Source organism: Vipera ursinii (genome assembly GCF_947247035.1).
Source record: "Vipera ursinii genome assembly, chromosome: 9".
Lineage (NCBI taxonomy): Eukaryota > Metazoa > Chordata > Lepidosauria > Squamata > Viperidae > Vipera > Vipera ursinii.
In genome coordinates, this window is record NC_139523.1 from 21,953,632 (window position 1) to 22,014,579 (window position 60,948).

At 46.6% G+C, this 60,948-nt stretch overlaps 3 protein-coding genes and 1 long non-coding RNA gene across 6 annotated transcripts in view; 2 read left to right on the forward strand and 2 right to left on the reverse strand.

The window, feature by feature from the left end:
• LOC310644224 (uncharacterized protein) overlaps window positions 1-3,155 on the forward strand; it is a 9,646-nt gene extending 6,491 nt beyond the window's left edge. The window contains exons 4-6 of the mRNA XM_083369034.1: window positions 257-346; window positions 1,005-1,065; window positions 2,764-3,155. Of these exons, the coding sequence (XP_083225160.1) occupies window positions 257-346; window positions 1,005-1,036 (122 nt within the window). The 3' untranslated portion in view covers window positions 1,037-1,065; window positions 2,764-3,155. The remainder of the gene's footprint in view (window positions 1-256; window positions 347-1,004; window positions 1,066-2,763) is intronic.
• Window positions 3,156-6,472: 3,317 nt separating this feature from the next.
• On the reverse strand, window positions 6,473-18,972 carry LOC310644514 (cell adhesion molecule CEACAM19-like). Of its 3 annotated transcripts, XM_083369598.1 has the most exons (8): window positions 16,102-16,132; window positions 15,522-15,825; window positions 13,847-14,218; window positions 12,833-13,043; window positions 12,492-12,544; window positions 10,402-10,484; window positions 9,121-9,162; window positions 6,473-7,753 (listed from the first exon to the last, which is right to left on the reverse strand). In XM_083369598.1, exons 2-8 carry the CDS (start codon window positions 15,556-15,558, stop codon window positions 7,706-7,708), a joined length of 846 nt encoding a protein of 281 aa, XP_083225724.1. In that variant the 5' UTR covers window positions 15,559-15,825; window positions 16,102-16,132; the 3' UTR covers window positions 6,473-7,705. The 3 variants fall into 3 exon arrangements, with proteins under 3 accessions (XP_083225724.1, XP_083225726.1, XP_083225725.1); XM_083369600.1 differs by lacking the exons at window positions 15,522-15,825; window positions 16,102-16,132 and adding an exon at window positions 18,466-18,972; XM_083369599.1 differs by lacking the exon at window positions 10,402-10,484 and having other exon boundaries at window positions 15,522-16,162.
• Window positions 18,973-23,347: 4,375 nt separating this feature from the next.
• Window positions 23,348-36,826, reverse strand: LOC310644442. Its single transcript, XR_014493299.1, has 3 exons — window positions 36,624-36,826; window positions 24,365-24,715; window positions 23,348-23,991 (listed from the first exon to the last, which is right to left on the reverse strand). It is a non-coding gene; the product is annotated as an uncharacterized lncRNA (long non-coding RNA).
• Window positions 36,827-37,349: 523 nt separating this feature from the next.
• Window positions 37,350-59,785, forward strand: BCL3 (BCL3 transcription coactivator). Its single transcript, XM_083369386.1, has 9 exons — window positions 37,350-38,133; window positions 40,969-41,134; window positions 44,476-44,584; window positions 51,134-51,335; window positions 52,043-52,131; window positions 53,516-53,593; window positions 54,832-54,999; window positions 56,955-57,072; window positions 58,021-59,785. The coding sequence occupies exons 1-9, from the start codon at window positions 37,677-37,679 to the stop codon at window positions 58,530-58,532; spliced, it is 1,899 nt and encodes a 632-aa protein (XP_083225512.1). The 5' UTR covers window positions 37,350-37,676; the 3' UTR covers window positions 58,533-59,785.
• The last annotated feature ends 1,163 nt before the right edge of the window (window positions 59,786-60,948 follow it).

Below are 60,948 nucleotides of genomic sequence, written 5' to 3' on the forward strand. Positions count from 1 at the left end.
AACCCGGAGCTTAAAATATTCTCTTCCATCGGTGGTATGTTCCTCGCTTGAAGTTGGGCTGCCAAGTCGGTTCTCTCCTGCGTCTCCTTAAAAACCTCCCATGATGGAGCACCCATCAGCAGGCAGAACTGGTTTGCAGAAATCCATCTGTGTTTCTTAGATAAAATTAGGTTGGTCAATATCCAAGTTCAATGACAGATGCAGACAAAATGCAGTTTTGCCGACAAACTAACCTAAAACGGATTCGTCTTTTCAGGATCAACTTCCGTGAAATATAGTGCTGGAATCACTTTGCTTGGATCCCTCACTTGGACCAGTAGTCTCTCCCTCTTGTCCCTGCTCTTTGGTAAGTAGGTCCACTCCTTGAGGTGGGGTGGGGGTGAGATGGGGTGAGGTGAAAGGCAGGAAACACGAATTCAATCAATCAGAATGGAGCTGGAAGGTGTTCTAGTCCTTCCTCCCTCCCTCCCTCCCTCCCTCCCTCCCTTCTCTTTCTGCTTTCCCTCATTCATTCTTTTTTCCTTTCTCTCCTTCCATCCTTCCTTCCTTCCTCCCTCCCCTTCCCCTCCTCCGCCCCTTCTTCCTTCCTTCCTTCCTTCCTTCCTTCCTTCCTTCCTTCCTTCCTTCCTTCCTTTTTCCCTCTCTCCTTCCTTCCTCCCTTCCCCTTTTCTCCTCCCTCCTTTCCTTCCTTCCTTTTTTGCTTTCCCTCATCCCTTCTTTTTTCCTTTCTCTCCTTCCTTCCTTCTTTCCCTTTTTCTTCTCCCTTCTTCCCTTTGTTTCCTCCCTCCCTCCCTCCCTCCCTTCTTTCTAGGAAGTATCAGAGGAGGAATTTGAGTTTGTTCAAATTCTTTTGCTTTCTTTTAGAACAACAGTAAGAAATAGTCATTTTCAGCTTTTTCCGAGGCTAAAATGACCTGAAAAAAAACTCGAAACGGAAGATGGGGGGGGGGGGGGGACATGGACCGGTGAAATCGGAATTGCACTTTCTTATTCTTTTTCCATAGGCATGCTCTCACCATTTTCCCCCGAATACTGAATTTGGAAGAGTTCCTTCCTTTGTGAAAAGTAAGTGTGTGGGGTCTTGAAAGGGTTAGAATTGAGTTGATTTTACCCAGAAAGCAAAATTTGAGGAGTGTCTCTCAAACCGAGACAGAGATGAAAAACAACTTCATGTCCTTCAGAAGAAGTTCACATTCTAAGAATTTCTTCTCCGAGGGTGGAGTAGAGGTTAAGATATTGGATTAAGACCAGAGAGATCCAGCTTTCTCCCACAACTACGGACGTTCCGTAGATGATTCTGGGTTGCTCTCTCTTGGGGATAATAGGGTACAGTTCTGGGGGTCTCCAACTGAGCTAAGCCATTGACTTCCTTTTCTTGAAAGAGATCATCCTCTTAAAGTTATAATCATATTTCGCAGGTAGCATTCAGATTGGTGAGGCGTCCAGCCAAATTGTACCATTGCAAAGTTCAACTGGGCCGGATAAAAGTTCATTCTTGGAATGTTCACATCCTCAAACTAGACTGGAAAATAAATACAAAACATCTGGAGGCAGAGTTATTAATAAGGGTGACCAAAAAAAAGTCCAAATAGCAGCAGTAACCACACAACTGAAGCCTTCTCTTTTTTTGTAAACTTGCTCACAATAAATGTAAAAAAGAGAAAGACTTTTGAGGGCACAAACAATGCTGGTTGAATTTATTTTATTTTTTTACCCTTATCCCATAAATGTTCTTGTCTAGAAGTAGACAACAGCCCCATCCGCTTCTTATCATTGGTCAGGAGAATACAGATAGTCCTCATTTAGTGACCGCAGCTGAGTCTGGCAACTCAGCTATTAAGCGGAACAATTGCTAAAGGAAGACGCAACTCTCTTTACAATTTTACCTGTGTTTTTATTTGTTTTGGAGCTGTGGATTCTCAACCTCAACAACTTTACGATGGAGGGACTTCAAACTTCCAAAAGCCTAACAGCGAATTATGGGAGTTTACAGTAGAACCCATCATCTCAAAAGTTGCCACGATTGAATGACGCTCCTTTACAAACATGCAGTTGTAAACAGGAGGATTGGTTGCAAAGTTACTTTTTCATTGCTCCTGTGATTGTGAACATTTGCTAAACAAGGCGGTCACTAAGTGAGGACTAACTACCTATGTTTCTAAGGTTACTAGGAGTTTGTGAGCTCAAGTCTTAATAAGCAGCTGATCAGATCCTGGAATAGCCGTCAAGTGGCAAATGTTTTTTTTCCCTTTCCAACGTGCAAAAATGAAAAACTTTTGGAGCAAATAGCAACCTCTCAAAATCGTAAAGAAACAAGCCAGTGACACTTTAACAGAAGCTTCCTTTGCAGGCAACCACAGAAAATTATCTTTACATTCTGATGACTGCAAATCCATTTCCTTTTTTTCAGGCCAAAGAATTGTTGAAAAGTTACAACTGGGCTATTCTGATCTGCTGTTCATTAACGATCAATTATTGGCACTGGTGTTTAAAAAATAATAATAACACAGAGCTTTTGTTTTGGGGATAAGTATGGGGGACTTAATTTTGCACGAGTTAATTTGCCTTCCTATTTTTCGTGATGAAAAATAACCCCCGTTCTTATTAATTACAATACTCATTTTAATTGCAAACGCTTTTCAAATTTTTATCTTAATTTACCCATAATAAAATAGTCTGATTTCTTTTGTTCGGCTCAGGCTGAGATCGCTGTGCAATATTGTCTAATTAATATTTTGCTTTCTCCTCTAAATCTTTCTGCAGATATTTGCAGAGAAGAGACACACGAGTTATCCTGTGTCTGCGTGCGTAACACGGAACAGCTCTGTGCTTGGATATTAACCTTCATCTGATGCTGATTTATTTCAAAGCTCAACTTTTATCAGAATTGTATATTAACTTACTTTGTTTCTTTTTACATTCATAACTTTAAAGCTTGAGAATGTTGCAAGCCAACAAACCACTGAATGAATCTGGTGGTCGCTAGGAGACAGAAATGACTTGATGGCACATAATCAGAATATCGTAGAATTTTGCATTGGGGCTTTTTAGGAAGTCGATGCATCTTATCCAATTTGGAACACAACAGAAACATCTTTGGATGCCCTTTATGCATTCTAACATGGCTCAAAATAAAATGTGGTTTTTCACTTCAATTAAGCAATTGCCTATGAAGACTTTTTGGCGTCTTTTAATGAACATTTCTTTATTGGACTGCATATGTTTTATAGGGGAGGGTACTTGAGAGGTTATTAAACTACAATCCCAGCAGCCTTTGCAACACAACTTACAACTGCTGGAAATTCAGCTCCCCAACACCTCCTTGTTTTAACCCTTTTGCAAGCAGTCCTCGACTTACAACCGTTCATTTAGCGACCGTTCGAAGTTACAACAGCCCTGAAAAAAGGGACTTAGGACCATTTTTCACACTTAACGGCCATTGCAGCATCCCCACGGTCACTTGATCAAAATTCAGATGCTTGGCAAGCGACTCGTATTTATGACGGTTGCAGCGTCCCTGGGATCACCTGATCCCTTTTTGCGACCTTCTGACGAGCAAAGTCAACGGGGAAGCCAGATTCACTTAACAACCATGTTATTAGCTTAACAACTGCAGTGGTTCACTGAAAAGCTGTGGCCAGCAAGGTTGTAAAATGGAGCAAAGCTCACTGAACAAATGTCTCACTTAGCGACAGAAGTTTTGAGCTCGACTGAGGTCGTAAGTCAAGGACTACCAATGTTAGTCTTTTTCACAACATTTCTGACCCTGTCCGGAGAACGAGAAAGGGAATAGCGTAAACACCCAACACGTGTTTTTTTCCCCCCTTTCCAGTCAGCAGTCAGTTGATAATTTAAGATAATTTCTTAATAAGAGCCTTAGCACACATTGCAAGCGTTGTTGGCTCACAAAACTGCCAGTCGCTTCACCAACTCTGGTGGTTAATAACCACGCCGCGCTTTGTGGTCACAAGACCATTTTGCAAGGTTTTCGCAAATGCCACAGCAGCAGTGCAAGAAAGGAATAGTTGGGTTTCAAGGCTGCAAGCCAACTATCCCGGTGCCTGAAAAAAGAGGTAGATGTTTAGTGAAAAAGAAGTGATGACTTTGGGCCAATCACCAGTAGACGGTGAGTTCTAGTCCCACCTTAGGTTGGCTGGGTGATTTTGGGCCAATCACCAGGAGATGGTGAGTTCTAGTCAATGTATGAATGTAATGGACAAGATAAAATTGAGACATATAATAATTTGGTGTAAACTGGATTAGAGCAATATTTTTTTCCCTTATCTCATGACTTTAAATCATTGCCATTGCCTTCTTCCTAAAGGCCGAGAGAAAGTGACTGGGCCAAGGCCACTTATTGGCTTTGTGTCTAAGCTGGGACTAGAACTCACCGTCTCCCAGCTTCTGGTCTGATACTTTGACCCCTACACCAAACTGCCTCTCCTTTTATCAAGAGGAGGAAATGGAGTAGAATTTGTTGCATTCCCTGCTCATGATAGCACTGATCGGTTTTTCACATCCTCAGTCAAGTCAATGCAAGTTAACTAGGATCACTAATCTGTAAGCTACATTGCAAGCCAACATCGTCTTCCCACATACCACCAACTAGGAGGTACATACAGTGAACCTTCGAGATATCTACTACTACCTTGTCATGTACTATAAGAGAGGGGGAGAAATTCATTTATTTGATTTTTTATCTTGCCTTTATTGTTTCATAAGTAACTCAAGGGGGTCAACATACCTAATTACTTCTTCCTCCTCCTGTTTCTCCCACCATAAACCTGAGAGGTGGATTGGGCTGAGAGAAAGGAATTGGCTGAAGGACACCCAGTTGGCTTTCAGGCCTAAGGTGGGACTAGAATTCACCGTCTCCTGGTGACTGGCCCAAAGACACCCAGCTGGTTTTCATGCCTAAGGCAGGACTAGAACTCATCATCTCCTGGTGATTGGCCCAAAGTCACCCAGCCAACCTAAGGTGGGACTAGAACTCACGGTCTCCTGGTGATTGGCCCAAAGTCACCCAGCCAACCTAAGGTGGGACTAGAACTCACGGTCTCCTGGTGATTGGCCCAAAGTCACCCAGCCAACCTAAGGTGGGACTAGAACTCACGGTCTCCTGGTGATTGGCCCAAAGTCACCCAGCCAACCTAAGGTGGGACTAGAACTCACGGCCTCCTGGCGATTGACCCAAAGTCACTCAGCCGGCCTAAGGTGGTACTAGAACTCACGGTCTCCTGGTGATTGACAACCATTTGTCTGAAATGGTATAGAGTTTCCTGCTCGAGCAGGAGGCTGGAGTAGAAGACCTCCAAGGTCCCTTCCACATATGTTATTTTATTCTTCTGCTGCCAAGGTTTCTTTTTTGTGCTGGTCCTCGGCTGTGCCTTTAAGAACAGGTGACCTAGTTTCTTGATGGAGACAAAATAGTTTCCTCCCTTTTTCCAGGTTGAGAAAAAAAACCAAACCTGCACCTACATAATTTCTGCCTGTTGACAACCTGTTCTTTAAAGGCACACATACATTCCAAGCGTCTGAGAACGGGCAAGGCGCAGCATGCCTTTTAATTAGGCGGCCCACACTGGACGAGTTCCAGTTTTGTGGACAAGCCCAGGAGAGCAAAGGGAGAGGAAGGGTTGCTTTTGGGAAGTTTTCTGACTGCAAGCGCTGATCATTAGCCAACCCACTAAAAAAAAAAATGCAGAAGCAAACGCTCTGGAGTGTGCAAACCGAATGCAGGGAAAGGTTCAATTTCAAATCAAGATTAAGAAGTCAGAATATGGCAGTTCGACCTGAAGGGAGGAAGAGTTAACAGAATAACAGAGTTGGAAGGGACCTCGGAGGTCTTCTAGTCCAACCCCCTGCTCGGGCAGAAAACCCTATGCCAGGGGGTAGGCAACCTTGGCTCTTTTATGACTCGTGGACTTCAACTCCCAGAATTCCTGAGCCAGCCAAAGGGTTGTCCAATCTATTCTTAGAAACCTCCAATGTTGGAGCACCCACAACTTCTGGAGGGAAGTTGTTCCACTGATTAATTGTTCTCACTGTTGGGAAATGTCTCCTTGTCTCCTTGATTGATTTCCATCTGTTGCTTCTTGTCCTGCCTTCTGGTGCTTTGGCAAATAGATGGACCCCCTCTTCTTTGGGGCAGCCCCTCAAATACTGGAACACAGCTATCATGTCACCCCTAGTCCTCTTTTCCCATGCTTGAGTCATTCAATCAGCCCACCAGCCATGTCCTCTTCTAAAGAACACCTTTTAATTCTCCCTCCCTCCCTCCCTCACTTCTTCCCTTTTTATTTTCACATCAATCATTCCACCTTCAAAGAAGCCAGGCAGATGTGACTGCAGTGTATGGTCAAGAGGCAAGATGGAGACAACCAGGGTGCACCGTGAGGTATTCTCTCAAGTGAAATGCGAGGATCTCATCTTTTACCTAAATCGCAAACATCTTCGTTCTGCCCTGTGACCTTTTTACAGTGTGTTTTATTTTTTGACCCGGCTTGGAAATTTCCTAGCTTGGTCAGAATCTCTCTTATCCTTTCATCTTCTTTAAAAGGACACTACAGGCGGTCAAGACAGGTGGCCCATTCTTACAAAAGAGTGGGCCTTTATTTCAAACCACACTCCCCCAAAAGTATAGAATGAAAATAAACCAGTTTCAACGTGATAGGATTGTTAACAAGATGGTGTGTAGAGAAACAAGGAGAACATCAGACGGGAGATGTCTGCAGACGTACGATGGGATTAAATAGGAGATGGAAACCCAAAATTGCTGAAATCTTCAAGGGGATGTCCTCAACCACTTTCTGGCTGTCTTGCAGAAGCCAATCTTCTAGCCCCGTGGTGGCGAACCTAGGGCACGGGTGCCACAGGTGGCATGCAGAGCCCTCTCTGTGGGCACGCGTGCCGTCGCCCCAGTCCTAGGCCTTCAGCTGGGTTTTATAAAACCTTTTCGCTTTAGCCCTCTGCCGCCATGTACCCCCCCAAAAAGGTTCAATTAATCAACTTCTCGCGGGGAAAAAAAAAAGTTCTCGCAAAGTTGGAATTGATTGATTGAACTTTTTAGCCCCACCCAGTCTGCAGTTACCACTGCAGCCACGCCCACCCAATGGGCCACGCCCACCCAATGGGCCACGCCCATCTGGCACCCGATGATACATAAGTGGGTTTTGGGTTGCAGTTTGGGCACTCGGTCTCTAAAAGGTTCGCCATCACTGTTCTAGGCTGACCATCTGGTCTCAAAGCTGAGGTCAGCTGGACATCTGGGCAAGATCCACATGCAGAGAGAGACACATCTAGAGAGAACATGGCTTTTTTTCTCTCTCTCTCTCTGCATGTGAATTATTTGGGGTCCTCAGAATTTTTAGAAGAATCGCATGGTCAAGTCCGTATTGAGTGTCAGCCCTGGCTGTCCATTTCTTCTTCCATCCCTCTAGATCTTCTAAATCGTGGCCCGCCTTTTGGGTGAACAATGATGGCCAACTGGCTGCCCAATTCTGTTTGACTCCATCCCATCAAGAGGCAGCCTTGGGTTCAATAAAATCCGGATGTAACAATAGGTTAAAGTTAGTTGCTGTCCAGCAGAGAAAGACTCTTGGATCCCATAAAGATAGAAATATTTGGATTACAGTACTTTGTTTTTATGCTCGGATGGGTCATTATCCGAGGTGATCCCAGAATCAGGAACCTCTCAACTATAGCATCACCTCTTGATTTCAGAATAAACCGACTCGTGTCGGTAGAGCAAATCCTAAAAAAGAGAGAGAACTACATCAATAAATAAAGTTGCACGCCGTCGGCATTGACAGAAATCACCACCAGTCAATTGCAAAGGGAAGCTTGGTTTGGAATAGCTGACATCCCGGGATGCTAACTTTTAACACCACCAAACATCCACATCGGCCTATCGCAGGTCCTTGGGAAGGCCCTGAGGGGTGGGTGAAAATGCCCAATCCAGTCTGAACATCTGACTGACTGCGCGACTAACCACACACACACACCCACACACACACACCACTGTCCATTTTGAATACGTAGCAGAAAGAGGAAGCTTAAGAGTTCACAAGTTTGATACTGTATGGAACAAAACACTGTTTGAATGTCCTGCTTCAGATACCACGAAGCCTCTTCCGAGAAGGTAATAAGGGAACACAATCAAACAACCACATCTGCCTATCCCAGATTTATTTTATTTATTTATTTTAATCCCATTTATATCCCGCCCTTCTCCGAAGACCCAGGGCGGCTTACAATTTAAGCACAAACCAATGTGCTTAGCAATAGCCTTCATTCTATGTATATGCCTGCTTATTAGGGCTTTCGGGGGCCCCCAAGCGGCATTATTATAAAGTCAGCTTAATTGCCCCCAACAATCTGGGTCCTCATTTTACCTACCTTGGAAGGCTCAACCTTGAGCCTGGTGGGACTCGAACCTGCACTAATTGCAGGCAGCTGGTGTTACTTAAGGAGGCATTAGCCCACTGCTCCACCAAGGCTCCTTGGGAAGGACTTGGCAGGTAGATAAAAATCCAGTCTAAACATCTGGCTGACTATGCAACCATCAATACAGGTAAGTCCTCAACTTATGATCAAAACTGAGCCCAAAATTTCTGTTGTTAAGCAAGACATTTCTTAAGAGAGTTTTGCCTCATTTTATGACCTTTCTTACCTCAGCCGTTAAGTGAATCACTACAACTGATAAGTTAGTAACAGGGTTGTAAAGCGAATCTGGCCTCCCCATTAACTACGCTTGTCAGAAGATCACAAAAGGGGATCACATGACCCCCGGGACACTGCAACCGTCGTAAGTGTGAGTCAGTTGCCAAGCATCCGAATTTTGATCCCGTGGGCCTGAGGATGCTGTAACGGTGGTAAGTGTGAAAAACGGTCCTAACCTAAGCTGCTTTCTGCGGTGCCGTTGTAACTTTGAACGGTCATTAAATGAGCTGTCGTAAGTCGAGGACGACCTGTGATTTATCAGGATCTGTTGGAAGACTGGCTGAAAGATTTCTTTACAACATCTCAACCTTCGGCTCCTTTTCATGTCAGTCTTGTGCTTCTTATAAATCAAGCCACATGAAACTTTCGCTCAGAATAATCAGCTGACTTGGAACTTACCGTATAGTTCGAGTCCAACGTGGGGCAAGTCCCTGGAAGAGGCTGAAAAGGAGAGATAAATATATAACCATGGGGGTGGGGGGGGGGAAATCCCTGGAAAACCTGGAAAACCAAGAGTCCTTTTTAAAAAATAAATAATAAATAAATAAATAAATAAACCCTTTGCTTTCCAGGCTTTGCACTTTGCATTTTAAAAAGAGATGTTCAAGAGTCATTAAGCCAAGCAGGGCAAAACAAAAAAAAGGGAAAACAAAAAAAATCAACAATGGAATGCAATGGAAGCCCTGCCCATTTTTATGCAAATTGCCTAGGCACATTTTAAACAGGGGCGGAGCTTTGATGTCCCCCCACCACCACCACCACCACCACCCCAGTTTGGTTTTTACAGGGGGAGGTTTTGCAAAGGCTGGCCTTTCTCAGTTAACCTCCTCTTGTTTCATGCGCTTTTTTTTACAGTTTTATAGTGTTCTTTTTTTAAAAAAAAATTGATTTGTTTTATATGTATTTATTGGAGCTGTTTGTATGCCACCTAGATGGGCAGCTATACAAATATGAGATTGAAAAAGATAGAGATGAGGCATAGATGGATGGATGGATGGATGGATGGATGGATGGATGGATGGATGGATAGATAGATAGATAGATAGATAGATAGATAGATAGATAGATAGATAGATAGATAGATAGATAAGGTAGGTAGGTAGGTAGGTAGAAGAATAGATAGATAGATAGATAGATAGATAGATAGATAGATAGATAGATAGATAGATAGATAGACAGACAGACAGACAGACAGACAGATAAGAGAGACAAACAGACAAGAGAGACAGACAGACAGACAGACAGAAAACAATCCTACTCCCACATAGAAAGAATGGGAAAGCAGAGGTAAATCCTAACCCATCCATGCCTACAGAACAGAGTTTCTCAACCCCGGCAACTTTAAGACTTGTGGACTTCAACTCCCAAGTCTAAAAGCTGCCCAGTGTGGAGACCTCTGCTCTAGAAAAGCAGAAGGTCTGGGTTGAACTGCAAATCAGAAGCTGCTCTTTGCCTGTGAGACATCTGTTCTTCCAACGGTGGTGGTGGTGGTGGTGAGGGGTGGGGGGGAAATGGGACCTCAGTCTGTGAAATCTTCTTTTGCAGGAAACATAGATGCCTCTTCTGAAGTCAAGACTCAAGAATCTGGCCCACGTTGGGCTCGGCCCGTCTGCTAAGCCCTCAACCTCCTTCCCTGCTCAATCTTGGAAGAAACCAAGGAGAAGACAGGTGGAAACTCACCGGAAGAGGGCCAGAGAGCGGCAATGGATCCCTTGGTGTTCCTTCCGGGGACTCAAACACCTCATAAATGGGTTCCTTGTCATCTGGAGAACAAAAGAGAAGGGTATCCGGTCATCACTAACCCACCTGGGGAGTTGGAATGGAATGGGGGAATGGCCTTAGGAAAGCAAAACCGTAGGATGCTACACACAGCCCTTCTTATTTATTGTTTTATTATTTTAATGGTACGGGCCGTCCTCAGCTTGCAACAACTCGCTTAGCGACCATTCAAAGTTACAACGCCACTGGAAAAAAAGGGACTCGTGACCATTTTTCACACTTAACGACCGTTGCAGCCCGGTCGAAATTCAGACGCTTGGGAACCGACTCACGCTTATGACGGTCGCAGTGTCCCGGAGGTCATGTGATCCCCTTTTGTGACCTTCTGACAAGCAAAGTCAACGGGGAAGCTGGATTCATTTAACGACCGTATGACTGAGTTGACAACTGCAGCAAGAAAGGTCATAAAAGTGGGGCAAAATTCCCTCGACAAATGCCTCACTTAGCAACAAATATTTGGGGCTCAGCTCTGCTCGTAAGGCAAGAACTACCCGTACTAGTTTGAAGGTTTGTAAGATTCCCGGAGTAGTCTCTGATGAGATGGGTGACACATAAATTGGAGGAATGAATGAATGAATGAATGAATGAATGAATGAATGAATGCAGGTGGATTGACAAGTGCCAAATACCCCACATACGATCACGTGACTGCAGGGGATGGGGCACCCATCAGAACTTTGAATCTGGGACAGAGTAGAGTAGAACAGAACAGAACAGGGAATAGAATAGAATAGAATAGAATAGAATAGAATAGAATAGAATAGAATAGAATAGAATAGAATAGAATAGAATAGAATAGAATAGAATAGAATAGAATAGAATAGAATAGAATAGAATAGAAAATATGGAATGGAATAGAATGGAATGGAATGGAATGGAATAGAATAGAATGGAATGGAATGGAATGGAATGGAATGGAATGGAATGGAATAGAATAGAATAGAATAGAATAGAATAGAATAGAATACAATAGAATAGAATAGAATAGAATAGAATAGAATAGAATAGAATAGAATAGAATAGAATAGAATAGAAAATATGGAATGGAATAGAATGGAATGGAATGGAATGGAATAGAATAGAATGGAATGGAATGGAATGGAATGGAATGGAATAGAATAGAATAGAATAGAATAGAATAGAATAGAATAGAATAGAATAGAATAGAATAGAATAGAATAGAATAGAATAGAATAGAATAGAATAGAATAGAATAGAATAGAATAGAAAATATGGAATGGAATGGAATGGAATGGAATGGAATGGAATAGAATAGAATAGAATAGAATAGAATAGAATAGAATAGAATAGAATAGAATAGAATAGAATAGAATAGAATAGAATAGAATAGAATAGAATAGAATAGAATAGAATAGAATAGAAAATATAGAATGGAATAGAATAGAATAGAATAGAATAGAATAGAATAGAATAGAATAGAATAGAATAGAATAGAATAGAATAGAATAGAATAGAATAGAATAGAATAACAGAGTTGGAAGGGAGCTTGGAGATCTTCAACCCTCTGCCCAAGCAGGAAACCCTATACCATTTCAGACAAGTGATTGTCCTGTCTATTTTGAAAACCCCCAGTATTGGAGCACCCACAACTTCTGGTGGCAAGTTGTTCCTCTGGTTAATTGTTCTAACTGTCAGGAAATTTCTCCTTAGTTCTAGGTTGCTTCTCTGTCCTTGATTAGTTTCCATCCGTTGCTTCTTGTTCTACCTACAGGCGCTTTGGATAATAGCTTGACTCCCTCTTCTTTGGGGCAGCCCTTGAGATACTGGAACCCTGCTATCATGTCCCCCCTGGTCCTTCTCTTCATTAAACTAGACATCCCCAATTCCTGCCACCGTTTTAGCCTCCAGTCCCCTGATCATCTTTCTTGTTTAGTAACTTTCGGGGGGCGGGGGGGTGAGGAGTCCATCATAACTTTGAATGGTCGCTAAGAGATCGGTCATAAGTCGAGAACTACTTGTAGCACACTCACCATGTTTCGATGAAGGAGACTTTTTTAGTCCTACATCCAATTTTCCTGCTGCCCTAAAAAAGAGAGAGAGAGAGAGAGAGAGATTGGGCTGGATGAGAATGAGGATCGGTCAACATTTCTAACCTTTGCACACTTGCCCCGATGTGCAGATATATGCTCATCGTTGGGTGTGTGTGTGTGAGAGTAGGGGTGCCTCCTTCCTTCCCGGAACCAAACCTAAGAGGCATAAATTTCCCAGCAACACTTGCTCAACTCCCCTATAGTTTCAAATTTCAACATCTAGAGAGACCTGATTAGGATTGCGGCAGAACTGGGAGGGGGAGGAATTTGGAAACTCTTACCCTGTGCTGGGTTCCGATTTCCGTAAAACAAACCGGTAAACCATAGCAGCTCCGAGGGCACCGCACAGCAAAATGCCAACCAGCACCCCGGCCACGATCCAGCCCAACTGTGAAGGCCCTTTGGGAACCTCCTTAATGGGTGAGGTCCCTGTGGTTGCTGTTGTCACCGTTGTTGCTGTTGTCACTGTTGTCGCCGTTGTCAGAGGTGGTGCTAGAATGGACATAAGGACAGAGGTTCAGGGCCAACCATTCCTGACCCCATAATAGCCAGGGAGGCTTTGAAGTTGTTTTAGAGGTGACTGTTGGGTCAACCGTCTTTCAATGGCTGGGACTCAAATAAAACTTCTTGGATGTTCAACAGTTTACAGTTCGGTGAGGATTACGATTGCATCTGAGATTAGGGTTGTTCAACCTCAGCAATTTTAAGATGGGTGGACTTCAGCTCCCAGAATTCCCCAGCTAGGGTATTTTAAGATAGGTGGACTTCAACTCCCAGAATTCCCCAGCCAGCATATTTTAAGACAGGGGTCTTCAGACTTGGCCCTTTTATGACTTGTGGACTTCAACTCCCAGAATTCCTCAGCCAGCGTGCCTGAGCCAATTCCCACATGCTGAGCCATCTTTAGGGATTTTTCTTTTTCTTTTTTTTTAATTTTCAGGGCTTCACCCAGCTTATCAAATAGTGGCCATAATTTCTGTTACTAAGAGAATTGTTAAGTGAATTTTGCTCCGTTTTATAACCTTCCTGGCCACCGTTGTTAAGTGAATCACTGCAGTTATCAAGTTAGTAACACTGGCCAAAGGTGAACACATCACCCCCAGGATAACTGCCACCGTCATAAATACGAGTCGGCTGCCAAAGGTCTGGATTTTGATCACGTGACCGTGGGGAGGCTGCCACGGCCGTAAGGGTGAAAAAAAAATAGTCAGAAGCCTTTTCTTTTTTTTTTCAGCACCGTTGCCACTCCGAAGGGCCACTAAACAATGTGTTGTAAGACGAGGACCCGTACTTACCGCTGCTAGCTAACCGAAGGTCGACAGAGGCGCTGAGGATTTCTTTGGGCCGCAGAAGGAGCACAACGTTGTATCGGCCGGCGTCACTGGGCTTGAGTCCAGTGATCTGCATGGATCCATTGTGGAAACCAACTTCTCTGTTGGTAAATTGAACCCCGTTGCGCTGCGGATTATAGTTTCCGGGAAAGAAGCTGAAGATCCTTGAAGACCCCTGAGAAGACCCTCCTCGGTACCAGTTGACCTCCTGGATGTCGCCTTGCACTCTTTCCACAGAGAAGGTGACACTCTGGCCTTCGGCCGGGGCCTCCGGGATGGACACAATGTTGATCGTTCTTGCCTGGACCAGAATAATCCATAGGGCCAGGAAACAGGCTGTGGGGAGGAGAGAGAAAGGGGAAGTTTGGCTTTTGTGCATTATATTTCCCACCACACCTTCTAGTTGCAATCTCGTCTCGCTGAAAATGGCTCTCGACCAGAAGGGACCCTTCCCATTTCAGGCATGGAGAACTGGTGACTCTCTAAGTAAAGGTAAAGGTTCCCCCGCACATGCGTGCTAGTCGTTTCCGACTCTAGGGGCCGGTGCTCATCTCTGTTTCAAAGCCGAAGAGCCAGCGCTTGTCCAAGGACGTCTCCGTGGTCATGTGGCCGGCATGACTAGACGCCAAAGGCGCATGGAACGCTGTTACCTTCCCACCGTAGCGGTCCCTATTTTTCTACTTGCATTTTTACGTGCTTTCGAACTGCTAGGTTGGCAGAAGCTGGGACGAGTAACAGGCGCTCACTCTGTTACGCGGCACTCGGGATTCGACCCGCCAAACTGCCGACCTTCTGATTGACAAGCTCAGCATCCTAACCCACTGAGCCACCGCGTCCCTTGGTGACTCTCTAGATACGCCTAAATGATAGCTGCCAATATCCCTCACCATTGGGCCTGATGGCTGGGGGATCTAGTAGCTCACTAATATGTGGTAGATCAAGCTTCCCCACCCCATTCTGCCATCTTCTAAAACAGTGTTTCCCAAGCTCGGGAACTTGAAGGTGGGTGGACTTCAGTTCCCAGAATTCTCCAGCTGGAGAATTCTGGGAGCTGAAGTCCTCCCATTTTCAAGTTCACTAGCATGCTGGCTGGCGAATTCTGGGAGCTGAAGTCCTCCCATCTTCAAGTTGACTATCATGCTGGCTGGGGAATTCTGGGAGTTCATTCCACCCATCTTCAAGTTCCCAAGGTTGGGGAACACTGTTCTAAAACAACCAGCTTCTTTACCAGCCACTTAAAATGGAAAGAACTGCCTGCAGAAATTGTGGGTGCTCCGTCACTGGAGGTTTTTAAGAAAAGCCCTTTGTTCGGAATTCTATAAGGTCTCCTGCAGAGGGCTAGACTAGAAGACCTCCAAGGTCCCTTCCAGCTCTGTTACTCTGCATTCTGGTGGTTACTATCTCTTTAATAAGAGAGCGCTAGAAATAAACTGTCATGAAATAAACAAAATGCTTTCACTGATTAATAGGGAGGCATCCCGCTCCTGAATCTGAGTTGACTAACTCGCCAAAATTGTTGGAAGTCTCCAACAGCTGGTCAGTTCCACGTGACAAAAACCCAGCCAGTTTCATCGCAAGTCATGACCAGGCAAGTCCTCATTAAAATTTCCCATCCCTTCTTCCCAGATCTACCGCTTACCTCTCAAGGAAAGATGCTTATCGACAACCTCCTTCATTCTCTCCTTTGGCAAGCTGCTTGCTGGAGCACACAAATCTCCCAAAATATAGACGTCGAATTGTAGCTTGAAAAGGTGTGTGTGTGTGTGTGTGTGTGTGTGTGTGTGTGTGTGTGTGTCAGTCAAGCCCTCGAATTCCAGCTTTGTTCCATTCTATGGGGAGAATTCTTAGGGGCTCCCAAGACTACATCTGATCTTTCCGGAGTGCCACAATCCAGGCTGACGTTTCTTCCAAGTCCTGACCATCCTCTTGAGAGTACAAAAAGCCTTCAAGGAGAGAATGTGAGAAGTGGCGTCAAACTCGGCCAAGCTTGACTCATTGGCTGCCAGGAATGTCCTGGAATATTAAGAGCCCATTTAGCCCCACCAAGAGGCCAGGTGACCGAGGGTCCCCTCCCGAACAGGGGGCAAAGTCCAGGCTGGCGAGAGATCTCCAACCTTAGGCGTGGATTCCAAGATCTTTCCCAACCTCAGAAAGCTCAGATTGCCCAAGGATCTGGTGATACAGTTCTACGGAGGAATAATGGAGTCTGTCATTTGTACCTCAGTAACTGTCTGGTTCGTAACAGCATCCAAACAGGACAGAAATACAGACTTCAGCTGATAGTTAGGGCTGCAGAAAACACAAGTGCAACTAGCCTGCCTTCCACTGAGGATTTGTACACTGCACGAACCAGAAGGAGGGCTGAGAAAATATATACACACCCTTCACATCCTGGATATAAACCGTTTCGACTTCTCCCTTCTGGACGCTGCTATAGGGGACTATATGCCAAAACAATTAGACACAAAGGTAGTTTTTTTTTTCTCCCGTGCCACCACTCTGCTGAACACCTAACTTCCACAGCAGTCTCTTAGGCCTAAAGATATTTACCCAGGTCGTAGAGCTGTATTGCTATTATCCTTGTCGTCTTCTCATCTTTCTTTTCTTTTCTTCTCGTCTTTTCTCATCTTTCCTATAGCCTTCTCCTATTGATATCTATGGTCATCACTTGTTGTTGCATCTTATGAATAATGATTGCAGATATGAGCTATGATAGATGAACTATCACTTTGTTGTTTGTATGTACACTGAGAGCTTATGCACCAGAGATAAATTCCTTGTTTCTCCAATAACACTTGGCCAATAAAGAATTATCTATCTATCTATCTATCTATCTATCTATCTATCTATCTATCTATCTTCAACTATTCTGGAATTCAGGATGCTGCTTATAAGCGTTATGTGCTCAGAGCTCAAAGCATTGCTAGGGACCCCACACACCCACTTTATGGTCTGTTTCTGTTGCTCCTCTGAGAGGAGGTTTTGAAGTATTTCTAGCAGGACTACCTGATTCTGTAATAGCTTTGTTCCCTTTGCCATCCGTCTGGTAAACTCGCAAGATTTGTCTTTCTCGCCATGGATATGTATACATAACCCGAACTAGACTGTTTTCTTTCGCTGTGTCACAGAATATATGTGCGCATATGTATTAGTCTGCATTTATTTTTGTCATATTTATGTAGTGTATATTGAAGGTGGTAACCCTTTTAGAGCTATATGAAATGAAATTTCATTTTAATGTATGCCAATTAGTGTATATTCAAAATGACAAAGATTCTATTCTATTCTATTCTATTCTATTCTATTCTATTCTATTATATTCTATTCTATTCTATTCTATTCTATTCTATTCTATTCTATTCTATTCTATTATTTCCTATGCTATTCTATTCTATTATCTGTCTGTCTGTCTATCCATCTATCCATCTATCCATCTATATCTATATCTAGATAGATAGATAGATAGATAGATAGATAGATAGATAGATAGATAGATAGATAGATAGATAGATAGATGATATAGATATAGATATAGATATAGATATAGATATAGATATAGATATAGATATAGATATAGATATAGATATAGATATAGATATAGATATAGATACAGATATAGATATATCCATCCATCTATCTATACCTATCTTCATCAACCCCCTAGCATTCTTGAGAAGTCCATAATACTGGCAAAGGTGGAAAGAAAGAGAAGAGGATGGACAGCATCAAATGGATGGATTCATCAGCTATGGATAAAATACTGGAAGACCTGAAGACCAGGATGGGAAGAGAGCTTCCTGGAGAAAACTTATCTAAAAGCTTGAGAACACATAATCCATCAGTCACCTAGCTCCAAAGTTCCTCTTTACTGTTGGGTCCCTGATACTCTCTGCGCATGGTGGTTTTCTTGCAGAGGTTTCATTACCCAGTTAGGTAACGTCAGCGGTGCTAGGGAAAGTTGCAGAAACCCTAAAGGTGTCACCTAGTTGGGTAATGAAACGTCTGCAAGAAAACCACCAAGCTCAGAGAACACCAAGGACCCCACAGTTCAGCCCTGAGCTGCAGTTATTCTCTTCCGTCGGATCCTCTTTACTTTCCAATGTCTAGACTCGCAGACAGTCTACTGTGGAACTCCAAGTTTTCTCTATGTCTAATTTGGATAGGAATATTCCCAAAGGATAATTTGGGGAGGAGAATTTGAGAGGAGAAAGGATGAAGGTGGCCCTCAACTACTAATATCTAGGGAGGACCGTCCTTTGTTCTAACCCAGGGGCTCTCCAAACTTGGTAACTTCAAGATTTGTGGACTTGAACTCCCAGAATTCCCAGGGCCGGCAAATTCTGGGCGTTGAAGTTCACAAGTCTTCAAGTTGCCAAGTTTGGAGGCCCCCTGTTCTAAACACGCAACCACTCTCCTTGCCCCAGATCAGAATTCAAGATCTCTTAACTGGAGTTTCCTGCTTCCGAACGATGTAACGCTCAAATCAGGCTTCCAGGATCCCACAGAAACTTCCCATTCCTTTCCAGTTCTACCCACTCCGCTCTACTCCCCTCCTGCTACGGAAAACGGCTCCGTTTTCTCACCTTCAGCAAAGGAACCGAGTCTCCAGGGAGTACTCCATCTCGGGACCTTCATCACTTGTTTTCCAACTTCATGGCTCCCCAGTCTCCTTCCTGCTTTACACCCACAAATTCCTGAGCCTCACCAGCTGAACCAGCTGGATTGCAGGATGACAGCAACAGGCGGAGCGGCGGCATTCATTTGGGTGTAGGAAGGAGTCTAAGGCTGCAGATATATTGACTGCACTTGCACAACATGCTTAAACAACAGAATGAACTTCCCCAAGACTTTGGATCAGAAACCAGTTAAAGCAGGCTGGACTTTCAACAGAGTCAAAACATGCTGAGCCTCAGGGGAAAAACCTATTAATTGTAGCCCCATCCAGCTTTTGCAAGTCTATATTTAACAGAGTTGGAAGGGGCCTTAAGGCTAGGTCTTCTAGTCTTCTAGTCCATCCTCCTGCTCAGGCAGGAGAATCTGTACCATCTCTTCTTAAAAACCTCCAGGGTTGGAGCACCCAACACTTCTGGAGGCAAGTCGTTCCACGGATTAATTGTTCTCACTGTCAGGAAGTTTCTCCTTAGTTCTAGGTTGCTTCTCTCCTTGATGAGTTTCCATCCGTTGCTTCTTGTCCTGCCTTCAGGGGCTTTGGAGAAGAGCTTCACACACACACACACAGACACACACACACACACACACACACACACACACACACCCCGCTTCTTTGTAGCAGCCCTTCCAATATTGGAAGGTTGCTATCATGTCATCCCTGGTCCTTCTTTTCATTAAATTAGGCCTACCCTAAACTAAAGTAATAAATAAATGAATGAAAAAATAAAAAGTACAATAAAATAAGTACAATAAAATGACAATGAAATAAAAAACTTAGTAAAATAAAATAAAATAATAAAATCAGTAAAATAATAAACTAGACATTTATCTATCCATCCATCCATCTATCTATCTATCTATCTATCTATCTATCTATCTATCATAGGGCCAAACAGAAGAACCCCTGACACTGACATCCCCTAAACTCTGCCGGGTAACGAAATGTTCGGAAACCAACACAAGCTCAGAAAACGAAGCTTCACCCTCATCCTACACCCAAGCTACAGATATTCGTCACTATTGCATACTTAATACTCCTTCCTCCTCCTATTTTCCCCACAACAACAACCCTGTGAGGTGTGTTGGGCTGAGAGAGAAGGACTGGCCCAAGGACGCCTAATCAACTTTCACACCTAAGGCGGGACTAGGACTCACCTTCTCCTGCTGATTGGTCCAAAGTCACCCAGTGGCCTTTCTTGCCTAAAGCGGGACTAGAAGTCACAGCTTCCTGGTGATTGGCCCAGAGTCACCTAGCCGGCTTTCACGGCTAAGGCAGGACTAGAACTCATGGCCCCCCACTTTCTAACCTGGTGCTTTAACCACTAGGCCTATTTTCTGGGGTCACATCATGGGTCCCCCCACCAATTAAACCAATGGCTGGAATTCACCCAACTTGCCTTACCCAAAAGCAAACCAGCTTCTTTTAACCAAGATGAACCTTCACCCAACTTAGCCCTCTGAATCAACATGTCAGTTAGTCATTTTCTGACCTGGTTAGAAGAGACTGATCCTCTTGCCCCAGAATCGGCCATTCATCAGTGAAGCAAGGCCTCCTTATTTTGTGTTCCATTGACCTGGAATGTGATAGTCACAACTAGGTTTTTCTGTGCGGGAAACTTGTGGGTTGAATGACTCATGAAGAAATTGCACATCGGCGGCGCACGAGTTCTTTAAGAGCCCTTGAAAGCCATCGGGATTTTTTCATTTTGTTTTCATGCTCACGCATGCCAGAGGAGCTAAATCTTTCCGAAGTTATAAGGAGAGAGAAATGCCTTCTGCGCCTGCACAGAAGCACCCTTGCTCCTTCTCTCGGAATGGAGAGACGCCTGCTTTGATGTGTCTGTTTTTTAAACACAAGAACAAACTCTAGGTGCTTCTAAGGACAGTACTTATCAGCCGTCTTAATGGGTGGACTTCAACTCCCAGAATTCCCCACGCACCATGCAGCCTGGGGAATTCTGGGAATTGAAGTCCACACGTCTTAAAGTTCCCAAGGTTAATAAATGCTGCTCTAAGACAGGGGTCTTCAAACGTGGCAACTTTAAGACTTGTGGACTTCAACTTCAAGAATTCCTCAGCCAGCAAAGCTGGCTGAGGAATTCTGGGAGTTTATTTATTTATTTATTTATTTAATTATATTTATATACCGCCCTATTCCCTGAGGACTCAGGGCGGTTTACAGGGAATTAAAAATCCAAAATACAAAAATTAAGAACCAAATTAAAAAAAATTAAATTAACCCTGTAGTCAGTTAAAAAAGAACCCCAAATTAAAAATGTGAGTTGAAGTCCACAAGTCTTAAAAGTTGCCACGTTTGAAGACCCTTGCTCTAGGAGATCTATTCCTAAAAGATTAGCATCTTCAAGGGCTTTCCCAGATGCAGTCAAGCACTCAAACCCCGATTTTTAGTTTTGGAACCAAGATATTAGGGTGGTTATGAAGGCATCCAATCAGGGGCTGAATGTGGAATGGACTTCATTATAACCTCAAAGGGATAAAATAGGTTGCACAAATCTAACAAAAAGCAATATATTGACCTTTTACCCTGGATGCTTTTTGTAATCCGAACAAATGGAGAACTGAGAGTGGGGTGGTGGCAACTCTTCTCCATGTGCTTTTAAACCCGGGGGTGGGGGTGGGAGGGGCAAGCCAATATTTAACCCCAGTTCACAGAAGAAGGAAAGATTTAATGCAGGAAGGCATTTTCTGCCTTGCCCTCCCGCAAGAGGAGAACGCCGCTGCCAAGCCGTAGAAATAAAACCAGTTTAGCCAGGATGGGTAAACCAGTTGGGCTTGCTCAAGGCACGCATGAGCAATGCCGAGATAATGTATCCTTGTCACATCATGCCAGGTGGGCCCGTGGTGATGGCGCAGAGGCCATCGTTGCCTCTCGTTGAATGAGGACATTGCAGAACAAAGAAATGTCTGGGGGTTTTATTTTATTTATTAAATTTCCACACCACCCATCTCACCTAAATGACGGTGGGCGGTTTATAACAAGGGTCACTAAACCATCATAGTCCACCCCACCTATAGGGGAGGTCTGTTCTAACCTGCCGTGCGCGAGATGGACTGGACTACAGAGCCCATAATGGAAGCTATGGTCCCCTGCATTGGACAGGGGAAGCCAATTGTAGGAAAGGGTGCACAGGGAGAAATCTCTCTCTCTCTCTCTCTCTCTTGCTCCTCTTCCTCCTTTTTCTCTCTTTCTCTCTTTCTCTCCTTTCCCTTCTCTCTCTGTCTCTCTTTCCCCTCCTCCTCTTCCTCTTCCTCCTTTCTACTTCTTCTTTTCTCTCTCTCTTTCTTTCTCTCTTTCTTTCTTTCTCCTCCTCTTCTTTTTCTCTTTCTCTCCTCCTTTTCCTCTCTCTCCTCTTCCCCCTCTTCTTCTTCTTCTTTTCTCTCTCTCTCTCTCTTTCTCTTCCTCCTTCTCTCTTTCTCTCCTCCTTTTCATGCTTTCCATCCGTTGCTTCTTGTCCTGCCTTCAAGCGCTTTGGAGAATAGCTTGACTCCCTCTTCTTTGGGGCAGCCCCTGAGATACTGGAACGCTGCTATCATGTCCCCCCTCGTCCTTCGCTTCATTAAACTAAAGGTAAAGGTAAAGGTTCCCCCGCACATGCGTGCTAGTCGTTCCCGACTCTAGGGGCCGGTGCTCATCTCCGTTTCAAAGCCGAAGAGCCAGCGCTTGTCCGAGGACGTCTCCGTGGTCATGTGGCCGGCATGACTAGACGCCAAAGGTGCACGGAACGCTGTTACCTTCCCACCGTAGTGGTTCCTATTTTTCTACTTGCATTTTTACGTGCTTTCGAACTGCTAGGTTGGCAGAAGCTGGGACGAGTAACAGGCGCTCACTCTGTTACGTGGCACTCGGGATTCGACCCACCAAACTGCCGACCTTCTGATCGACAAGCTCAACGTCCTAACCCACTGAGCCACCGCGTCCCTTTTAATTTTATAGGTAGAACAGCCCAATTTAACACCTTTCCTTGCAGGGAGGGAAAACATCTGCCCAACTCCTGCCGATTCTACAATCTCTGCTGCCCTCTAGTGGCTGAGACTGCCATTTCTCCCAGAGAAATCTCCCCACATCATTATTATACGGTGGGACTGCATTCACAGAAAAAGACAACCTGGTTAGTTAGAAACCTTCAGGCTGCATTTTCACAACATGCCAAGGTCAGTTATTGTGAACGAGATTTGTTGTGGTCTACTGTGAGACCCTAGCCCACTGGGTTAGCTTGGACCTTCTATTTTTAAGGCAAGTCTAGATGACGGGAGTGAAATTAGGAAAACAGGTTAATTCAAGAATCAGGTTAATACGCAGGTGTGAATGCAGCCAATGGCACTAAATCCAAGCCAAGGGCGGGTATCAACTGCCTTCACATAGCAGTGTAACATCGTGGAACTATTTTTAAAGTGTGTGTGTGTTTGTGTGTGTGTGTAACTTTTTCAGTTCTGGGTAAAGAACTTTGGTCAACCCTTCTAAAATTCTTGGCCCTGAATAGATTCCTACTTCTGCAAATAATTATATTCTATTTATTTAGTTCGTTGGAAACCTTAATACATTACCTTGCTTTGATACAATATTTATACAGTATTAATTGAAGCTTATTAACACTCCATAGTTTAGCTTAACTTTAGACCAATGTTCCCCAACTTTTGCACCTTGAAGAGGCATGGACTTCAACTCCCAGAGTTCCCCAGTCAGTCACTAATCAAGAACTCTGGGAGTTTACATCCATACATTTTCAAGCTGCCAAGGTTAAAACATACTTAAGACTACTGGAAATAAAAAAGAAAGATAAAAATTGCATCAACATTGATTAAAATTTAAGATATCAGTCTTACTAAGCATAAGATTATTTGACTTTTTCCCTTTAGAATTGAATATGACACTGGGGGAGGAGGAAAATCCCACTCTAGATTGCATTAAAGTATTTGTTGCTCCAAAGCAAGGTTTTGGCTGTCGACTCTGAAGAGATGTTCCTTCCCCCCTTGTCTTTAGCGTCACATGTTGAATGGCACACTTGCTTCATAGGCTTTGCTGGCTGGGTGGCTACTACATATAAGCCACCTGTTTGGGGAAGGGGCTTTCTCAGCAGGCATTTGGCAGCTCAGAATAATTGGGGGGGAGGAGAATCCTTCTTGCAAATTTCACTGTTCCGAGCTATTTTATATCAGCGAACATACAGGTGAATTTGGGTTGGGGTCCCGAGAACCGCATCGCAAGGGGCTTTTCCCAAGCCACGCATCCGTTTTGCCAAAAAGATATTTTAATGGTTGTGGGTGAAGGGAAGAAGCGAGAAGGCAACAGAGAGAAACTAAATGGCTGATCCCCTTTTTGGGAATTCCCTCAAGGCTGTCGAAATGCAGCTTCTTGGTTCCTCTTCCAAAGATTAAGATGCCGAAATGGACAGAAGCAACTTCAAAGCATGTTTAGGCTGCAAAGGAAATAACAGCACAAATATTACTATTTCTTTAGATTTCCGTTTTGGTATCAATTCCCTCTCTTTTCTACCATTCCTTCCCTCCCTCCCTCCCTCCCTCCCTCCCTCCCTTCCACTTTCCTTCCTTCCTTCCTTTCTTCATTCCTCCCTTTCTCGCTCCTCCCTTCCTATCTACCACTCGCATTTCCTTCCTTCCTTCCTTCCTTCCTTCCTTCCTTCCTTCCTTCCTTCCTTCCTTCCTTCCTTCCTTCCTTCCACTACACAACTCCCTTTCATCTCTCAATTGGCCCCTACTAATAGTTTCCACCTCCTAACCCCACCCCCAATTTTCTCCAAAACATCAGTAGTCGCCATCCTTGGCACTTACAGGAAACTTGTAGATGTCCCACTGCAGTTATGGATTCACTTCCCCGGAATTCAAACATCAAAAGCGTGTAAGGTCCAGAATCAGAAGCCTGGACATTTTGGATCTTTAAAGAGCACAGTCTCCACAGATCTTCCCGTCCTGTGTAGGCAGGCCCTCTGATGACCTGATTAAGTTCCATTTTCAAGATCTGTCTGTTTCTGTTCACACCATTGCCTCGGAACCAGTCGCAATGGGTAGGAAATTGGGCACCTTCCACATGAAGGAAGACGGTCTGTCCAACTTGGGGCTTTGGTGGGAACTGGACCGTGCGGAGGGCTTCAGATGGATGGAGGCTGGAGGCTAAGGCCAAAACTGGTGAGCGAGCAATAAACAGGAGAAGGTCAGTGCTGATCCTATCGCTGCCAACAAAACACCATCGTGGTCATCTCGGCCCTCAGAGTAGAAACCCAAATGGCAACTTCCTAGCTGGATGGCAACTTGATTAGGAGTGCTCAGGTTGGTAGCAGGTGCCCGTTTCCGAGCTCATCAGGGGGAGGGGGAGGAGGGGAAAGAGAGAGGAGGAGGGGGGGAAGGAGAATTAGAGAGGAGGGGGGAATAAGGGAACAGAGGAAGAGGGGGAGGGGGGGAACAAGGGAAGAGGAAAAGGAGGAAGGAAAAAGGGAGGAAGAGGAGGAGGAGAATTAGGGAGGGGGGAATAAGGGAAGAGGAAGAGGAGGAAGGAAAAAGGGAGGAAGAGGAGGGAGGGGGAGAATAAGGGGGGAGGGAATAAAGGGAAGAAGAGGAAGAGGAAGCAACAAGGGAAGAGGAAAAGGAGGAAGGGAAAAGGGAAGAAGAGGAGGAGGAGAATTAGGGATGAGGGGAGAATAAGGGAAGAGAAGGAGGGAATAAGGGAGGAAGAGGAAGAGGAAGAAGGGAAGAAGGGAAGAGGAAAAAGAGGTTGGAATGAGGGAGGAGGAGGAGGGGGGAGAATAAGTGAAGAGGAAGAGGAGGGGGGATTTCATTAAGTCTAAACTAGCCTAAATGGAGCATAAAATTAAAATTTATTCACCCTCCTCAATCCAAACGGCAAGCACGCTCTTTTTCAAAGGCAAAGTATTTCACTTTTAACCCTCGTATAATTAATGCAGTTTTATACCACACTGTGCTTGTGGCAGCCAGGCAATTGTGGCGGGAGGCGGGGAGAATTTGTTTAGGCTGCTCTTCTCCTCTTAAACACAGCTCGGCTGGCATTTCAATTTTTAAGCCACGTATTGCAAGCCATAGAATCGACAAACATCAGAACATTTCATCATCCTTAGAGGGAAAGCAGCAGGAATTAACGGGTTTCAGGGAGCGTTCCCCATCACTCTTTATCCTTCTGAGTGCCAGGAAGAGCGACCAAGCCACACGCAAGAGCATAAGGCAGATTGTTGGCTGAGCAGGGACAAAAATAGCCAGAGAAATGATTGAAGCCTGGGAAACGGAGAGGGCTGATTTACCACTTTGTGAGTCAACCAGGGACGCGGTGGCTCAGTGGGTTAGGACACTGAGCTTGTCGATCAGAAGGTCGGCAGTTTGGTGGGTCAAATCCCGAGTGCCGCGTAACAGAGTGAGCGCCTGTTACTTGTCCCAGCTTCTGCCCACCTAGCAGTTCGAAAGCAAGTAAAAAGGCAAGTAGAAAAATAGGGAGCGCTACGGTAGGAGGGTAACAGAGTTCCGTGCGCCTTTGGCGTCTAGTCATGCCGGCCACATGACCACAGAGACGTCCTCGGAAAAGCGCTGGCTCTTCGGCTTTGAAACGGAGATGAGCACCGGCCCCTAGAGTCGGAAACAACTAGCACGCATGTGCGGGGGAACCGTTACCTTTACCTTTACAGTCAACCAGAGGGTTGGTTTATCACCAACTTACCAGCTACAATCAACGACTTAATAACCAGCTATCAACACCCCAATTAACAACTAAACGCCATATACGACCAGGCACCATATAAATACTATATGTAGAATAGCCCGGTGTGCGCATTCTGGAGAGAGAGGAGTTCCCAAAGGATGGGCTGTAGCACAAGTCCCAAAGCTTGGAAGAATAAACCAACTCAGATTGGATCCTGCAACGTTATCCTTGGGACATGTATAGGTGCCTTCCTTCGCACAGCCGTGATGCCACGTGTCGAGGGGAATGGATGGGAAGTGACTCAAGTCACCCGCTTCCAAGCAGGCTTCCCCAACCTGGTGCCCATAAGCCGTGACAAATTTAACCACCCCCCCAAACTTCCACCCAAGATGTAATTGGGGGTTCCAGCCTGCTTGAATCTTCTGCGTGGTCAATTGCTCTGTGGGCTTTCCTCCCTCCCAACATCTCCACTCACCTGCCAGGATTAGACTGCTCCAGCGCATGATGGGATGGGTAGCAGGTGCTGGAGACAAGAGTTTCCGAGATAGATGAGCTTTTGTTTGGGGTGGAAAATGGGCTTTTTACCCTTATATAGTCTTCCACACACTTTTCAAGGGTGGGAATTTCCAGGTAAGTCCTGCCAGTTGCGGGAAAGGGAGGTAGGAGAATATCGGAATCAAAGATTGGGCAAGAGATAGCCATTTCTCAACTCTTTTGGGCACGGAAATTTAAGCATGGCCAGATGGGCAGCATTGCCCCGAAGGGTTCATCGAGAGCTTGTTTTGGTTGCAATTCCCATGACCCACAGGTCAAGGGAATCAGGGTTTGGCGATTGCTGCACGATCCATGGTCTGCTGAATCTTTTTAAGTGTCTTGGTGTTGGGTGCCAATCCAGGCCAGCCTCTCAAAAGGGGTAACTTTTCAAGCCTCTGTGACAGAAGAGCTTCTTGTTGACATTTTTTTTTTTGGGGGGGGGGAGCTTCCTTTTATTTCTGATCTTGTTCTGGCACTCCTTCCCTCCCCCAGCCCCCAATTCATTTCCGGGTTTTTCCCTGTTTCTTTGCTTTGCGTGCTTCACATTGCTTAGTCAATATTGACATCTTGTTCTGTTCTCTCCATTACATAAAAAAAAAGAATTAGCAATGTCCTTACATAAACCTATGGCGTGACCATGTTCTGGCACACCTACAGCCACCTCTTCCGCTAAGGAAGTCCTCGGCTTACGGCCACAATTGAGCCCAACATTTCTGTCGCTAAGCGAGACCGTTGTTAAGTGGGTCTTGCTCTGGTTTACGACCTTCCTTTTCACCGCTGTCAAGGGAAGCGCTGGATTTGTTCAGTGAGTAACAGGGCTTGTTAAGGGAATCTGCCTTCCCCATGGACTTCGCTTATCCGAAGGTCGCAAAAGGGGACCGCATGGATGCTGCGACCGTCATAAGTGTTAAGCATATGGTGTTAGCCTACAATGTTGGGTTGAAAATATATTAACCATAATGCTATGTCTTTAAGTTGTTAATTGGCCAAAGGGTGTGTAAGTGTTCTCACGGCCATAAGAGGAAGCTAGGAACGTAGCTTCTTTCTCTCTCTGAATTCACTGCTCTCTACTATTACTGTTTTTGCTCTGCTGTTGGTTTACTACTGTTGTAAACCTGAACTGTGTATTGACCTCTGGACTGGTAAGAAGACTTTGTACTGTGTATGACCTGGACTGTTTATTTTTGACTGTGCAAGTTTTTTGTTCTTACACCACCTTAAAGTAAACTACTTTTTGCTTTTACAACTCAGTGTACTCCTGCGTGACTCTTGCTGCTCTCAGCACCCTTCCTTGTCTGTGCAACTCTTTGGTAGCACAAGGAGACCTCTGCACAACAAATTCCTTAACAATAAGTACGAGCCAGTTGCCAAGCATTGGGATTTTGAGCACATGATTATGGGGATGCTGTAAGGGTCGTCAGTGTGAAAGACGGTCCTAAATCCCTTCTTCAGCGCCGTTGTAACTTTGAATGGCCACTAAATCACAGTCTGGTTTAGAAGCATCCCTGCTTCAGACAGGAAGGCGGTGCAGAGAGTGGTGAGGATGGCAGAAAAGATCATTGGCAGTTCCCTCCCTCCCATCCAGGACATAGCATATGTCAGGAAGTTCCTCCTTAATTCCAGGTTGCTTCTCTCCTTGATTAGTTTCCATTCGCTGTTACTTGTCCTGCCTTCAGGTGCTTTGGGACATAGGTTGACTCCCCCTCCTCTTCGTGGCAGCCCCTCAAATACTGGAATACTGCTACCATGTCCCCCCTACTCCTTCTTTTCTCTAGACTAGCCAAACCCAAATCCTGCAGCTCTTCCTTCATTTGTTTTAGTCTCCAGGCCTTCAATCGTCTTAGTTGCTCTTCTCTGAACTTTTTCCTTTATGCTGGAGAATCACGTCCCTGTTTAGCAACGGAGAAGACTAAGACAGTGCCCAGATTTTCCACTGGATGGGGACACCCCTTCCCCGCTGCTCAGGAAGATGATGTCACGCAGCGAACCAAGCGGCCTCTTTTCTCTCCTTCTGCTTTTCTAGTTGCTAAAGGGTTAAGGGGAAATGAAGAGGGCCGTCTCTCTGGCGGGAACAACCAGACCTCAACAAACAAGCGACTTTATTGTTTTCTGCCTATAATACAAGAATCTCCTCCAGACTGGCAGTTTTCACCCGGGAAAGACCAGATAAGGCTCTAGCGGTCCCCAACCTTTGTGGCAGAGGGGGAGAGGGGATGATGAGTCTGTGTGAGCTGTGGGGGAGTGCCTGCACGAAGCCTTGCTTGAGTGGGGTCCGCAAGATTGTCTGGGACACTACACATCCTCCCCACGACCTGTTTTCCTTCTTACCTTCTGGCAGGAGGGGGCTGAGTGGTATCCAAAGCAGAACACCCAGATTCAGTCACGGCTTTGTGCCATAACCTTGTGAACGCTAAAGCTTCCTCCTTCCGTTATGTATTCAAGATGGACAGCGATTAATATTTTTATATGTGACTTATATGTAAGGGTGTATAGGTCTACACATACGTTGTATATAGTATGTTTTAAATGTGCGTTATGCATGTGTACACTTTGAGAGCCAGCGACTAAATTTCATTTTTAACGTGTGCCGTTGTGCCCACAGGGGGGAAAAAATGACAATAAAGGTTATCTAATCTATCTAATCTAAATGAGCGGTTGTAAGTTGAAATCTAGCTGTACTTACTCCTTGGGGGGGGGGAAATCCCTGCTTGCCATTCTTATGAGCGGACACAGATACATAGGTTTATAAAAAGGGAAATATTTAAAACTAGCTTGGAAGTGTTGATAGGAAAGGGAAAATTAACTTTGCAGGTTTTCAGGGCGAAGCTGTTGCGCGAACGGTCATCGGTCTCCTTTTTCAGGGCCGTTGACGTTTCCAACGGTCACTAAACAGACTCTCGAAAGCCACCTTTATAGCATGGCTAGTCTGCAGCTGCAGAAACGCAGATAGGCCATGCAATCTGTTCGTTCTCTTCCTCTTTTTCTTTTTTAAGAACAGCAGGAAAAAACAAGAGAACTGAGCTTGTCGATCGGAAGGTCGGCAGTTTGGCGGGTCGAATCCCGAGTGCCGCGTAACAGAGTGAGCGCCTGTTACTCGTCCCAGCTTCTGCCAACCTAGCAGTTCGAAAGCACGTAAAAAATGCAAGTAGAAAAATAGGAACCACTACGGTGGGAAGGTAAGAGCGTTCCGTGCGCCTTTGGCGTCTAGTCATGCCGGCCACATGACCACGGAGACGTCCTCGGACAAGCGCTGGCTCTTCGGCTTTGAAACGGAGATGAGCACCGGCCCCTAGAGTCAGAAACGACTAGCACGCATGTGCTGGGGAACCTTTACCTTTTAAAGATGACTATGTAGCAGAAGTAATCCCCGCATTTAAGCTGGGTTGAAGATCCCCAAATCTGGTACAAATTTGCCAACCTCATTTCCTTTTTTTCCTTTCTTTTCTTTTCTTTCTTTTCTTTTCTTTTCTTTTCCTTTCTTTTTTTTTGCACAAATCAATACCCACATTGTTGGGGGCAATAAGCTGACTTTGTAATAATGCCGCTTGGGGTGTGTGTGAAAGCCCTAATAAGCAGGCATATACATAGAATGAAGGCTACTGCTAAGCTTGTAAGCCGCCCTGAGTCTTCGGAGAAGGGCGGGATATAAATGGAATTAAAATAAAAAAAAACCATTTGGCAACTTCATTTAATGATTCTCCCCTTCCGGTTAAGAAGTTCAACGTGTTACTGTTTGTTTACTGGCCGTTCAACATGAGGTTGGCACTGAATGAAGAGACTTACAACACCTGAAGTTCTGACTGTTGCAACATCTCTGCGGTCACGGGGTCAACATTTGGGGGCTTGGCAGCATGCCCACCTTACAAGCTCCAAGAGCACTGCTCATTCATCCACATCCTGGGTCTTCTTTTGGCCTCACCAGTCCAGGCCCACTTTAGAACAGAGGGCAGGGGTCTCTAAACTTGGCAACTTTTAAGACTTGGGGACTTCAACTCCCAGAATTCCTCAGCCAGCTAGCCAGCCATGCTGGCTGGACAATTCTGGCAGTTGAAGTCCACATATCTTATTTTATTCCTAGAATAACCCAATTTCTTGCTGTGGGGATAAACATCTGCCCAACTGCTGGAGATTCTACAATCTCTGCTGCCATCTACTGGCTGGGACAGCAATCTCCACCCAGGAAATCTCTCCATATTCTAAGCTAAGCTAAGGGTAGCATTCACACAGCAGATAACCAGGTTAGTTGGAAACCTTCAGGTTGCATTTTAACAACATGCCAAGGGCAATTACTTTGAACACGTGTGATTGTAGCGGGGTGTCTTTTCTCAGGGGAGAAAATTCAAGGAGTCGCCTTATAAGGGAGAGAGAGACAGGGAGGGAGGGAGGGAGGGAGGGAGGGAGGAAGGAAGGAAGGAAGGAAGGAAGGAAGGAAGGAAGGAAGGAAGGAAGGAAGGAAGGAAGGAAGGAAGGAAGGAAGGAAGGAAGGAAGGAAGAAGAGGAAATGGAGTGAGAAAAAAGGGAGGGAGGGAGGGGGAAAAGTAGGGAGGGAGGGAAAATAACAATGTTTATTTTTTTTGCAGGTCAGAATAATGTAACAGCCCAGAACAGGGTCCTCAAAAGAAAGAAAATAACCACTTTTGAATAGAATTAATATACCTTGGAGGGTCATTTTTTTTTAGCATCGTAAATGATTAATATTTATATGTTACAAATATGTAAGGGTGTAGGCCTATACATTGTTGTATATGGTATGTTTAAATGTGAGTTATGTGTACCTTTGAAGAGCCAGCAACTAAATTTCATTTTTAATGTCTCCCATTGTGCCCTCAGTAAAAAAATGACAATAAAGGTTATCTAATCTAATCTAATCTAATCTAATCTAAACTAATCTAATCTAATCGAAGCTTATTCACTCAGTCCGAAAAACTGCAGACAACCATTTCCAAAGATCTCTTCGGGATCTATCTTTGCTGATGGGCGATGGATCTAGCATTTGACAGGGATCATCCCCTTGTTAATCTTTTCCTCTGTCTGGGTTTCTTTTTTTTTCTTTTTTCTTTTAACAAAAATTGGACAGGCAAGCTAGTTCCTACCCCACACCACGTAACCCCACATTATTCTCGCTTTCCAATTGCTTTCTGGCATGGGTTGTGGAAGTGCGAAACGGGACTTTCCAGGCATCAAAACTTCTGGGAAATTTGATCTTTCCAGCAGGAGGGGGAGGAGGGGGAGGAGGAGGAGGAGGAGGAGGAGGAGGAGGAGGAGGAGGAGGAGGAGGAGGAGGAGGCACGAGGAAAAAATTGCAGGTTCTACTCTCCTTGTTAGAGAGAGAAAAAAAAAGACCAGGCAAGTGAGAATAATCTAACCCAGGGGTCTTCAAACTTGGCCCTTTTATGACTTGTGACTTTTATGACTTGGAGTTGAAGTCCACAAGTCATAAAAGGGCCAAGTTTGAAGACCCCTGATCTAACCATCTCTTAGTAACTGCTCTCTACCTTCCGCCTTACAAGGGGAGAAAATAACGAAAAAAATTTTTAAAAGAAAACGGGAAGTTTAAGAATTGCTGGGCTTGAATTCTGTTGGGATGTCCAGCTGCAATCACAGGATCCCCCGTTCTTAATGCAGGTAGTCCTCGACTTACAAGAGTTCATTTAGCGACCGTTCAGGAAAAAAAAGTGAGCTATGAGCGTTTTCCACACTTATGACCGTTGCGGCATCCCCAGGGTCACCTGATCCAAATGCAGTCAGCTTGGCGACTCATATTTATGACGGTTGCATTGTCCGAGGGTCACATGATCCTCTTTTATGACCTCAAAGTCAACGGGGGTTGTGGGGGAGCCAGATTCATGTAACTAACTTAACAACTGCAGCGATTCACTTAACAGCTGTGGCAAAAAACAAAAAGTAGTCGCAAAATGGGGCAAAACTCACTTAACAACTGTCTCCCTTGGCAATGGAAATTTTGGGCTCAGTTGCGGTCATAAATCGAGGACGACCTGGCACAAGAAAAACTGTTGAAAATGGATCCTTAGAATGCAGGAATCTGCAGGAATTACATATAAGAGAAACATCACTTCTTCCTCTGGAGTTAACCACATTTCCTAGTTACCACGATGGAAAGACAGCCGGCTTATCTGCCGAGGACACCTCTTTACATAGAATCCTCACCTGCAGGGAGTCCTCAACATACGACAATCGTGACCGGAATTTCCACCAATAAGCAAGACGGTTGTTAAGTGAATCACGTCCCATTTTACGGCCTTTTCCCCATGATTGTTAAGTGAATCACGCAGTCCTCGCCTTAAAACCTCAACTGAATTCGAAGTTTCTGTTGTTAAACGAGCCAGTTGTTATGTGAGCCATTTCCCCATTTTTACAACCTTTTATGCCACCCTTGGCAAGCAACTCATTGCAGGGCAGTCCTTAAGCAAAAACTGGCTTCCCCCATTGATTTTGTCATTGGAAGCTGGCTGGGAAGGTCTCGCACGCGGTGATCACGTGACCCTGGGACGCTGCAATTGTCATAAACGCGCGGCAGTTGCCAAGCACTCGAATTCTGATCACGTGACCAGGGGGTGCTGCCACGGTCGCTAAGTGTGAAAAGTGGCCCAAAGCCACTTTTTTCAGTGCCGTTGTAATAATGGTCACTAAATGAACGGTGGTTAAGTTGAGGACTACCTATACGGGATCAAACCCAGGGCACACAGCTAAGTCCAGCTAGCCAGGGGTAGGCCACCTTGGCTCTTTTATGACTTGTGGACTTCAACTCCCAGAATTCCTGAGCCAGCCACGCTGAGGGGAAAGGGAGAGCTTTCCAAGCTGAGCCAGGCTGGGTCAGGAATTCTGGGAGTTGGAGTCCACGAGTCATGAGGGGGCCATAGTTCCCCCATGTTGGCTCAGGAATTCTGGGAGTTGAAGTCCACGAGTCATGAGGGGGCCATAGTTCCCCATGCTGGCTCAGGAATTCTGGGAGTTGAAGTCCACGAGTCATGAAGGGGCTATAGTTCCCCCATGCTGGCTCAGGAATTCTGGGAGTTGAAGTCCACGAGTCATGAAGGGGCCATGGTTCCCCCATGCTGGCTCAGGAATTCTGGGAGTTGAAGTCCACGAGTCATGAAGGGGCCATAGTTCCCCCATGCTGGCTCAGGAATTCTGGGAGTTGTAGTTCATGAGTCATAAAAGAGCCAAGGTTGCCTACCCCTGAGCTAACCGTTCTTCTTTTCTCACATGATGTCCTGGCCATCAATTGTTAGCTGACCGGTTGATGATGGAAGCCCGTCAGACTGAGAAGGTGGCTGGTTGCTGAAAGGGACCACAAGACCGTTGCAAGCGTTTTGTTGCGACAGACCATCCTGTTCCACCACGCTCCCTTCTGACTTCCATCCTGCTCCCCTTGTTCAGCTCTCTGCGTAAGCTGCCAGATGAGTCACGGCCTCAGTTTCCCACAGCCCGAGCTGGGAAGAGACCAGACCCCTGAGTCACTCGCCAGTTCCCAATTGCAAGGAGAAACACACAATCATTGCGGCAGGACGTCGGTGACCAAAACCCCCACCAGCTACAAGTTCAAGCAGGATCCCCGGCTGGGGAAGGCGATGAAAAGTCCATGGAGAAAGAGAAGGGGATTCAAAGACCCAGCAACTCACGCTGCTTCCCTAAAACCAGGATTTGCATGAGGGCCTCCGAAAAAGGAGTACGCAATCTAGCCCCCCCCCTCCCTCCCATGGATGCAGGGAAGTGATATCAGCCAGTGATGACCACATGTTTGGAACACCCAAGAAATAAATAGATCTTGGTTTGGTTAGAATAGAAATAGAATATCTTTATTGCCATTGTGTAACTCACGACAAAATCAAGTGCCGTCCAAAGTGCACACTACACCCAAGTAAAAAACCACAAATAACAACATACGCTATTATATACACACACATCCTTCACATTCTATTCACCATTGGCGCTGCCCCTAATATGGCACTTCAACATTGCACTACACTGTGGAATTTAATATGGTTACAGCTCTGGGATTAAAAAAAAACTATTTTTCAGCCTATTTGTCTTTGTTTATATTGTCCTGTACTTATTTGTGTAAGCGCCAATGTTGTGTACTCATCACGGTAATTCTGGTGACCTTTGATTTCCCGAAGGCTCAAAGCTTTGGAAATAATTGGGGTGGAGTTGAAAAAGTTGGGAGTACTGATAGAAAAAAAGATACTCAACATTAAGAAAACCAAGATCATGGCATCCAGCCCTCTCAATTCCTGAAAAATAGATGGGGAAGAAATGGAGGTAGTGACAGATTTTATTTTCCTGGGCTCCAAGATCACTGCAGATGGGAACTGTAGCCAAGAAATTAAAAGATGCTTGCTCCTGGGGAGGAAAGCCATGGCAAATCTAGACAGCACACTAAAAAGCAGAGACGTCACCCTGTCAACAAAAGTGCGTATAGTCAAGGCCATGGTCTTCCCAGTTGCAATGTATGGCAGTGAAAGCTGGACCATAAGAAAGGCTGAGCGCCAAAGAATGGAGGCCTTTGAACTCTGGTGCTGGAGAAGACTCCTGCGAGTCCCTTGGACTGCAAGGCGATCAAACCGGTCAGTCCTAGAGGAGATCAACCCTGATTGCTCTTTAGAAGGCCAGATCCTGAAGTTGAAACTCAAATCCTTTGGCCACCTCATGAGAAGGAAGGACTCACTGGAGAAGAGCCTCATGCTGGGAAAGGTTGAGGGCAAGAGAAGAAGGGGATGACAGAGAAGGAGGTGGCTGGATGGAGTCCCTGAAGCAGTAGGAGTAGGGACTCCAAAAGATGGTAGAGGACAGGAAGGCCTGGAGGAATGTCGTCCAAGGGGTCACCAGGGGTCGGACACAACTTCGCAACTTAGCAACAGCTCAGGGTTGAACTGTTGGGTCTTTGGTGGTCTCTGAGCTTGGTGGTTTTCTCTGTAGCCCCTACAAAACAGCATTGAAATCCCAGGACGCCCCCACCCACTTCCATGGACGCTTGCTCTTCCTCAGCCACCAGGGGGCGCAATTCTCAAAGCGCCTCCCCTTGAATCCGGTTCTGGGGGGGAATCCCGCTCTCCGCGCCCCGCCCCTCCCAACCGCCAGCCCTACTACGTCATTTGCGCACCCGTTTGCAGCCTCGCGCTCCTCCTCCCCTGCCCCCTCCCCCGGAAAGAAGCGGACGGTCTGGCATCCGCTTGCGAGGTCCTTCCCCACCCTCCCCCACCCCGCCAGGTTATGGGGAAGGGAAAAGAGCAGATTCCCACGTGTTCTCCCCGCGGCAGGTCGCTTGCTGCGGTCTCCGGGGGTGGGGGAAGCTGCGAAAGGGGCGAGAATGAAGGAAGGAACGAAGGAAGGAAGGAACGAATAAATAAACGGCGTTGAAAAAGTTTCTCTCTCTCTCTCCACCCCCTCCCCAAAGTTGGCAGCAGCGGGCAACTTCCACGTCGCAAGCCGCGAGTTGCCAAAGTGCAAACGTGCTGGGCGGTTGGACTGAAGCCAGCGCACCCACCCACCCACCCACGCCCCGACCCTCGCCCAGGCACGCACACCCGTTCACACCCTCCGGCCCTTATCTCCGAAGGAGGCGATCGCCCCGTCCCGGGACTCTTAACTGCCTTCCGGGAACAGGCCGACTCTCAACAGGTGGAGCTCGCCTGCAGCTCCCAGGTCGAGCAGCAAGAGCTCCCACCCACCCCCATCCCCACCCCTTTTTTTTTTTTGCAAGCTGCTTCGGGCCCGGCTTGCTGCAAAGGGCGAGCGGGGCCAGCCTAGTGTCCCGGGAAGCGGGAGGGCGTTCAACGGGGACAAAAGTCCACCAGGCAGAAACCACCCCCCCTTCCTCCCCCTCTGCCCTACCTGGAGCTGGCAGGGCTCCCGGCACACCTGGCAGCCTTGAGCCATGCGCCCCGGGCGGCCGGGCCGGGGCTTCCCTCGGCGCTGGAAGCCGCGGGAAGGGCCGAGGCAGGCGGCCAGGAGGAGGAGGGACTGGAGGCGGAACTCCCCCGGGGAAGGGAGGCCGGTAAGAGCCGCTCCGTGAAAGTCCCTCTATTCAGCTGAGCGATCGGGGAAGTCCCGGCTTCCTTCCTCCACCGCCGAGGCTGGGCGAAGCGGCTGTCACCGCCGACGCCGCCGGGGATCGGCTCGTGGGCGCCCAGGGAGCCCCCAGCCCGGCCCACCGACCCTCCTGCGGCGGGGGGGGGGAGCTTCTGCACAGCCCGCCCCCCCTTCTTCCCACACCACCCCCCCTCGTCCGCCCGAGAGAGCCAGCAAAAGGATGACTTGGCAAAGGCAGAGGCGAGACGCTCGGGAGGCGTTGGACGGGTGACTCCCTTCGCAGGAATCCGGGCGAGGAATCCAGTGAGGTTGGGGGGGGGGGAAAGCTTGGAAGAGACACTCGCCCCCCACCACCACCACCACCCCTCCAGCTGTCGATCCGGGACCCTCCGGGGAGGGACTGCCCGCTGGGCTCCCCAGGAAAGGCGCATGGCACGCCGCTAGCTCTCTGCAGGGTCCGCTGGGGAAGGGGCTGGGGCTGGGGGGGAGGGCGACCGCATGGCTTCTCGGAGGGGGCCACCTGGGACATCAGCACCCCTCCCCGGAGAAGTTGGACACCGACCCGCGATGCTGGCAGAAAGAAGACGCCGTCCCGTTCTTCTTCTTCTGTTTCCCATCAGCTGAAACCAACCTTGCGCGGCTCTGCTTTGCTGGAAGCCGGCAGACTTTGGGGGGAGCTCCGGAGGTGGGCAAGGCAAAGCGAGGTTGGCCTTGCAAAGATGGGGGGCTGAGGTGGCCGCTTGCCCTACCCCCCTCCCCCCCTCCCTCCCCCAGCATCTAGACAGGAGGAGGGACCTCTATTCAAAAGCTTGAAGGAACCTGGGACAGGTGGACTCTGTGGCTCATCCAGGAAGGATGGCCGGGGAGTTTCCCATGGACCTGCGCACCTGGCGGAAGCAGGGGAGCCAAGACAAGCACCCCCCCTCTCATGGAGACCCTCCTCTGACTCCCTCTGGCCAGCAGATGCCTGGCTGCATTTCTTCAGCAGCGCTGCCGGAACCCGCCGCCAGAGACGCTTCTATGGGTCAGGCTGAGCCCCAACCCAGGACTCTTGACGCGGCGGCAGCGGCAGCAGCATCCCCCAAAGGTGGGCTGCAGGAAGACAAGAAGCCGGAGATGTATTTGCCTCTGAGAAAGCGCCGCTATGCCGTGGAGGGGGCAAACGGGGACACGCCGGCACCTCTGGCTGGCAAGGTCTGCAAGAGGGAGAGTGGGCAGGAGGGAAGTGGGTCCTGGCAACCCCACTCCAATGGCTACCACCCTTGTTACGTCTCCATGCCCTACCCCAGGGTACCGGTCTCCTATTATCCAGGTAAGGACCCAGCTCCAGAAAACCTTCCTTTCTTCCTTTCCTGGTTCCCATGATGTTTATACCCCGCTGCCAGCTTCCTTCTCACTAGCCGTGTGTTTCCTCCCCCCTCCCCGCCCCAATATTTTAGGGCAATTTCTCCTTTTCCCCCCCCTGGTACTCCTTACAAACAGTGGACCACAAGCCCAATCTGTGTATTTCGTTCAATCTGTTATAGCCGCCCACTCCAAGGGACTGGGGGGGAGGCTATAGTAAATACTACTAAACTAAAACAATTCAACAGATCAAGCACAGCCCAAACTCTAAAGCACTATTAAAGAGACAGACACCCACCCACCCCAATCTATGCACCAAGGTTTCTCTTAGTTCTTTCTTTCTTAACCTGGAGTGAGGGTTTAGTAAGTCAATGAGCGGAGGTGGTCTCCTTTAGTTGTAGCCCCCCCCCCAATATCTCCTCTATGAGGTACGCTGGAAGGAGGGGGAAGAGGGGGAGGAAGGGAGAAAGAGAGAGAGAGAGAGAGAGAAAGGAGAGAGACTGATGGAGAGAGAGAGGGAGAGAAAGGGGGGAGAGAGGGAGAGGGGGAAAGGGGGAGGGACAGAGGGGGAGGGAGGGAGAAAGGGGGGAGAGGTGGGGGAGAGAGAAGGAGAGGGGGAGAGAGAAAGGGGGAGAGGGAGGGAGAAAGAGGACGGAGGGAGAGAGGGAGAAGGGGAGGTGGGGAGGGAGGGAGAAAGAGGGGGAGGGAGGGAGGGGGAAAGGGGGAGGGAGGGAGAAAGGGGGGAGAGGTGGGGGAGAGAAAGAGGGAAAGGGAGGGAGAAAGGGGACAGACGGAGGGAGGGGGAAGGGACAGAGGGAGATGTGGAGACGGGGAGGGAGGGAGAAAGAAGGAGAGAGGTGTGGAAGAGAGAGGGAAAGGGGGAAAGAGGGAGGGAGAAAGCAGAGAGAGAAGGAAAGAGAGAGGTGGGGGAGAGAGGGAGAGAGACAAAGAGATTGGTAGAGATTGCCCTGTGAAAATTGTTTTTTTTTCATGCATTTCTTGTGAGAGGATGCTATTGACCAACCAGCAGTTCACAATGGTGCCTCTGGCGTCTCCTGAACCCACAGCAGTTCCTCAGCCTTCCTGGGAGGGAGGGGAGAGGGGCAGGTGGTCTCAGTGGGGTGGTTTGTAAGATCTGCGGGACCACAAGCAAGTGCTTCCCCAGATGAGATGACATCAAGAAAAGCCTCTGGCAGTCTAGGCTGAACTCCATTCTCATTGCCGCTTTGTGACGGCTCGATCTCTCCAGATAGTCTTCGCTTAACGGCTGCCGTTGAGACCGCTCGGCGGCCAAGGGACAAGGTCGTAAAGTGAAACGTCCCACGACCACTTCCAATTTGTGACATCCGTTCGGCGGGGGCGATTAAGCGAATCACCTGCAGTTCTTAAGCGGGATGTGATCAGAAACTTGCAACTTCCCGCTGGCTTCCCCAATGACTTTGCTCGGCTTTGCTCGCCAGCTGTGAAGGTTGCAAACGGGGATCCCATAACTGCAGAGATGCTGAGACACCCGTAAGTTCAAGGACTGGTCATAAAGTGACTTTTCTCAGCACTGACAGAAGAAAATATTTGTAGCTGAGGGTTGAACTGTGGAGTCATTAACGCTCTCTGAGCTTGGTTGTTTTCGTATAGACGTTTCATTACCTTACTAGGTAATGTCACCAGTCCTAGGAGGGGGTGGGGTTTGCTCTCTGTTTATATATAAGTGGCTTGTTTTGTCGGTGTTTTGGGGGGGGCTGTTCTTGGTGGTTCCTTGATTAGGCTGCTTTCACACTGTTATAAGTTCGAACAGTCCTAAAACAAGGCAGTTGTTAACCAAGGGATCCCCGTATTTTATCCAGGTATATAGACAGGAAGATAGTAAAGATGTGTTTTTCCCCCCGTTCTGCATTACATTGAATATGCCCAACATGAACACCCCAGGTTGGTTCAAGAGTTCAGAAACCCAAGGGAAATTTGAAGTAGGAACTTGAGGAAGGACATCAGTTTTGAAACCCATTGGACAGTTAAACCAAATCCACGTGCCGCTTGGAGGCCTTTCCTCCTTTCTCTGAATGCTGGTTCCCTGCAGGCACAAATCCTGGGCTTATTTCCCAAGCTAAACCAAGAGGGGCCTTGACCAGGTGAGAAGCTGGCTTCATCTCTGGGTTGAAGGAAATCAAAGATGACCTTAGAAATCTGGCTGCGAGTTCTAGTGCAGCCTTAGGCATGAAACCTAACTGGGTGACTTTGGCCCAATCACCAGGACGTGGCGAATTCTAGTCCCACCTGGGGCATGAAAGCCAGCTGGGTGACTTTCAACCAATCACCAGGAGACTGTGAGTTATAGTCCCGCCTTAGGGACTAAGGCTGACTGGGTGACTTTGGGCCATTCACCAGGAGACTGTGAGTTCTAGTCCCGCCTTAGGCATGAAAGCCAGCTGGGTGACTTTGGGCCAATCACAAGGACATGGTGAGTTCTAGTTCCGCCTTAAGCATGAAAGCCAACTGGGTGACTTTGGGCCAATTACCAGGTGACGGTGAATTCTAGTGCCACATTAGACATGAAATCTGGTTGGGTGACTTTGGGCCAATAATCAGGAGACGGTGAATTCTAGTCCTGCCTTAGGCACGAAAGCCGACTGGGTGACTTTGAGCCAGTCCCCCTCTCTCAGCCCAACCCACCTCATAGGGTTGTTGTTATGGAAAAATAGGAGAAGGAAGGTACATTGGATATGTGATTTATAACAACAATAAAGGCAGGATGGAAGTAAACAAACAAACTTTGCTTCTCCTTGCCATTTCTCTCCTGTCGAATCCTCAGGTCTGACCAGGCCCTTTCTGAACCCAGAGCTGCCTCCACTTTTACAACCTTTGACCACACAGTCATTGTTGGGAATCCTGCCTTCTTACTCCTTGATGCCCCCGCCAGAAGCCCAGCTGGCTTTGGATATTGCCACGGCAACGCAGCAAGATGAGGATGGAGACACGTAAGAGGAAAATTTCTTTGCATGGGGAAATCCAGAAGGAACTGGGAAGCAAAGAGAAGAGCCCTTGGCTTTAAGACTTGAAAAACCAAATTTTGTCATGGAACAGAGGAGAGCTATGGGCAATTTGTACAGGAGGACATGATCGCTCTAGTTAGGGTTATTATTATGTCCAGAATATATCTTTCTGAAAAGATTCATGGCCTTATGGGCAAAATTCTGGAGAGAAATTAAATTGTAATTGCGCTTTGAGCTGGGTCAATGTTCTCGACTTACCGCTATTTGTTTAGCGACTCTCCTAAGTTATAACGGCACTGAAAAAGCGACTTATGATCAGTCCTCGCACCTATGACCGCCACAGCATCCCCAGGGTCAAGCGATCAACATTTCAGCGCTTGGCAACTGTCATATATTTATGACGGTTGCACTGTCCCGGGGTCAGGTGACCGCCATTTGCAACCTTCTCATCCGGTGCCCAACAGGCCAATGAAGGAAGCCGGATTTGCTTAATGACCATGTGATTCCCTTAGTCACTGTTCAGATTTGCTTAACAATCGTGGCAAAAAAGGTCATAAAAACTGGGTGCAACTCCCTTAATAAACATCTGGCAAATTTTGCTTCCCAGTTGTAGTCGTAAGTCGAGGACTGCCTGTAATTGGGGTCTGGGATGAGGGTGATATGGACCCCATCTTTCTGACTATTTGCACCATCTTCAATACAGGGAGTTCTCGACTTACCGCCCGAACTGAGCCCCAAATTTCTGCTGTTAAGTGAGTTTTGTCCCATTTTGCGATCTTTCTTGCCGTTAAGTCGTTAAGTGAATCACTGCAGTTAAGTTAGTAACCCGGTTGTTACATGAATCTGGCTTTTCCCCCCCCTCTCCCCCCCACCCCGCCCCTTTGACTTCGCTGGTCAGAAGTTTACAAAGTTTACACGTGACTCCCTGACATCGCAACCGTCGTAAATGTGAGCCGGTTGCCAAGTGTCCGAATTTTGACCACAGGACTGTGGGGATGCTTGCAACGGTCGTAAGTGTGAAAAATGGCCATCAGTCGCTTCTTTCAATGCCGTAGCAACAGTTTGTTTAGTGGCTGCTCAGAGTTAGAACGGCATTGGGAAAAGGGGGCTTGTGACCATTTTTCACACTTATGACCGTTGCGTAGCCTCCCCAGGGTCACATGATCAAAATTCAGACGCTTGGCAACTGACTCACATTTATGACGGTCGCAGTGTCCCAGGGGTCACTTGATCCCCTTTTGTGACCTTCTGACCAGCCAGGTCAATGGGAGAAGGCTGATTCACGTAACAACCCTGTGACTTCACAACTGTGGCAAGAAAAGTCGCGAAATGAGTCCAAACTCACTTAACCCATGTTTCATTTAGCAACAGCTAAAACAGCTCAGTTTCGGTCATAAGGCGAGGACTACCTGGTATCACCTGCCCCTACCTACAGGTTGAGTGGGCTGTTGTTGGAAACAGCACCGGTTCAGTAAGTTTCAGGTTGTGCCTAACAAGCCAGCTCTGGTCTATTTACAAATAAATAACCTGCAGTTACATCCTCTCTTCACTTCCTGTTCTGGGCCAAAAGCCACAAAGCCGGGAGATTTTATTTTTTTTTAGTTTTTAGTTTTTTAAAAAACGCTTCTGCTATTGTCACCCTAAGAACAGTTCCTGCTGCTCTTGAATCAAAGCAAGCTTAAGCTGGAAGGGGAATCCCCCATTTCTGCTGCAGCTGAATCTCTCTCCCTTACACACTCACAGACTCCCAAACACACACACACACGCACACCAACTGTTCCTCCCTAGCTGGCTGCTGACTTTTTTTCTTTTCCCCCTTCTCCCTGCTACGTAACCCTTGGCAACTTTGCTCCTTTTACAGGAATGGGGCAAAGGGTGTTGGCTGGCCCCGCAGGCAGGGCGGGAGATCTTCTCTTGCCAACACACACACACACACACACACACACACACACACACACCCTTTTCCTTCTTCTCCTCCTCTTCCTCCTCCAGCCCTGCAGAACTGCAGAGGAAAACCTGGCTGCAAGGAAAGGTCATCGGGTCATGGGAGCAGAATCCCAGTGCCCTCTTTTGGGATGAGAGGGGTGGGCTTGGGTGTGTGTGTGTGGGGATGCTGGCTTGGCTTGGCTTGACTTGGCTGCTCCGGTGAGGAAGCTGGGTGCCGTGGCGAGGCCGGAAGCAAAGGTCACAGCCGAGCCGGTGGTTCTTACTGGAAGTCTCTGCCGGGACTGCTGTGAATGGGGCTTTGAAAGACAGTTTCGCTTTATTGTAAACGGAGTGCCGGAGAGCTTTTGTGAAATCACACGGTGTGGCGTGACCTTGGGAGAGAGCCCGAGAGCGCTGTCCCACGCCGGAAGTGCGGTTGGGGCCCCAAGAGCAGCAAAGCACATTTCAAAAGGAGGGGGAGTCCTCTCGACCCATTTCAGCTCCTCCTTTGCAAAAGGGGGTGACTTATGACAAGCGGTCTCAGCCCGCAGGAACCCCAGGACTGCGTTTTTCAACCTCAGCAGCTTTAAGGTATGTGGACTTCGACTCCCAGAATTCCCCAGCCAGCAAGTCTACGTGTTTTCAAAGTGGCGGCTAGGGAATTCTGGGAGTTGAGGTCCACGCATCTTAGAGCATGGTGATTGGGGAATTCTGGCCGTTGAGGTACACGCGCTTTAAAGATGGCGGCTAAAAAATTCTGGGAGTTGAACCCCACACATCTTAAAGCATGGTGGCTAGGGAATTCTGGGAGTTGAAGTCCACACCTCTACCTTCCTGTCTTTCTAACCCAGGGGTAGGCAGCCTTGGCTCTTTTATTTTTATTTATTTTAATTTTAATCCCATTTATATCCCGCCCTTCTCCGAAGACTCAGGGCGGCTTACAAACTTAGCAGTAGCCTTCATTCTATGTATATGCCTACTTATTAGGGCTTTCGCCCCCCCCCCAAGCGGCATTATTACAAAGTCAGCTTATGGCCCCCAACAATCTGGGTTCTCAGCCATGCTGAGGGGAAAGAGGTTTCCAAGCTGAGCCATGCTGGCTCAGGAATTCTGGGAGTTGAAGTCCACGAGTCATAAAAGAGCCGAGGTTGCCTAACCCTGGTCTAACCCTAACCCTATCAACCCTATCTTATCACCCCCACTAACACTAACAGGGCAAGCCACTAGTATATAAACAGCGCAAACCCCACTCCTTTCTAGCCCTGATGATGTTACCTAGTTGGTTGGCGAGACGTCTGCAAGAAAACCATCCGGCTCAGAGACCATCCAGGACCCCACTGTTTGGGGAAGGTCTAAAGAGCTGGGGAAGGTCACTGAAGATGTCTTTTGCTCTCTTGCAGGCCACTCCACATTGCTGTAGCCCAGGGCAACCTGCTGGCTACTCAGCATTTAGTGACCCTCTTCCAACACGGACAGCGGGACCTAGATATCTTCAACAACCTGCGGCAGGTTAGTGGACGCAAGAAGAGAACCACTGTATAGGATGCTCATTCTAAAAAGGGATGGATTGGGCTGGTGTGGCTGCAGGTGGCCAACGAGGGGGCTGTTTTTCTAATCTGAGCTTCAAAATTCAGGGGATTTGGGGGGCAGCTTTTATCTTACGCTAAGCTAAGATAGTGCTGTCCTAAGACACTGGCTCTTTGTCCCTCGGTGGGATGTGATATTTTGAACGTGCATGGAAAACCCTGTTGCATATGCCGTAACCCTGACCTGCAGTCTTCCTCCTGGTGTAGGGAAGGAAGGCTTCCTCAAAGTACATGACCCAAAGAGAAGGCACTGATTTAAAAAACAAACAAGTTTCTAGCCCTTAAGCCCGAGAAGATAGGCTTGAATGCACAGAAGCAGAGAGGCAGCTCAAGGAGGTTTTCCGTTGTGGGGTGCGGCTTTGGCATACCGCTTATTTCCTGGTGCCCCACCCTTCCAGGAAAAGTTGCATCCTAGTTTGTAGGTAAATTGGAGCCAGTGGGCCGAACTGCTGCAATCAATACACAGAGGGCAGGAGTCTGCTTCCTCACAAGCGGGATGGTGTTTTCCAAAAACGGAACAAGCGCAGGGAAGAAACTGGGAAGTTGTTGGGGCAGGTAGAGGCAAGACTGGAGGAAGCTCGTCAGAGGGGGATCCATTTACTCTCCTACCATCGGGTAGGAGATAGAGCAGTATAGCCAGCCGCACCAACAGGCTGAAAAACAGCTTTTATCCGTGGGCTGCTAGGCTTTTGAATGAGAAATAACTTCTGTGAATTTTATGCAGAATTGACTTGGGAGGCCGGCGCGTGGTGTAGTTGGTTCACATGGTGTAGTAAGATGGAGGGTTTGTTGCCGCTGTGTGTTGCGGGGTGGGAGCACAAAGGGAGGCTCAGCTAATCTCAATGTACACATAGTTGTACTTTGACAATAAAGGTTCATTCATTCTGGAAATACGGAGGAATTTCCTGCAAATGAGAATATTAAGCAGCCAAACAGCTTGCCTCGCAAGCTGTGGGTGATCCATCACTGGAGGTTTTCAAGAGAAAAAAAATTGCTCAGGATGGTATAACAGTTTGTCTAGTGGAAAAAAGTGGAAAAAAGTGACTTATGGCCGTTTTTCACACTTGCAACCAATGCAGTATCTCCATAGTCACGTGACCAAAATTCAGACACTTGGTAACCCGACTTGCACCTGTGAACGTTGCAATGTCTTGGGGTTACCTGGTCCCCCTTTTGTGACCTTCTGACAAGCAAAGTCAGTGGAGAAGCTGATTCTCTTAACAGCCGGATTACTTACTGAACAACTGCAGTGAACTTCATGGTGGCAAGAAAAGCTGTAGAATGGGACAAAACTCATGTAACAATTGTCTCACTTAGCAACCAGAGGCTCCGTTGTGGTTGTAAGTTGAGGACTACCTGTAATTAGGCAGGGGTTGGAATGGAAGACCTCCAAGTTCCCTTCCAGCCCTATAATTCAGTGTTTCTAGACTGAGAGAGGGAAAACAGCTCTACAAATGTGATAGTTGATATTGTCAAACCAGGAGCTGAGTAGGAATTAGGATTTCAACAGCAGGAAAGAGGCTGTCCTAGAGCAGATAGACTTGACTTAGTTGACCCTTCCCTGGAGCCTTGACTGCCTCATTGCAGCCGCCATCTTGATTTAGTTGACCCTTCCCTGGAGCTTTGATTGCCTCATTGCAGCAAAATTTTAACTTATTTGACCCTTCCCTGGAGCTTTAATTGCCTCACTGCGGCCGCCATCTTGATTTGTTTGACCCTCCCCTGGAGCTTTGACTGCCTCATTGCGGCCGCCGTCTTGATTTACTTGACCCTTTCCTGGAGCTTTGAGTGCACCTTGCAATCCTCTTCTTGACTTTTTTGACCTGACAGAGAGCACAGATTGTTGGCTTAGTTCCTGGCAACCATTTGGGCTTTGCACACACACACACACACCCTCCTCTCTCCACCCACGGGACTTTCCCTCGAATCTGCTGGTGGCAAAGCCCAGAGTCACTTCCTCAAACTATTGCTCAAGAGAGCTTGCTTCATGGTGAGCAAAGCCAGATTATAAGTACTGAACCAGCAATGAGACAGGAGGAAATTGGGGTCAGAGCCTGTGGGTTTGTTCTGACGTCTTCAGTTTGAACACAGAATAACAGGGTTGGAAGGGACCTTGGAGGTCGTCTAGTCCAACCCCCTGCTCAAGCAAGAGATTCTGTACTATTCCTTTATACATTATACCAGTGGCTCACAACCTTTTCTTGCCACAGACTCCTTATAAATACCATTTTTGTCCATGGATTCCCAAGATTTAAATTATTAATCTTAAATAATAAATAACACACATACACACACACACACACACACACGGAGAACTGACTGAGAACCACTGCTTTATACCATAATAGCTATGTTCCAATATCTAAGGGGCTGCCCCAAAGAAGAGGGGGGGGATCATCCTCTTCTCCAAAGCACCTGAAGGCAGAACAAGAAGCCATGGATGGACACTAATCAAGGAGAGAAGCAACCTGGAATTAAGGTGAAATTTCCTGACAATTAGAACAATTAATCAATGGAACGACTTTCCTCCAGAAGTTGTGAGTGCTCCATCACTGAAGGTTTTTAAGAAGAGGCTGGACAACCGTTTGTCTGAAATGATATAGAGTTTCCTGCCTGAGCAGGGGGTTGGACTAGAAGACCTCCAAGGTCCCTTACAATACCGTTATTCTTTCTGTTCTGTTCCGGACAAATGGCTGTCCAGTCTCTTCTTCAAAGCCTCCAGTGTTGGAGAACGCATCCACTGAGGCAAGAGCGGCTGAAGATGCAATTAAGAGGAGAAAAATGTGAAAAAGAGAACATTGAGAGGTAATACAAGGAGCTCTCAAGTTCTGACTGTAATTAGGCCCAACAATTATGGACGTAAATGGCTTGGGTCCGGGTTATCTGAGGGAACACCTGCTGCCGGCATCAAGCTCCCTTCGTCCCGTGCGCTCCCACAGGGAGGGCCTTCTCAGGATACCGCCGGTTAAGGAATGCTGGCGGGTTATTCCTAGGGGAAGAGCGTTCTCTGTGAGCACGCCTGCCCTCTGGAATGATTTACCCGTGGAACTTAGGACCGCCCCCGATCTGCGTTCATTTCGCCGGGACCTGAAAACCTGGTTTTTCGATCTATCAGGCCTGGACGGAAGGGGTTTTAGCTTTTTAAATATTGTTTTAATTGGGCTTAATTAATTTAATGTATTTTAATTTTATATTATCTTTTATATTGTATTTTATGCTGCCCTGTAAACCGCCCTGAGTCCTTCGGGAATAGGGCGGTATAGAAATTTAAATAAATAAACAAATAAATAAATCCTGAAGGTCATTAAGCAGCTCATCATACAACCGGACCCAATTTTAGGACCTTTTTTGTGGCAGTTGCTAAGTGAACATGACAAAGCAAATGATGCCATCATTAAGTGAATCCATTCTTCGCTATGGGTCAATTTTTTCCCAGAAACCAGAAGTAAATGCCAGTTTCCAGCAGAAATGTCATAACTCATGGTCCTGCTACAAATAACTATAGATATGCTTTGGTTACTGAGTCCCCAAAATGTGGTCACATGATTGTGGGGGAGGGGCAGACGTCAGAACTTTAGAACCAGGCCATAAATAGCTTTCGAGGGATCTGCCATAACTTTGAACAGTCACTAAGTGAATGGCCATAAATCAAGGACTACTCATCAAAGCATCATTGGGTATGGAATACGTGCGGATAGGCAGTAGTAAAAGAAGCCCAGGGATCAAAGTATGAAGGATGATAGGATCTGCTCAAAACTACAAATGAAGGATCAGCCAGGGACTTTTGTGAAGGTGTTTGATAAGCCTGGGGCTACCACAGGGCAGACTTCAGGAATAGTCTTCAATAGTCTATAGTCGGAGTACAGAAACTCTTGAGTATGGCACATAAATAGATCTTCTGTATGATGATCTGTCTTTCACCTGGTCCTCCAACTTTCCCACTGGTGTCCCCATTGTCTCTGTATCTGAGTCCATTTGCCTTGATAGTCGTGATCTTCGTTTTCCTTCCATCTTTCCCAGCGTCAGAGCCTTCTCCAGAGAGCTGGGTCTTCTCAAAATGTGCTCAAAGTAGGATAATTTGATCATTTGAGTTTTCTGTGCGAACTTTGAGTCGACTTCTTTTGATAATCCATCGGTTTGTTTTCTTGGCCACCCATGGGGAAGTCTTCTCCAACACCAAAGGTCAAAGGCCAACTCATCCTTTGCTTGCTTCTTTGAAGCTCAACTTTCACTTTGTTAGGATATCGTAGGGAATACCATGGCGTGCACAGTTCTGATCTTTGGAGGTATAGACCGGTGTTCCTCAACCTTTACAACTTTAAGATATGTGGACTTCAACTCCCAGAATTCCTCAATTAGCCAGGGAGAAGCAGAAAAATTGACACGGTTTTGCTAGCCTGTTTTGCTACTCCTCCCTCTTACTTTAAGAGAATAGCCAGTCAGGAATGACTCCTAAAAGACCCATGACCACTGGCTTTGGAAATGAACTACCATTAGTCCTCATTTACCAACCTTCAGCCACTGTTCTGACGGTGAGGGAAAAAAAATAACTCTGCAACCATTTCACGCATTTACAACCTTCCCGGGTCTTGTCAAGCAAAAGAAAGCTGAAGTCAGGTCAGAAAATCGTGAGGTCGCACTTGGCGGTGGCTTCATTTAATGACCAACTGGCTCATTGTCCTCGCTAAGCGAGGACTACCTGTGTTTGGTTAACATCTGTAAAGGTTTTTATCTGCTGTGTTGTTGGGTTGTTGTTTTTTTACAATGAATTATGTTAATGGTTGTTTTTATGTTTTTATGTTGTGAGCCGCCCAAGGTCGTTAGATACGAGATGGAGGGCAAAGAAACTTCATATTGATTTAATAAGTTTCACTTATTTTCAGTAAATGAATGAATGAATGACTGAACGAATGCATGCATGCAGGAATGAATGAATGAAATGTTTGCAAAGGCAAGCTTGTGCCTTTCCAACAGAAGTCTGCCTGCATTTCCTGCACACCAGTGATCACTGGGAAAAGGCGAAAAGGCAGCCTTGCTGCCTCTTTGGGCTGCCCCTGTCCCATATGGGTCCCATCCACCCCCCCCCCCCCGCCATCACTTCCTTCTCTGTTTCTTATAAACCATGCTTTGGACCCTGTTCTCCCCCCTACCCCGCCCTTTCTGAGAAAGTCCGGGCTAAATGAATGCAAGCAGGTGCTGGCGATGCGGTTTGATCACGGGAACTCAGCTGGTTTCCTCCGAATTCAGTGAGTAAGAGCTGTTGAAATGAAACTGGGGTGCCGGGCAGTGGCGCTTCCGTGGTTCCAGGGAAGAGCACCGAAGACAGTGGTCTTTTCCTTGTGGGCATCTCGGTTTGTTGTGCGTTGACTTCCTCTGCAGGCGGGGGCCATTGCCCAGAAATGACCCCGCAACTCAGCCAGCTTTCTCCACCCCGCCAAGCGTGGTAGAGACGCTGTTCACGAAAGCGCAGGTCCCTGCAGCGGAAACCTTGAACCCGGCATGTTCAATTTAGGGGTTGGCTTTAAGTTCGGAATCGGAATCGGACTGGGATTTTTCGTCATGTCGTTTGTGTGGCCGCCCCTCTGAACCAGTGACTCTGGGTGGCGAACCATTCTTTTAAAAAAAAAGAATGCAGCTTTTATTTTCCTTTCTTGCACTTTTTCCCTGTTTTAAATTTCTTTCTTTCCTTTTTTTTACTTCCTTACCTTATGTTAGTTTGCCTGACTTTTTTATCTTTTTTAATCTAAAACTTTTAATAAAAATTCTAGACGGGTCTGTGCATTTCAGGGCACGTCTACTGTTGTGTTTGTGTGTGTGTGTGTTTGTTTGTAAATAAACCCATTACAGGAAAAACCCAGGAGCCTTAACTGCATAAAATTTAGCTGCTGTTAAGGCACCAGGCTAGAAAGTGAGAGACTGTGAGTTCTAGTTCTGCCTTAGGCATGAACGCTGGATGGGTGACTTTGTGCCAATCAGATAGAGAAACTGAGTTTTAGGCTCCCTTAGGCATGGAAGGTGACTGGGTGATTTTGGGCCAATCACCAGGAGACGGTGAGTTCTAGTCCAGCCTTAGGTATGAACGTCGACAGGGTGACTTTGGGCCAATTATCAGAGAAGCTGAGTTCTTTGGGCCAATTATCAGGAGACAGTGAATTCTAGTCCCACGTTAGACATAAAAGCTGATTGGGTGACTTTGGGCCAATAATCAGGAGAGAGTGAATTCTAGTCCTGCCTTAGGCGTGAAAGCCAGCTGGGTGACTTTGGGCACCAGTTCCTTTCTCTCAGCCCAACAACCCACCTGACAGGGTTGTTGTTCTGGGGGAAAACAGAAGGGAGGAGATTGGCTTGGATATGTTCACCCCCTTGTGTTAATTTTAGAAATAATAACGGTGGGCTATAAGTAAATGATAATAAGTAAACTCTCCATATATTCCCTGGCAGTGATCAGCCCCTTTTCTTTCCCCAATTCCAGACCCCGTTACACTTGGCCGTCATCATAGCTCAGCCTTACCTGGTGAAGCTTTTGCTGTCCCAGGGAGCATCACCCATGGTGCTGGACCGGAATGGACAAACTGCTCTGCATCTGGCCTGTGAGCATGGCAGCCTCCGTTGCCTGCGGGAGTTGTTGGAGGGAAGTCTCACCGGACTGGATCTGGAGGCCCGGAACTTCGAGGGTGAGGCCTGATGGGTTAATAGGATGCAATGGGATCAACAAAGAGGATTAGAGGTCTGGAGGCTGAAACATACGAGGAGCGGTTGCTGGAATTGGGTATGTCTAGTTTAATGTCGATTAGAAGGTCGGCAGTTTGGCGGGTCGAATCCCGAGTGCCGCGTAGCAGAGTGAGCGCCTGTTACTCGTCCCAGCTTCTGCCAACCTAGCAGTTCGAAAGCACGTAAAAAGGCAAGTAGAAAAATAGGGACCACTACGGTGGGAAGGTAACAGCGTTCCGTGCGCCTTTGGTGTCTAGTCATGCTGGCCACATGACCACGGAGACGTCCTCAGACAACCGCTGGCTCTTCGGCTTTGAAACGGCTTTGAAATGGTTGCAGTGTCCCGCCGGGTTATGTGATCCCCTTTTTGCGTCCTTCTGACAAACAAAGTCAATGGGGAAGCCAGCTTCACTTAACAGCCACATCACTAAGTGAACAACGGCAGCGGTTCACTTAACAACTGTGGCAAGAAAGGTGGTAAAGTGGAGTCAAACTCACGTAACAAATGTCACACTTAGCAACAGAAATTTTGGCCTTATTTGTGGTCGTACGTCGAAAACTACCTCTAGTTGGAATCATTGACAAAATGACAAGTGGACAAGAACTGCTTTTGTTTTAAAAAAACAAACATCCCTATTGTGTTCCCCATCCCTTTTTTGTCTTTAACTAGGTTTTACCCCGCTGCATTTAGCGGTTGGATCCTCTAACTCTGACATGGTTCTTGCTTTGCTGGATCATGGAGCAGATGTAGATGCTGTGGTAAGCACGGAGTTCAAGAGGGTATTGTCAAGCGTGCAGGAAATCAGGAGATTCAGGAAGTTCAATGAGTATAAAGATTTATTGCAAGCTTAAGCTCTCTATAAGAACCTGGCCAACTGACCGTTAAGGGGAAATGAGCGGGAGATAAGAAAGACAGGTGGGCTGAATTTAGATCTCTTGTGAGCTTGCAGAGACTTAGATCTAATGATGTATTTGACACATGCCCCCTCCCTCAGGCTCAGCCTGGGTCATCTCCTACAGATATTTTGAGTATTGTTCATTCTGATGGTATAGGAAGGAGGAAATGAACTGGAGGACCTTGCACGAAAACTCCACTGATCTCTGCAATTGATTACAGCTATGAATAATTAAGGATGAAATGTAGAGACCTGTTGGCAAACCGCAAAAATTATACGATATTTTGCTTGTATTGTTTTAGTGAAACTCAGGAGGGTTAAATGAAACTCGGGAGGTGTTCTGATTAATGGGAAAGTTTGTTTTATGAAAGTAAACAAAAAAGAGTTTTAAATGAATAAGCAGAGGAAGAGTTCCTTTTTCATTCCGAGAGAGGGTTGTGGAATAGGATGTTACAATTTCAAACAACTGAACTGTGCAGGACTGTAATTTTAAAAGGGAATGTTTGAGAAATCGGAGGAAATGTCTTAAGGAGGAAAACAGACAAGAAAAGGCCCGTGGTAGAGTTGAATGGCTATATTTTGGTGTGATACCATCTTTTAATAATTTTTTATGAGGGGGATTAATGAATTTGAAACAAAATTAAATCCTTTCCCTTCAAGTTTAGCTCTTCATTTTTATTATGTTTGCCTATCTGCAAACATGCACTTTTCCCTAGTGTACAAGACTGGGAGTTTGCTGTACAAGAGAACTGAATTGGAATATAGCAAATTATTATTTTTTCCATGAGAAGTTAAGAGGCCCCAATATGTTTACCTGTTTCAGAGCTATTAGTTTCCAACAGTGTTCACCGCGGTCTCTATGGGAATTCAGACTTCAGAGCTTTGGGTAATTTTTATGAGGGGTTAATGAATTTGAAATAAATTGCTAGTGTATGAGATGAGGAATTTGCTGTACAACAGAATTGCATTGGAATATCGCAAATTATTATTTGTTTCCATGAGACCTTAAGAGGCCCTAATCCATTACCTGTTTCAGAGTTACTGGTTTCCAACAGTGTTCCCCACTGTTTGTATGGGAATTCAGACTTCAGAGCATCAGTACTAATGTTTACTACTGTTTTTTAAAGAGTGAATAGAGAAAAGGGAAAGAATCATGGTCTCCGAATTGTAAATTTCATTAATGTTCCCAACATAATGCCAATAATGGTGCCCATTTTCACCAACTCTGATTGACTCCTGTTTTTTAGGACATAAAGAGTGGCAGATCTCCACTACTTCATGCTGTGGAGAACAATAATTTGGATATGGTGGAGTTGCTACTACAGGTAAGGATGGTTTGCCTTCTTGAGAAAATCCCCTTTCGCCTCAAACCTTTTTGAAAAAAACCCAAAAAACCCCAAAAATGCATTGACAGCAATTGTTCGATTCCTATAAACAATAATTTAGCACAAGCTATATGGAAAGATTAGAGACGCGGTGGCTCAGTGGGTTAGGATGCTGAGCTTGTCGATCAGAAGGTCGGCAGTTTGGCGGGTCGAATCCCGAGTGCCGCGTAGCAGAGTGAGCTCCTGTTATTCGTCCCAGCTTCTGCCAACCTAGCAGTTCGAAAGCACGTAAAAATGCAAGTAGAAAAATAGGGACCACTACGGTGGGAAGGTAACAGCGCTCCGTGCGCCTTTGGCGTCTAGTCATGCCGGCCACATGACCACGGAGACGTCCTCAGACAAGCGCTGGCTCTTCGGCTTTGAAACGGAGATGAGCACCAGCCCCTAGAGTCGGAAACGACTAGCACGCATGTGCGGGGGAGCCTTTACCTTACCTTTATATGGAAAGATTAAGCTAAAGCAAGCAAAGCCGTGTTTGTCAAACCTGGCCACTTTAAGCTGTGGGGACTTCAGCTGGGGAATTCTACAAGTTGAAGTCCACTCAGCGTAAAGTGGTCAGACCTGAGAAAATACTGACCCACTTCTCCAAACCATACTTTGTTTTATCATCTGGGTCAATGAATATACCACAACTCAGTAACCATGACTTTAAATGCTGCTTGTTTGTAATAAACCATTGTTAACATAACAAGGTTTTCAGTTTCTAGCGTGACAAAGCCACAGTGTGGCAGAAAAGTCGTAAACCCATCTTCCTGCATAAATAGAGGCATTGTAAACCAATCAAGCCTAGAATTCTAAGGACTGGCAAATACAACATTTATGCCCGAGCAAATATTTTCCACCCTATAAGGAACAGTCTTAGCTTAGCTGAGGATTAATTTATTTTAATTGGGGTTTTATTTGTACAGGGATAAATTTAATCTTTTTTAAACTGGTTTTAACTTTTGTATTTTTGGTTTTTAATTCCCTGTAAACCGCCCTGAGTCCTCCGCCCTGAGTCCTCCGGGAAAGGGCGGTATATAAATGTAATAAAATAAAAATAAAAATAAATAAATTTTCATTTCCTCAAATGTTCTGAAATCTTTGCCAGCATGCATGCATGCAGAATTTCTGCAAGCTCCACTGTGGTGCATCCTTAAAATGTGCGTGTCTGTGTGTGTCTTGTACCCATTTTACAGCACGGTGCCAATGTAAACGCCCAATCCTACGGGGGCAATACAGCGCTCCACACAGCCAGCGGAAGGGGTCTGTTGGACATGCTGAGGCTTCTGGTGAGAAACGGGGCAGACGGAGGCCTGAAAAATTACCACAACGACACTGCCTTGATGGTAGCAAGGAACAAAAGGGTGAGATGACACTACCGAGCGAATTTGCCTATGTCTGATTAAGAACAACAGTGCAAGTAGTCCTCAACTTACAACGGTTCCTTTAGTGACTGCTCAAAGTTACGACCGCACTGGAAAAAAAAGGGGGACTTACGACGATTGTTCACACTTACAACTGAGCAGCAGCCCTGCGGTCACGTGCCCCAAAGTCAGACGCTCGGCGACTGACTCGTATTTAGGACGGTTGCAGTGTCCCATGGGGGGGGTGTCACGCGATCCTCTTTTGTGACCTCATAGTCCACCGGGAGTCCAGATTCACTTAACAGCCATGCCAAGAAAGGTCGTAAAATGGGGTAAAACCCGCTTAACAAATGTCTCACTTAGCAATAGAAATTTGGGTTTGAGTTGTGGCTGTATGTTGAGGACTCCCTGTACCCTGAACGGGATAACGGGGCCAATTTTGTAGGGGCTGGGAGCAGACGAGGGACCCCCTGCAATGAATTAGAGGTGGTCGTTCACTTAACATGGTATAGCGACCGTTTGAAAGTACAACTCCCTGAAAAAAAAGTGAGCTGTAATAGTTTTTCACCCTTAACGACCGTTGCAGCATCCCCATGGTCATGTGATCAAAATTTGACCATTATACTGTCCCAGGGTCCTGGGATCCGCCATTTGTAACCTTCCCAGCTGGCTTTTGACAAGCCAGATCAATGGGGAAAGCTAGATGTGCTTAGTGACCATATGGTTCATTTAACAACTGCAGTGATTTGCCTTACAGCCATGGTAAAAATGGTCAGAAAATGAGGAAAACTCATTTAACAACAGACATTTGGAGTTCGTAAGTTGAGGACTACCTATACTTACAAGCTTTGAAGTCTAAATAAGGGGGTCCACAGTTGATTTTTCAGTGTATATACGTCACGATTACAGACGGAACATATATTTTTTTTAAAAAAATTCCATTTATATCCCGCCCTTCTCCGAAGACTCAGGGCGGCTTACAAGCTTAGCAGTAGCCTTCATTCTATGTATATGCACCACGAGAACTGGCGGCACATAAAAAGTATTTTATCAATTAATACATTTTCAGGCCAGGTTAGTAAGAGGAAGAAAAGAAAATTAATTCACAATGCTGGTGTGTTCAACGGTCCACGTGCTCCCGGGGGAATATTTAGCCTAAGGGAAATATTATCCCAGAAATGTGGACAAGGACTGCGAGAGAGACACAAAGACACACACTTTCTCTGTGTGACAAAGGACAGGAACAGAACACACACTGTTCACAAGGGCAAGGGCGTCATTCAGGTCCAACAGGTTAAACCGTTTCCTCAAAGTTAACAACAGGGTGAGACAAGAGGTGCATCTTTGGTGTAAATGCAGCGGGGCTAGTGTAGGTGATTTCCCCTTGACTTACGACCACAGGGGAGCCCAGATTTTCCATCGCTAAGCGAGACATGAAGTTTTGCCCCATTTTACGACTTTTCTCGCCACAGTTGTTCAGCGAAAGAGGGTTGTTAAATGAGTCACCCAGTTGTTAAGTGCATCTGGCTTCCCCCATTGACTTTGCTCATCAGGAGGTTGCCCAAGGGATCACGTGACCCCAGGGGACTCTGCAAACCGTCATAAATACGAGTCAGTTGGCAAGCGTCTGAATTTTCATCACGTGACCACGGGGATGCTGCAACGGTCGTAAGCGTGAAACATGGTCATATCACTTTGTTCAGTGCCACTTGCCCTATCGAACGGTCACGAAGTGAACTATTGTAAGTTGAGGACTACCTTTAGTAGTAGTAGTAGTAGTAGTAGTAATATTTATGCAGTGTCTATTGGAGGTGGTTACCCTTTGAAAGCTGTATGCCACGAAATCTCCTTTTAATGTATGCTGATTAATGTACATTTAAAGTGACAATAAAGTTATTGTTCTAAAAAAAAAGGTATAAAGTTTTTATTCATCTCCTCATCTTTCTACTCTCCAGGTGATTGATATCCTGAGGGGAAAGGCTGCCCGGCCTATTCCGCACCCCGACAGCAGCCATGATGGATCGTCCCCCACAATCAGCGCTGCTAGCTCTCCTGGCCTTCGGACCCACCCCCGTGAGTTAGCCCCCCTCCCCCCAATTAGGCCTCCTGGATTTTCTGCCAGGCTTGATTCAAAAGCGGGTGGGAATGGAAGACAGCCCTGGACGCGGTCGAGTTGGAAATATAGGAAGTTCTCAACTTACAACATTTCCTTTAGTGACCATTCAAAAAAGTCCTCGTGCTTACAACCATCCCAGTCATGTGATCAAAATTCGGGTGCTTTTGCAACCGGCATGTATTTATGACAGTTGCGACATCCTGGGGCCATTTCCGACTTTCCCAGCCAGCTTCCAACAAGCCAAATTATGAAGCTGGATTCATGTAACGGTGGCACGATTCACTTAAGCGCTAAGGCAAAAAAAAAAAAAAATCTCACAATTGGACATAACTCACTTAATAATCACCTTGCTTAGCCACAAGATTCTAGTCCCAATTGAGATTATAAGTAGAGGAAACACACACACACACACACCCCGTATATTGAACCCTTAGAATTTAGGAACAAAAAAAAAGGTTTTGCTTTCCTCCTGAATCAATCCAGCAGTCCCATGGGTGGGAACAGCTATGAGATCCTGTTGTCAAGAAGAAACGTGGGCCACGTTGATGTTCCTCAAAATAAGGAACGATATGCATTGTGTAGCTCCATAATTAATTCCCATTTAGTGCATGGTAAATCCTTCTTCCACCTCAGAGGTGCCCAACCCTGGCAACTTTAGGACCTGTGGACTTCAACTCCCAGAATTCCCCAGCAAGTCTTCCCAAGGGAATTCTGGGAGTTGAAATCCACAAGTCTTCACAAAGGAATTTGAGGGAAGTCCACAAGTTTTCAGAAGAGAATTCTAGGAGTTGGAAGTCCACAAGTCTCAAAGTCACCTCAACCGCTTGACCTCAACTGTAAAACTCTAATCTGTGTCGATTTAATCAATAGATTGCCCTACTAACCGTGCTTTTATCTCCCTTCAGACGGGCTACATGCCTCGCCGGATTCCTGCTCCACCATTCCCAGCCCTGATCAGACCCCAAAGCCTCACAGGGCCAGCCATTCTCCCAACACAGCCGCTCTGAGGCCAGAAAGCATTATCGTGACGAATGGACCTTTGACCTCTGCCCCGTTGCGGGGCGTGGAATTGGAGAGAAGGTCCCACTCATCCACCCTAGAGCAGCCGATGGGCTTTTCGAGGTCCTCCAAAGATCTCCTCCGTGAGAACATGACTGATCCTGCCTTCCACCCTGTACCCCTGTACCCCTTTTCTTCTTCCAGCCCTCATGTCTCCTCCCATCCTCTCCAGTTGCTTCCAAGGGGCCTGAACCATCCGGTCATATCCATGCCCCCGAGGCCCCTGGCCAATCAGATGCCCATGAGGTATCCAGGGACGGACCAGTCCCAGAGGCTGCTGGATTCGGAAGGCCCGGCGGTTCTTGGCTGCGAAGGGCAGTGGCTGCACAGCAGTGACCATGGCCCTGGTGGCAGCTGACGAGAGGAAGTCCAGGGACCGTCAGCTGCTTCGTGGGACAGGAAGATTTCCCAAGGACCATTTCACAAGACAGCAAGAATGACTCAAGGCGTTGCTGCCGTGGGTTTCCCGCCTTCATGTCGGCTGCAGACTTAAAACCATCTTCCTTTTCAAATTGACATGTAGCAGAGCTCAGCAAGCCAGAGATGTCCCTTCAGACATCAAAAAAAACCAACAACAACGGTGATTTTCTTGATCCAGCAACAGCTCCCTCTTTGCATGTACCTCACACCACTGTGGGGTTGGACCAATTTTGGGATGAGTGTTCAGGGCACGCATGATGGCTCAGCGGTTAAAGGTGCTGAGTTTATCAGCTGGAAAGCTGACGGGTTCGAGACCCGGGCACTGCAGCACGGGTGAGCTCCCGTTCCTGGCTCCAGCTGCTGCCCACCAAGCAGTTCGAAAGCATGCAAATGTGAGTAGATAAATGGGTAAGAAACGGAGGTGAGCACCACGCCCTAGAGCCGGGCATGACTGGATAGGAAAACTTTACCTTTTGTTCAGGGATCAGGTTTTAGCACAAGGAAGCGGAGCTGTGAAACACAAAATCTAAAGCCATTCCACTCCTCACAGCTGAGGGCCAGACTTTGGACGGAATGTCGGAAGCATCGCTCGAGTGGGGCAAATCGACTTTGTTCTTTGTATTTAATAGGCATTAATTTAACTGAATGAAGTTAGCAAAGTCACTCACTCCAGGTATATTTAAGCCTTGTGGTGTGTAATTGTATTAGGCATTGCAATAGGACGATGGCACCTTGTGTGGGGTTTCTGGGGACCGTTTACAAGTTGAGTTGTGTGCAGGGACAAATGCAGATGGAGTAAGAGAGAGTTGGCAGCCGTGAGGCTCTCCCCAAGGCGCCCCAAATTGCACACGTGTGTACAGGTTGTCCTCAACTGACGATCACAATTGAGACCAACGTTTCTGCTGTTAAGTGAGACATGTCCCATTTTGACGACCTTTTCTGCCACCGCTGTTAAGCAAAATCACTGCAGTGGTTAAGTCAGTAACCCGGTTGTTAAGTGAATCTGGCTTCCCCATGGACTTTGCTCGCCAAAAGGTCGCCAGAGGGGATCAACTGACCCCTGGGGACGCTGAAACCATTTCAGTTTCCAAGTGAATTGAATTTCGATCACGTGACTTTGAGGATGCTGCAAAGGTTCTAACTGAAAAATGCTCATAAGTCTCATTTTTTCAGTGCTGTTGTAACTTTGAACGGTCGCTCAACCAACCGTTGTAAGTCGAGGACTATCTGTATTTAACACACATAGTCTTTGGGTGGGTGGGGGGAAAATCAAATGCGAATTCTTCATCCCATCTTCAACTGGGGCGTCTTGGTGGACAAGGAAAGCGAGTGTGATCAAGCAGGAAACGAGGCACGCCCAGAGTAAAAATCCTATTTTCCTTAGATCTCTTTATTTTAGTTTCCCCCTCCCCCGACCTTGATTCCTTTTCACCAGCATTGATCTTATCCGCTCTCAACATTATTTAAATTGAAAGTGACCGGCAGTAGCTACAGAAAAGGGGGGGGGGTCACGAAAGAAAGACCCTAGAAAGAGGGCAGAGGAGAGCAACAAAGATGATCAGGGGTCTGGAGGGCAAAATATATTATTATTATTTATTGAACTTATATATGATAAACGATGGAGGGGAATTAGATACGTCTAGTTTAACGAAGAGAAGGACAAGCGGGGGACATGACAGCAGTCTTCCAATATCAAAAAGGGCTGCCAGAAGGAAGAGGGAGTCAACCTATTCTCCAAAGCACCTGAAGGCAGGACAGGAAGATGGAAGCTTGAGAGATCCGATCTAGAACTAAGGAGAATTTACTTGTCAGGGAGAATAATTAATCAGCGGGACGGCTTCTCTCCAGAAGTTGTGGGTGCTCCATCACTGGAGGCTTTCAAGAAGAGACTGGACATTCATTTGTCCATCATTGTCAGGACCCACCCCAAACCACGTCTTAGGAAGACAAAATTCTTGGAGTCAAATCTATTCCAAAAAGAATCTTTAGTATGACATGCTTGGTTGTACGAAAAGAGACAGGACTTAATATTATCCCATGAAGTAAACCCTTATAAAGAGTTCCTGGCTTAACCCCCCTTAACCCCATTTGGTCACTCCCCCAATCCTTTCTCTCGTATCATCCATCTCGTGGGAAAAAGGAACTTAGGACCCTTCATGTTTATTGCTGTCTTCCGTGACAAAAGCCAGATGGTACCCATCCCCTTTTGTTTCCCCAGTTCAAAAGGCTTCTCCTTTCCTTTGAAATGCCTAATACCGGTTCAATACACATCTATCCTCTTCTCTTCGGGAGATGGCAGAATCCATGGAATAATGTTTGAAACATTCCATTTATGAATATGATATAAATGGATT

Coding starts and splice junctions, on each gene's coding strand:
- BCL3 (XM_083369386.1), top strand. CDS start 37,677: ATGGCCGGGGAGTTTCCCATGGACCTGCGCACCTGGCGGAAGCAGGGG. Junction 52,132..53,515: donor GAGCAGATGTAGATGCTGTG/GTAAGCACGGAG, acceptor CCTGTTTTTTAG/GACATAAAGAGTGGCAGATC. Junction 57,073..58,020: donor TGGCCTTCGGACCCACCCCC/GTGAGTTAGCCC, acceptor ATCTCCCTTCAG/ACGGGCTACATGCCTCGCCG.
- LOC310644514 (XM_083369600.1), bottom strand. CDS start 18,517: ATGAAGGTCCCGAGATGGAGTACTCCCTGGAGACTCGGTTCCTTTGCT. Junction 10,485..12,491: donor GTCTCCTTCATCGAAACATG/GTGAGTGTGCTA, acceptor TTTGTTCTCCAG/ATGACAAGGAACCCATTTAT. Junction 7,754..9,120: donor CGTTGGACTCGAACTATACG/GTAAGTTCCAAG, acceptor TCTCTTTTTTAG/GATTTGCTCTACCGACACGA.